Source organism: Gymnoscopelus microlampas (assembly GCF_963454915.1).
Source record: "Gymnoscopelus microlampas genome assembly, chromosome: 23".
Taxonomy (NCBI): domain Eukaryota; kingdom Metazoa; phylum Chordata; class Actinopteri; order Myctophiformes; family Myctophidae; genus Gymnoscopelus; species Gymnoscopelus microlampas.
This window is the reverse complement of record NC_139960.1, coordinates 9,538,525-9,608,255: the sequence shown is the minus strand read 5'-3', so window position 1 is coordinate 9,608,255 and position 69,731 is coordinate 9,538,525. Positions and strand designations below refer to the sequence as shown.

Below are 69,731 nucleotides of genomic sequence, written 5' to 3'. Positions count from 1 at the left end.
ATACTGTGCTGTGTGTGCCCAACACAAATTTCCTTTGGGACAAAGTCGCTCCCATCTTAATCACACAGAGAACTCAGAACTGCTTTGTAATGATGACGTTGGGTCGGTCTCTCTCTCTCTCTCTCTCTCTCTCTCTCTCTCTCTCTCTCTCTCTCTCTCAGGCTCTAGATGCTCTGGACCAGGCCTTGCAGCAGAACCCCAGTGATCTATCTGTGAGAGCGGAGCTACACTTCTCCAAAGGCAACCAGCTCAGGGAGATGAACCAGCTGGACAGAGCATTCGAGGTACAATGCTACCCCCTCCGCACTCACTATCTCTGTCACTCTTTCTCTATCTGTCTCTGTCTCTGTCTAAGGAGTCATCTTAAACAGGGCTCTATACTGCTGTATTTTCTGTTTTCATTTTACATTAAATGTCCTTGCTGAAAATAGCCGATTTTTCAAAAAATGGCTCACTGTACATTATGATGTTTGAGGCAGCAGCCATTCTTTCTGTTCTGGCACATTAAAGCAAAAGATAAGTCCCTAAAATATAGCGATATCGCCATTGAAATAACACCGTCCCACTGCTATCTATCCCAGCTGCATAACGTCATTTCCCTCAACTAACAGTCTCACAGAACACCATGTGCAGCTGGAGATAACCTCCTCCCCTCCCTCTCACAAGTGTCTGTCCAGCAAGTCATCAAAGACTGGGGTTGTAGAACAGGTCTTTGTGGACGTTTCCGTCCCTGATAAAGAGTGAGTGCTGACTCTCTCGCATGTTGCTGGACAGTAAGACTCAGAGTGCTGGGGGTGTTGCATCCTACTTGTTACTGCACATCCTCTTAACACATTGATTGCCAAGATCGCATTGATGCGTTCTTTCAAATCCATCGCTTGATTGCCAAAATTCAAAAGATCGCATATATGCGTTCTTTTGTCTTTTCATTGTTTAATCTGTGATCGCGCTGTTCTGTGAAATTTTCATCATCAGTCTCGCTTTCTGTTTACTTCACACTCACCGGGTTCCGGATTCATGACGCAGATTCCGTTTCCGGTTCTCTAGAAGCTTGAAAGTGTCATTTTAGGCCAGAATAGGGAAAAACACGTTTTTTCACACGGTATAAAAAACGAACGGAGAACTCCAGTTCTATTTTCTTTAGTCTGGATGACGAACAGTTATCGTCGTCGTGTATACCAACGGTCTGAAGCCCGATCGGCGATCAGCGAAAACCTCACATCCGGATATGACGTTTGGACTGTTTGAGCCTGTTCGGGGGGGGGGGGGGTCGAGCGAGTGAGCGAGTGATCGAGAGGTCGATCTGCTGCTCTCTGCTGGTCGATCTGTCGTGTGTGTTTAAAACCGCAGCCAGACAAACTATTTGAATGAAAAATTACAAAAGAAAAAAACACGAAAATCGCTGGCACAGGGGTGAGTACATTATGAATAAACTCTGGCAGTTAATGTGTTAAGACCTTCTGCAAACTTTATCCCAATTGTGCTAATGTTACTGGATTAGAAAGTCGCTTTATTTTGTCACAATCGAGTGTCTTACACCGAATTCACACCAGCAGCAGTATTCTACTTCCGTGTTCTGAGAAAGCAGTGAGGTTCCATGCATGGTTTATGTAGAGGAGCGACTGCCCCCTTAACCGCTACGACAGGAGATGGAGCCAGCAAAAAGCAGTGTGGCAAAGTTTAGAAAAGTCATGAAAAGGGGCACGGTGGCGCAGTCGGTAGCGCTGTCGCCTCACAGCTAGAAGGTCCTGTGTTCGATTCCCGCCAGGGACGCTGTGGGCGCTGGGGGCGTGTTCTCTCCTCCACGTCATCGGCGCCCATACCCTAGGTGGGGTTGGTGAAAGGGCCCACTCTGTGTGGAGTTTGCATGTTCTCCCCGTGTCTCCTAGGGTAGTTAATACCCTCACAAAAACATGTAGTAATCCTGGTCACTATACTGCCTCCCCCTGGTCAGCCGGGGCGCCTGATGGAGGAGAAGGGAACTGGTTGGAATAACGTGTTCCTTCCACGCGCTATGTCCAACCAGGTAAACTCCCCCCTGTCGGGTGATAAGAAGCGGCCTGCTTGCTCCTCATGCATTGAAGGAGGCATGAGCTTCAGCTTGGGCTCTCCCTAGACTGGCAGAGGGTAGGTAGTGCCCAGGATTACATAGGCAATTGGCACTGGGTGAAAAAATGTGGGTTACAAAATCGTGGGACAAAAATTATAGGAAAAAAAAAAGAAAAGTCATGAAAGTGACATGAGTGTGGCTGAACTTCGTTGTTAAGCTCTTGACCCACAAGCGGTGGCGGTTAAATGAAATGAGTGAAACTGACCTCAGTATAATCTTTTTCCAACAGAGTTACAAGCTGGCCGTCCAACTAAAACCTGACCAGTCTCAGGCCTGGATGAACATGGGAGGGATTCAGCACATGAAGGTCATTTTGAAACGGTGAACCTCGTTTCCAAATCGTGCGTGTTTAACTATGGCAATGTTGGGTGAAATAATTGGTTGTGTGTGTGTGTGTGACAGGGAGACTACGCAGCAGCCAGGATGTACTACCAGAGAGCCCTGCTCCTCAGCCCCGGCTCCAAGCTCCTGAAGGAGAACCTGTCCAAGCTGGACCGCCTGGAGAGAAGACTGACAGGGGGAGCTTAGAGCCCCCCTCAGCCGTGCACACGCCGACTGTACCAGCTTGCTCACGGATCAGGCCAACAGGGGGCCTCGCGACTGCTAAATGTACCTAGGCAAGCTGGTTAAAAAATATGGACCTGGAACCTTAAAACAACCTGCCTGGTTGAAAACATGGGAGAGAAGATGAATATGACAGAGGGCTGCAGGGTATATAAGTGAGGCAGGAGAGGCTGGTTGAGCCACACAGTGGACCAAATCTATCCTGGGTCAAATAAACAGAGATGGTTGCCTGAACTGTAAGTGCAGGGTTGAAGACCCAGTGAACAGGATGCATCTAAAGTTTAAACCACCCTGTGCCACAGGTTTGAGACCCCTGGAAAAGGACTGGGGAGCGGCATATGTCCACCTTGCCTGAATCAGCTTTAATTAAAACCTACATCTTGCTTTAGACATTTGTACTGTTTGATTTGGATTCATTTTAAACTCAAGTTGTGAATTCCTTCCCTACTATGGTGGCACTTAATCTCAGATTGCCACTTAATTCCCTTCTCTGGCGATGGGAATGTGAAAGCTATAGGGCATAGTGGTGGCGGCCATTTTGTGGTGCCACAGATAGAAAACCCAATATTTAATTATATTATATACTTTTTAAATATTTTTTGACACAGAATCAAATGTTTTATGGTCATGATTCACCAGGAGCCTGGATGGCTTGGTTCAAGGCTTAAAGTAATTGATATACTGTAAATATCTTCAGAAATCTCTATGGGAAAAATGAATAGGTTATCTATCTGTGGCACCACAAAATGGCCACCACTGCTATGTCCTGTAGTCTTTATTTTCATGTAAAAAAAATAATTTTGAGGACCAATACTAAATGGGCCACTTAGTCTTTTAACCTGAATCATGTCGTTCTATTGTGAGGAGGACATGAATATTTGACATAACTTTCCAATGTGTTTTGGCTCGGTCGGTCTATGTAAAACACATCTGCCCTCCACCGGATTATACATTTTAAGGTTAAAAACAATCCCTTTAAATGCAATACGATGGAGTTACGCCGTGACCAATCTGTATAATCAGGATCACCTTGTTCAACTCAGTTTGAAGATTCACCATGAGGACAACAAGGTCTAGAAACACTGCATTCTGAATGGATAAGCTAATCTGTCACGTTCATTTAACCACTGGTCTGAAGGCAGCCTGCTGTACGTAGCCTTTTGCAAGTGTAATAAGCTAGTGTGTATGCTCATATATGGAGCATACAGAATATTGTGGCCTAGCGCGTACCATGGCCTCTAATGAAGATTTACATGATGCATTGTTTGTATTTTTCTTTGCTTATCGATATGGATTGTGAATGACATTTGTTGTGGAATGTAAAACAATGGGATGAAGTGACTAGTGCAGTGATTGACTTGCACCATGAAAATAAATATCTATGTTTTTATTAAAAATGGTGAGTCAAGTTATTGTTCACATTTCCCTTTTATGCTGCCCATAATGCATTATCTGCAGGTGGATGTGCCTGAGTAATGTTCCCTTGAAATTCAGCTATAGTCCTATTAAACTATCAGAGCAGTTAAAGTGGAACATAATAATTTAAACTGCGCTATTCAGTGACTCTCAGATAGTAGTTTCTTTCCTAATCTTTTTTCCCCCTCTCCCCTTTTCCTTGTCACTGCTGACCCCTACTGGCTGGTCTTAGTGAATATGTATAGATGAGCACTTGTCTCCTCCAGGGTTCCTACATAAGTATGGAAATTGATTTTAGTCATTTCCAGGTCTGGTATAAGTATGGAAATAAGAAAAAAAGAATAGAAAAACAATGATGTTTCCAGACTCTTGACATCAATTATAAAAACTCGACCAAATCCACACATCTGCCACCAAATTAGCTAAAAGAATGCGGCAATATCTCTGAATTGCACATGTATGCAATATATATAACAATATATGTATGATCCATTCATATTCATACTATTGGCAGTGACACTGAAGATGTGCCACCTGGATTAATTATTTCAATGAGGATACAGAGATAGGTTGTCCCTCATCATCTGTGATTAAAAGTGTGTGAGACCCGGGGCCTATTACATGAAAGGAGAATTAAATAAGCCTGGATTTAAGTCAAATCCAGGTTTGACAAAGTCTGGTTTGTACAGCCTGGTTTATTCCGTTCCATGAACGCCAAGCCAGGTTGAAAAGGAGCGACTTTGTCGAGCTAGTCCTTGTCAAGCCAGGATATATAAAAGACCATGAAAGTCGATAGCAGAATCCTTGAACTTGGAATCATCATCCGCCACCCGAGCCGGAGCCTTGCGCCGGGCTTCGCGCCGGCCGAGCTCCATACATAGGTTCTGGAGCAAGTCGGCGTCGGCGTCTCCTTCGGGAGATTATTTCACAGGGCTGTGAACTTTTAAAGGAGTACAATTCTAAAACTATGCAACATTTCAAAGATTCCTTTTCAGGCAAACATGTCCACAGTAAGATGAACATTTTAAAGTATGAATGAAGTTACTAGGCATAAGTATGTTGTAAGCCTGCCTTTAAATATCCATTGCCGCATCGTCAATTCATGGGGCGCTTAAAGTTAAATATCTCCAAAACTACAATTGATTTCAAAAAAAGAAATCTCAAGCATAAATGTCCACAGTAAGGTGGACATTTTGAACTGTGAATGGAGTTTCTAGGTGAAAGTGTTTTTTTGAGGTCCCAAAACCTTCCATCCGCCTCCATTATAAATCTGTGAACTTTTAAAGGAGTACAATTCTAAAACTATGCAACATTTCAAAGATTCCTTTTCAGGCAAACATGTCCACAGTAAGATGAACATTTTAAAGTACGAATGAGGCTACTAGGCGTAAGTATGTAGTTGTAAGCCTGACTTAAATATCCATTGCCGCATCGACAATACATGGGGCGCTTAAAGTTAAATATCTCCCAAACTATAAATGATTTCAAAGAAAAAATCTCAAGCATGCATGTCCACAGTAAGGTGGAATTTTTGAACTGTGAATGGAGTTTCTAGGTGAAAATGTTTTTTTGAGGTCCCAAAACCTTCCATCCGCCTCCATTATAAATCTCTGAACTTTTAAAGGAGTACAATTCTAAAACTATGCAACATTTCAAATATTCCTTTTCAGGCAAACATGTCCACAGTAAGATGAACATTTTAAAGTATGAATGAGGTTACTAGGCGTAAGTATGTAGTTGTAGGCCTGCCTTTAAATGTCCATTGCCGCATCGACAATACATGGGGCGCTTAAAGTTAAATATCTCCAAAACTACAAATTATATAAAAAAAAAAAATCTCAAGCATGCATGTCCACAGTAAGGTGGAATTTTTGAACTGTGAATGTCCTGAGCTCCAGAGCTCGATGAATGTTAGGGACCAAAAAAAGTGTCACTACAAAGTACTACCAATCAACTCTAAATTGCCTGAAACGTACTCCTAACAGGTTTTCGGGGGGACGATTTTGGCCTCCACACTAAGTGATTTTTTCGGATTTAACTTTCGTTTCGGTTTCGTTTCGGTAGTGAACCAATGGTGAAAAAATAAATGTACTAAGTCCAGAGCTCGATGAATGTTAGGGACCAAAAAAAGTGTCACTACAAAGTACTACCAATCAACTCTAAATTGCCTGAAACGTACTCCTAACAGGTTTTCGGGGGGACGATTTTGGCCTCCACACTAAGTGATTTTTTCGAATTTAACTTTCGTTTCGGTTTCGTTTCGGTAGTGACCCAATGGTGAAAAAATAAATGTACTAAGTCCAGAGCTCGATGAATGTTAGGGACCAAAAAAAGTGTCACTACAAAGTACTACCAATCAACTCTAAATTGCCTGAAATGTACTCCTAACAGGTTTTCGGGGGGACGATTTTGGCCTCCAAACTTAGTGATTTTTTCGGATTTAACTTTCGTTTCGGTTTCGTTTCGGTAGTGACTGTTGTGTATTTTCGATCCAAAGGGCGGGCATTTAATACCAGTTTCCTAGAAAAGGCAGCTTAAAAAGAGAGAAGTCCAGAGTCCAGGGATTCAAGTCAAGCATATTTTATTTCAGCCTGACTGGCCACTGCCATTAGTCTGATAAGCAGCGTGCCCAGTCACATACAAAGCAAATTATTCTATACACTTTACCTCCTGTCAACAAGGGGAGGGGTCAGGTAGATTTAGCCCAGCACCTGATCCCTGTTCACCAATCACACACATACATGCATTCTAACACAGTTGTCGTCGGCCCGAGTCCCCGCCCCTAAAACATTAGCTGTTCGAAATACAATGTAACAATCTGGTACTATTTATATTTATCAAACTTTACGTTTACACAAAGGCTGGTATAGTAATTCTTGTTCAACATCTCTTCAGCTTTAAAATGATTCCATACACTTTATACTTCATGGTTTCAAACAGCAGTTAGACAGCATTTACTCCAGACTGAATATTTCCCTTAAATGGCATTTCTCTTGGTTAACAGCACAAGTCATAGTTATTCAACTTTATTCTTCTCAACCATAGCATATGTTTTCACACTGTGTTACTTAATACAAAATAAGCTTTTACCAAGAAATAACAATCTGACTCTAACTTCATCTCTGCCATGGGTGCATTTCTCCTTTCCGACATGTCGCCTTTCCGACGTTGACGAACCCTATACCTAACCCTAACCGCACGCGGAAGCCACTAGTCGGAGTGGTGAGATGTCGGAATGGAGAGTGAACACCCTCTGCCATGTCCTAGAGACAGAGGGAATTAACAGATGTTCCACTTTGACCATCACCCTTGCATAAAGACAATAGTCCTGAAATCAGCCTCTTGGTCACAAAAGAACTTGGCTCTGTGATTTGTTTTGGGTTCACACTTAAACTGGGAACTTCTGTTTCAGGACAAAAGGCAGGAACTTCAAGGTGTGACTGATTAAATCAGACCTCAAATCTCTTCCTGCTCTCTGTATTTTCCCAGCCCCCCACGCACCTGGGCTGCTAACTTCAACAATGGCCAGAACTTTGGGAGTGTTTGGGAATGCAAATTGATGATCGCATCCCCCCAGATGGGACACAACTGCAGAACTCAAGAATCACCCAGTACAATATTAGACCTTCCAGTGTTTACCAATTTAGATGGAATATTGTGGTTATATCATGTTGCCATGTTTGAAAGTTTACTTCATGACCCAATGGTGAAAAAATAAATAAAAAAAAAGTAAAAGTCCAGAGCTCGATGAATGTTAGGGACCAAAAAAAGTGTCACTACAAAGTACTACCAATCAACTTTAAATTGCCTGAAACGTACTCCTAACAGGTTTTTGGGGGAACTTTTTTTTTTCCGTTTCGGTATTGACACCATTGTGTCACTACCGAAACGGAAAAAAAATTACTGAAACGTACTCCTAACAGGTTTTTGGGGGAACAATTTTGGCCTCCACAATTAGTGATTTTTTCGGATTTAACTTCGTTTCGGTAGTGACACAATGGTGTCACTACCGAAACGAAAAAACAAATTACTAAGTCCAGAGCTCGATGAATGTTAGGGACCAAAAAAAAAGTCACTACCAATCAACTTTAAATTGCCTGAAACGTACTCCTAACAGGTTTTTGGGGGAACAATTTTTTTTCCGTTTCGGTAGTGACACCATTGTGAAACGGGAAAAAATTACCATTGTGTCACTACCGAAACGAAAAAAAAAATGACTAAGTCCAGAGCTCGATGAATGTTAGGGACAAAAAAAAGTCACTAGCAATCAACTTTAAAATGTCTGAAACGTACTCCTAACAGGTTTTTGGGGGAACAATTTTTTTTCCGTTTCGGTATAGTGACACCATTGTGTCACTACCGAAACGGAAAAAAAATTACTAAGTCCAGAGCTCGATGAATGTTAGGGACCAAAAAAAAAGTCATTACCAATCAACTTTAAATTGCCTGAAACGTACTCCTAACAGGTTTTTGTGGGAACAATTTTGGCCTCCACACGTAGTGATTTTTTCGGATTTAACTTTGTTTCGGTAGTGACACAATGGTGTCACTACCGAAACGAAAAAAAAATTACTAAGTCCAAAGCTCGATGAATGTTAGGGACCAAAAAAAAAGTCACTACCAATCAACTTTAAATTGCCTGAAACGTACTCCTAACAGGTTTTTGGGGGAACAATTTTTTTTTCGTTTCGGTAGTGACACCATTGTGTCACTACCGAAACGGAAAAAAAATTACTAATTCCAGAGCTCAATGAATGTTAGGGACCAAAAAAAAAGTCAATACCAATCAACTTTAAATTGCCTGAAATGTACTCCTAACAGGTTTTTGGGGGAATTTTTTTTTTTTCGTTTCGGTAGTGTCACTACCGAAACAGATTTTTTTTTACTAAGTCCAGAGCTCGATGAATGTTAGGGACCAAAAAAAAAGTAACTACCAATCAACTTTAAATTGCCTGAAACGTACTCCTAACAGGTTTTTGGGGGAATTTTTTTTTTTTCCTTTCGGTAGTGTCACTACCGAAACCAGCATTTTTTCGTCACCAGCATTTTTTCGTCACCAGCATTTTTCGTCATTTTTCATCACCAGCATTTTTTCGTCACCAGCATTTTTCGTCATTTTTTGTCAGCAGCATTTTTCGTCACCAGCATTTTTCGTAATTTTTCGTCACCAGCATTTTTTCGTCACCAGCATTTTTCGTCATTTTTCGTCACCAGCATTTTTTCGTCACCAGCATTTTGTCATTTTTCGTCACCAGCATTTTTCGTCACCAGCATTTTTCGTCACCAATATTTTTTCGTCACCAGCATTTTTTCGTCACCAGCATTTTTTGTCATTTTTCGTCACCAGCATTTTGTCATTTTTCGTCACCAGCATTTTTCCGTCACCAGCATTTTTTCGTCATTTTTCGTCACCAGCATTTTTTCGTCACCAGCATTTTTTTCGTCACCAGCATTTTTCGTCATTTTTCGTCACCAGCATTTTTCCGTCACCAGCATTTTTTGTCATTTTTCGTCACCAGCATTTTTTCGTCACCAGCATTTTTCGTCATTTTTCGTCACCAGCATTTTTCGTCATTTTTCGTCACCAATATTTTTTCGTCACCAGCATTTTTTGTCATTTTTCGTCACCAGCATTTTTCGTAATTTTTCGTCACCAGCATTTTTTCGTCACCAGCATTTTTCGTCATTTTTCGTCACCAGCATTTTTCGTCACAAGCATTTTTTGTCATTTTTCGTCACCAGCATTTTTTCGTCACCAGCATTTTTCGTCATTTTTCGTCACCAGCATTTTTCGTCACCAGCATTTTTTCGTCACCAGCATTTTTCGTCACCAGTATGTTTTGTCATTTTTCGTCACCAGCATTTTTCGTCATTTTTCGTCACCAGCATTTTTTCGTCACCAGCATTTTTTCGTCACCAGTATTTTTTGTCATTTTTCGTCACCAGCATTTTTCCGTCACCAGCATTTTTTCGTCATTTTTCGTCACCAGCATTTTTTCGTCACCAGCATTTTTTTCGTCACCAGCATTTTTCGTCATTTTTCGTCACCAGCATTTTTTGTCATTTTTCGTCACCAGCATTTTTTCGTCACCAGCATTTTTCGTCATTTTTCGTCACCAGCATTTTTCGTCATTTTTCGTCACCAATATTTTTTCGTCACCAGCATTTTTTCGTCACCAGCATTTTTTGTCATTTTTCGTCACCAGCATTTTTCGTAATTTTTCGTCACCAGCATTTTTTCGTCAACAGCATTTTTCGCCATTTTTCGTCACCAGCATTTTTCGTCACCAGCATTTTTTCGTCCACAGCATTTTTCGTCATTTTTCGTCACCAGCATTTTTTCGTCACCAGCATTTTTTCGTCACCAGCATTTTTCGTCATTTTTCGTCACCAGCATTTTTCGTCACCAGCATTTTTCGTCACCAGCATTTACCGTCACCAGCATTTTTTGTCATTTTTCGTCACCAGCATTTTTTCGTCACCAGCATTTTTTCGTCACCAGCATTTTTTGTCATTTTTCGTCACCAGCATTTTTTCGTCACCAGCATTTTTCGTCACAAGCATTTTTTGTCATTTTCCGTCACCAGCATTTTTTCGTCACCAGCATTTTTCGTCATTTTTCGTCACCAGCATTTTTCGTCACCAGCATTTTTTCGTCACCAGCATTTTTTCGTCACCAGCATTTTTTCGTCATTTTTCGTCACCAGCATTTTTCGTCATTTTTCGTCACCAGCATTTTTTCGTCACCAGCATTTTTTCGTCACCAGCATTTTTTCGTCACCAGTATTTTTTGTCATTTTTCGTCACCAGCATTTTTCGTCATTTTTCGTCACCAGCATTTTTTGTCATTTTTCGTCACCAGCATTTTTTCGTCACCAGCATTTGTCGTCATTTTTCGTCACCAGCATTTTTTCGTCATTTTTCGTCATTTTTCGTCACCAGCATTTTTTCGTCACCAGCATTTTTTGTCATTTTTCGTCACCAGCATTTTTTGTCATTTTTCGTCACCAGCATTTTTCGTCACCAGCATTTTTTCGTCACCAGCATTTTTTGTCATTTTTCGTCACCAGCATTTTTCGTCACCAGCATTTTTTCGTCACCAGCATTTTTTGTCATTTTTTCGTCACCAGCATTTTTCGTCACCAGCATTTTTTGTCATTTTTCGTCACCAGCATTTTTTCGTCACCAGCATTTTTCGTCATTTTTCGTCACCAGCATTTTTTCGTCACCAGCATTTTTCGTCACCAGCATTTTTCGTCACCAGCATTTTTTGTCATTTTTCGTCACCAGCATTTTTTCGTCACCAGCATTTTTTCGTCACCAGCATTTTTTGTCATTTTTCGTCACCAGCATTTTTTCGTCACCAGCATTTTTCGTCACAAGCATTTTTTGTCATTTTTCGTCACCAGCATTTTTTCGTCACCATCATTTTTTGTCATTTTTTGTCACCAGCATTTTTTCGTCACCAGCATTTTTCGTCATTTTTCGTCACCAGCATTTTTCGTCACCAGCATTTTTTGTCATTTTTCGTCACCAGCATTTTTTCGTCACCAGCATTTTTCGTCATTTTTCGTCACCAGCATTTTTCGTCACCAGCATTTTTTGTCATTTTTCGTCACCAGCATTTTTTCGTCACCAGCATTTTTCGTCATTTTTCGTCACCAGCATTTTTTCGTCACCAGCATTTTTCGTCATTTTTCGTCACCAGCATTTTTTGTCATTTTTCGTCACCAGCATTTTTCGTCACCAGCATTTTTTGTCATTTTTCGTCACCAGCATTTTTCGTCACCAGCATTTTTTCGTCACCATCATTTTTTGTCATTTTTCGTCACCAGCATTTTTCGTCACCAGCATTTTTCGTCATTTTTCGTCACCAGCATTTTTCGTCACCAGCATTTTTTGTCATTTTTCGTCACCAGCATTTTTTCGTCACCAGCATTTTTCGTCATTTTTCGTCACCAGCATTTTTTCGTCACCAGCATTTTTCGTCATTTTTCGTCACCAGCATTTTTCGTCACCAGTATTTTTTGTCATTTTTCGTCACCAGCATTTTTCGTCATTTTTCGTCACCAGCATTTTTTCGTCACCAGCATTTTTCGTCATTTTTCGTCACCAGCATTTTTCGTAATTTTTCGTCACCAGCATTTTTTCGTCACCAGCATTTTTTCGTCACCATTATTTTTCGTCTTTTTTCGTCACCAGCATTTTTTCGTCACCAGCATTTTTGGTCATTTTTCGTCACCAGCATTTTTTGTTATTTTTCGTCACCAGCATTTTTCGTCATTTTTCGTCACCAGCATTTTTTCGTCATTTTTCGTCACCATCATTTTTTCGTCATTTTTCGTCACCAGCATTTTTTCGTCACCAGCATTTTTTTCGTCACCAGCATTTTTCGTCATTTTTCGTCACCAGCATTTTTTCGTCACCAGCATTTTTTGTCATTTTTCGTCACCAGCATTTTTTCGTCACCAGCATTTTTCGTCATTTTTCGTCACCAGCATTTTTCGTCACCAGCATTTTTTCGTCATCAGCATTTTTCGTCATTTTTCGTCACCAGCATTTTTCGTCACCAGTATTTTTTGTCATTTTTCGTCACCAGCATTTTTCGTCATTTTTCATCACCAGCATTTTTTCGTCACCAGCATTTTTCGTCATTTTTCGTCACCAGCATTTTTCGTAATTTTTCGTCACCAGCATTTTTTCGTCACCAGCATTTTTTCGTCACCAGCATTTTTTCGTCACCAGCATTTTTTCGTCACCAGCATTTTTCGTCATTTTTCGTCACCAGCATTTTTTCGTCATTTTTCGTCACCAGCATTTTTTCGTCACCAGCATTTTTTCGTCACCAGCATTTTTCGTCATTTTTCGTCACCAGCTTTTTTTCGTCACCAGCATTTTTTGTCATTTTTCGTCACCAGCATTTTTTCGTCACCAGCATTTTGTGTCATTTTTCGTCACCAGCATTTTTTGTCATTTTTCGTCACCAGCATTTTTTCGTCATTTTTCGTCACCAGCATTTTTTCGTCACCAGCATTTTTTGTCATTTTTCGTCACCAGCATTTTTTCGTCATTTTTCGTCACCAGCATTTTTTCGTCACCAGCATTTTTTCGTCACCAGCATTTTTTGTCATTTTTCGTCACCAGCATTTTTTCGTCACCAGCATTTTTTGTCATTTTTCGTCACCAGCATTTTTCGTCACCAGCATTTTTTGTCATTTTTCGTCACCAGCATTTTTCGTCATTTTTCGTCACCAGCATTTTTTGTCATTTTTCGTCACCAGCATTTTTCGTCACCAGCATTTTTTGTCATTTTTCGTCACCAGCATTTTTTCGTCACCAGCATTTTTCGTCATTTTTCGTCACCAGCATTTTTCGTCACCAGCATTTTTTCGTCACCAGCATTTTTTGTCATTTTTCGTCACCAGCATTTTTCGTCACCAGTATTTTTTGTCATTTTTCGTCACCAGCATTTTTCGTCATTTTTCGTCACCAGCATTTTTTCGTCACCAGCATTTTTCGTCATTTTTCGTCACCAGCATTTTTCGTCATTTTTCGTCACCAGCATTTTTTCGTCACCAGCATTTTTTCGTCACCAGCATTTTTTCGTCACCAGCATTTTTCGTCATTTTTCGTCACCAGCATTTTTTCGTCATTTTTCGTCACCAGCATTTTTTCGTCACCAGCATTTTTTCGTCACCAGCATTTTTTGTCATTTTTCGTCACCAGCATTTTTTCGTCACCAGCATTTTTTGTCATTTTTCGTCACCAGCATTTTTTCGTCACCAGCATTTTGTGTCATTTTTCGTCACCAGCATTTTTTCGTCACCAGCATTTTTCGTCATTTTTCGTCACCAGCATTTTTTGTCATTTTTCGTCACCAGCATTTTTTCGTCATTTTTCGTCACCAGCATTTTTTCGTCACCAGCATTTTTTGTCATTTTTCGTCACCAGCATTTTTTCGTCACCAGCATTTTTCGTCATTTTTCGTCACCAGCATTTTTCGTCACCAGCATTTTTTCGTCACCAGCATTTTTTGTCATTTTTCGTCACCAGCATTTTTCGTCACCAGTATTTTTTGTCATTTTTCGTCACCAGCATTTTTCGTCATTTTTCGTCACCAGCATTTTTTCGTCACCAGCATTTTTCGTCATTTTTCGTCACCAGCATTTTTCGTCATTTTTCGTCACCAGCATTTTTTCGTCACCAGCATTTTTTCGTCACCAGCATTTTTTCGTCACCAGCATTTTTCGTCATTTTTCGTCACCAGCATTTTTTCGTCATTTTTCGTCACCAGCATTTTTTCGTCACCAGCATTTTTTCGTCACCAGCATTTTTTGTCATTTTTCGTCACCAGCATTTTTTCGTCACCAGCATTTTTTGTCATTTTTCGTCACCAGCATTTTTTCGTCACCAGCATTTTGTGTCATTTTTCGTCACCAGCATTTTTTCGTCACCAGCATTTTTCGTCATTTTTCGTCACCAGCATTTTTTGTCATTTTTCGTCACCAGCATTTTTTCGTCACCAGCATTTTTTCGTCACCAGCATTTTTTGTCATTTTTCGTCACCAGCATTTTTTCGTCACCAGCATTTTTCGTCATTTTTCGTCACCAGCATTTTTCGTCATTTTTCGTCACCAGCATTTTTCGTCATTTTTCGTCACCAGCATTTTTCGTCACCAGTATTTTTTGTCATTTTTCGTCACCAGCATTTTTCGTCATTTTTCGTCACCAGCATTTTTTCGTCACCAGCATTTTTCGTCATTTTTCGTCACCAGCATTTTTCGTCATTTTTCGTCACCTGCATTTTTTCGTCATTTTTCGTCACCAGCATTTTTTCGTCACCAGCATTTTTCGTCATTTTTCGTCACCAGCATTTTTCGTCATTTTTCGTCACCAGCATTTTTTCGTCACCAGCATTTTTCGTCATTTTTCGTCACCAGCATTTTAAAAAAAAGTATCAATACTACGATGTAGAAGTACTCTGTTACAAGTAAAAGTCCGGAATTCAAAATGTACTTGAGTAAAAGTACAAAAGTATTGGCATCAAAATGGACTTAAAGTACTAAAATGTTTTACTGAAGTAAAAGTATCAATACTGCAATGTAGAAGCACTCTGTTACAAGTAAAAGTCTGGTGTACAAAAGTATTGGTATCAAAATGTACTTAAAGTACCAAAAGTACTGAAGTACTGAAATGTTTGAAAATAGCAGATCTACAAGCTCACAACGTGGTAGTTAGTTACTTTCCCACCACTTAGATTGGATACTTTCAAACAGCTGATGCATAAAATAGGGTCAAAGTGGTACAACTGATTTTGACAGTTTTTCGTTTCGGTAGTGTCCCTACCGAAACGGAAAAAAAAATTACTAAGTCCAGAGCTCGATGAATGTTAGGGACCCAAAAAAAAGTCACTACCAATCAACTTTAAATTGCCTGAAACGTACTCCTAACAGGTTTTTGGGGGAACATATTTTTTTCGTTTCGGTAGTGTCACTACCGAAACGGATAAAAAATTACTAAGTCCAGAGCTCGATGAATGTTAGGGACCAAAGAAAAAGTCACTACCAATCAACTTTAAATTGCCTGAAACATACTCCTAACAGGTTTTTGGGGGAACAATTTTTTTTTCGTTTCGGTAGTGACACCATTGTGTCACTACCGAAACGGGAAAAAAATGACTAAGTCCAGAGCTCGATGAATGTTAGGGACCAAAAGAAAAGTCACTACCAATCAACTTTAAATTGCCTGAAACGTACTCCTAACAGGTTTTTGGGGGAACATTTTTTTTTTCGTTTCGGTAGTGTCACTACCGAAACGGAAAAAAAATTACTAAGTCCAGAGCTCGATGAATGTTAGGGACCAAAAAAAAAGTCACTACCAATCAACTTTAAATTGCCTGAAATTTACTCCTAACAGGTTTTTGGGGGAACAATTTTTTTTTCGTTTCGGTAGTGACACTATTGTGTCACTACCGAAACGGAAAAAAAATTACTAAGTCCAGAGCTCGATGAATGTTAGGGACCAAAAAAAAAGTCACTACCAATCAACTTTAAATTGCCTGAAACGTACTCCTAACAGGTTTTTGGGGGAACATTTTTTTTTTCGTTTCGGTAGTGTCACTACCGAAACGGAAAAAAAATGTCGGTAGCACTTTACAATAATGACCCGTTATAAAGCATTTATAAACGTTTATAAGTAGTTTGTAGACTATTAACAAATCATTAACAACCTGTTTGTTGACATTCGTAAATGATTACTAAAACCTTTATAACTACAGTTACAAATCATTTGTAAAGTATTAGTAAGTAGTGAACTATTCATGAATAAGCCATTTATATACATCTGTAAAAGATTATTAAATCATTTGTAACGACCCATTCTAAAGCATTTATAAACGTTTATAAGCAGTTTGTAGACTATTAACAAATCATTAACAACCTGTTTATTGACATTCGTAAATGATTACTAAAACCTTTATAACTACGGTTACAAATCATCTATAAAGGTATTAGTAACTATTCATGAATGAGCCATGTATAATACATCTGTAAATGATTATTAGATCATTTGTAACTGATGTTACATAATATATACAAGCTATTGGTAGCTTGTTCATGTTTAACATATGCTTTGTTAAACATTCCTAAAGTATCTATAAATCCTTAGTACATGTTATTATGTGCCCTATAGTAAAGTGAAGACAGTTCATCATTTACAACTGTCTGTTAATGTGTTTGTTCATGTTTAACATGCTTTGTAAAACATTCCTAAAATATCTATAAATCCTTTGTACATGTTATTATGTGCTCTACAGTAAAGTGAAGACAGTTCATCATTTATGACTGTCTGTTAATGTGGACTTTCTCCTTACCTGTTGCAAACTACCTGGCTTTCATGAATGCAGACACCAAACAATTACTAGAATTATCATTCATGTTAAGCAAATGATGCGTAAGTCATTCGTAAAGAGTATGTAAACCATTTGTGGTGTTAGGGACCAAAAAAGTCACTACAAAGTACTACCAATAAACTCTAAATTGCCTGAAACGTACTCCTAACAGGTTTTTGGGGGGACGATTTTGGCCTCCACACTTAGTGATTATTTCGGATTTAACTTTCGTTTCGGTGGTGACCAACTTTCGTTTCGGTAGTTTGATTACAAAATGTAAGTTGTGTAAAAAATAATCTGACTATACTAAGTTGTTATTTGTTTGTTTAAGTCAGGCTATACTTTACTCAGAGTCATACGTTTACAAAATGTACTAAAGTACAGTGAACGTCTGTGCGGTTTGTCTTCATCACTGAAAATAACGTACATGTAAACTGATGTCATGTGCAGTTGGGGTGAAGAAACACAACCATTTCACTCCTAATAATACCTATTTGATTTGACATCCTGACTTGCTGCTGTAGCTGAGGCTTGAACCTGTTTCCTGCGGCTCACTAGTCAGTGACTCTATCCATTCACCTACAGCTGTTTCCTTGGAATCTGTGGTTCTGAAACGTTTTGTTGTCAACCCCCCAAATTGACATGTATTTGGGCAGTGGACCCCAATGTGAAAAAATGTAGTGTCAGGGCCCCCCATGAAAAAGATGTATATTTATGCTGTAACACATTTTTTTAAAAGTTATTTGTCTTGTTTGTTGTTCAAGTCAAAGCACCAGGAAGGCTGTACTTGTCAGCCATCTGTTAGCTCAATGGGTTGAGATGCAGTATTCATGATCCAGAGGCCATGAGTTCAAATCCCATTGATGTCTTTCCTATGATTTTTTCCTTTGCAGACTGGCTTCCAGAAGATCAACTGAAAACTACCAGGAAGGCTATATTTGTCATCCAACTGTTAGCTCAATGGGTTGAGACGCAGTATACATGATCCAGAGGCCATGAGTTCAAATCCCATTGATGTCTTTCCTATGATTCTTTCCTTTGCAGACTGGCTTCCAGAAGATCAACTGAAAACTACCAGGAAGGCTGTACTTGTCAGCCTTCTGTTAGCTCAATGGGTTGAGACGCAGTATTCATGATCCAGAGGCCATGAGTTCAAATCCCATTGATGTCTTTCCTATGATTCTTTCTTTTGCAGACTGGCTTCCAGAAGATCAACTGAAAACTACCAGGAAGGCTGTACTTGTCAGCCATCTGTTAGCTCAATGGGTTGAGACGCAGTATTTATGATCCAGAGGCCATGAGTTCAAATCCCATTGATGACTTTCCTATGATTCTTTCCTTTGCAGACTGGCTTCCAGAAGATCAAGTGAAAACTACCAGGAAGGCTATATTTGTCATCCAACTGTTAGCTCAATAGGTTGAGACGCAGTATACATGATCCAGAGGCCATGAGTTCAAATCCCATTCATGTCTTTCCTATGATTCTTTCCTTTGCAGACTGGCTTCCAGAAGATCAACTGAAAACTACCAGGAAGGCTGTACTTGTCAGCCATCTGTTAGCTCAATGGGTTGAGACGCAGTATTCATGATCCAGAGGCCATGAGTTCAAATCCCATTGATGTCTTTCCTATGATTCTTTCCTTTGCAGACTGGCTTCCAGAAGATCAACTGAAAACTACCAGGAAGGCTGTACTTGTCAGCCATCTGTTAGCTCAATGGGTTGAGACGCAGTATTCATGATCCAGAGGCCATGAGTTCAAATCCCATTGATGACTTTCCTATGATTCTTTCCTTTGCAGACTGGCTTCCAGAAGATCAACTGAAAACTACCAGGAAGGCTGTACTTGTCAGCCATCTGTTAGCTCAATGGGTTGAGACGCAGTATACATGATCCATAGGCCATGAGTTCAAATCCCACTGGTGTCTTTACTGTGATGCTTTCCTTTGCAGACTAACTTCTAGAAAAACAAGTTAAAACCACCAGAAAACCTGTAACTCTCAGCCAACAGCATAGCTCGACTGGTAGAGCGTCTGTCCAATAACATGACTTGACTTGACTTGAGTGGGTTCGATTCCCACTCAAGTCAAGTCAAGTCAAGTCATGTTATTGGACAGACTTGACTTGAGTGGGTTCGATTCCCACTCAAGTCAAGTCAAGTCAAGTCAAGTCATGTTATTGGACAGACGCTCTACCAGTCGAGCTATGCTGTTGGCTGAGAGTTACAGGTTTTCTGGTGGTTTTAACTTGTTTTTCTAGAAGTTAGTCTGCAAAGGGAAGCATCGCTAAGGATATCAGTCAATTTATCCGTTGCCCCAAGATACCGGGGACACTTGACTCGAGTGGGAATCGAACCCACTCAAGTCAAGTCAAGTCATGTTATTGGACAGACGCTCTACCAGTTGAGCTATGCTGTAGGCTGAGAGTTACAGGTTTCCTGGTGGTTTTAACTTGTTAAGTCTGCAAAGGAAAGCATCACAGTAAAGACACCAGTGGGATTTGAACTCATGGCCTCTGGATCATGTATACTGCGTCTCAACCCATTGAGCTAACAGATGGCTGACAAGTACAGCCTTCCTGGTAGTTTTCAGTTGATCTTCTGGAAGCCAGTCTGCAAAGGAAAGAATCATAGGAAAGACATGAATGGGATTTGAACTCATGGCCTCTGGATCATGTATACTGCGTCTCAACCCATTGAGCTAACAGATGGCTGACAAGTACAGCCTTCCTGGTAGTTTTCAGTTGATCTTCTGGAAGCCAGTCTGCAAAGGAAAGAATCATAGGAAAGACATCAATGGGATTTGAACTCATGGCCTCTGGATCATGAATACTGCGTCTCAACCCATTGAGCTAACAGATGGCTGACAAGTATAGCCTTCCTGGTAGTTTTCACTTGATCTTCTGGAAGCCAGTCTGCAAAGGAAAGAATCATAGGAAAGAAATCAATGGGATTTGAACTCATGGCCTCTGGATCATGTATACTGCGTCTCAACCCATTGAGCTAACAGTTGGATGACAAATATAGCCTTCCTGGTAGTTTTCAGTTGATCTTCTGGAAGCCAGTCTGCAAAGGAAAGAATCATAGGAAAGACATCAATGGGATTTGAACTCATGGCCTCTGGATCATGAATACTGCGTCTCAACCCATTGAGCTAACAGATGGCTGACAAGAAAAAACGGCTGACGGCTCACAAGAAAAAAAAATTCTAAGTCCAGAGCTCGATGAATGTTAGGGACCAAAAAAAAGTCACAAAAAAGTCACTACCAATCAACTTTAAATTGCCTGAAACGTACTCCTAACAGGTTTTTGGGGGAACATTTTTTTTTTCGTTTCGGTAGTGTCACTACCGAAACGGAAAAAAAATGTCTAAGTCCAGAGCTCGATGAATGTTAGGGACCAAAAAAAAAGTCACAAAAAAGTCACTACCAATCAACTTTAAATTGCCTGAAACGTACGTTTACGTCATGTGTAAGCAGGTCTAATGGCTGTCGGCCAAACGAGGCATGACTTTTGCCTGTTTAAAGTTTCAATTTTCAAAAAATTGCTATAGCGCCCCCGTTTTACCAATTGGAGTAAGATTGGTTTCAGTGATATTTGGAATGGCCCTTTACATTTCTGCAAAGTTTCAAAGAATGGTAAGTCTGCATGTATGTGTTAGGGGCAGATGAATAATTGTCATAAAACTGCAATATTCATTGGCTCATTAAAGCTTCATTTTTCACTTATGGAAAATCCACTGCATATTTTTGTCGGCATAGGTCCAAAGTTCATGTGTAAAACGTTTCGTGCAGATTGCTCAAAAATCCCAGGAGGAGCTTTTTACTGCTTTTCATATAATTCGAAATGGTGGGAGATCTAAAGGTCAGAGGTCAAAAGTCAAACAGTGAAAGTTGTTAGGCATGAGGAGACGCATGTGTGCATCGAAGTTTCATGGCTGTAGGTCAAACAGGGCATGAGTTGTACCTGTTCAAAGTTGGCATTTTCAACTGAGTGCTATAGCGCCACCTTTTGACGAAAGATTGTGAGATTTATTTTTTGATCGTTTTTCATGACCATCTATCATATGGCCGAGTTTCATAAAAAGCGTACGCACGGTTCAGCCAGAACTGGCAAAAACGGCAGAAGAAGAAGAAGAAGAAATGCCAATAACAAAACGGGTCCATGCTGGAAGCCTGGCCCCGTAACAATGCAAAGGAGTAGTTCACCCACAAAAAATATTTTCTATCATTGCTAGGCCAATAATTGATGACGTGGGGTTGACCGGCAGTCTTTCTGGTAGATGACTCAAAGAGTGTTTTACTGACCAGCCACCCAGACATCGAATTATTAGCTCAGGAATTTGAGAAAAACAAAAAAAATCTCCATGAATTCAAGGCTTCATGGAGTGTGTAATTGATAGAAAGTAAGTAAATAAAATATTTTGGGTGAAATACTCCTTTAACATTTATTCTTATTATTATTTACCATTTTACCAGTTATTCTAACCATTTTACCATTTACCATTTATTCTAACCAAAGAAGATCACTTATCCCACCGTTAATAATATAATAATAATTATAATAATAAAACATTCCCTGTCAATTAAAATGAGAACGCCACAACTGAAACACGTAGACTTGGTCCATGGTCAGACTTTATTACTTCAACAACAACATCTTTGTACAGAAAAGGAACCAGGAACTGGATGACCTGAAGTCATTCAATCTTACAAGTGTTTGATGTTTAAACAGAAAAACAATGAAAATGTTTTGAATATTCTTTTCAGTATATTTCTTAAAGGTGTAAAAAGATAAATCACAACGGCATATTATTTTAAGATTCATGTTAACAGAACATAACATAAGACAGATAGATGGTTAGAACAAACAGGACGTTGGGGGGGACGGGGGTGATGACCTCCCAGCCCACGGTAAGGATGGCACGATAACTATTATCGGGATAAAAAAAAACGCGCACAATAATCGTATTGCAGAGATTTTAATCTATAGTGGAATTGTCCTCCGTCATACGCCGGGATGAATTAGCTTTTATTGAGCTCATTTGGTACGCTCTTATTTCACTCTACACACAAATCGATTCGCCAAAAATAGCCGATCTACAAGCTCACAACGCGTTGCAACGCGTTGTGAGCTTGTGGATCGGCAAATGTTGGCAAACGTTCACCCCCAGAATAGGGATGCTGGGGGTTCAAGTGGTTGACAACAGTGGCATTTTGAGTTTTAAGTATATTTTAATTATCGTGATAATATCGTTGATGGCAATTATTTTCGCCACAATAATTGTGACGTGTAAATATCCATACCGTCCCATCCCTAGACCCCCCCTCAGCCCACAGGAGGATGACCTCTCGACCTCTCAGCCCACGGAGGCCAGGATGACCTCCACGGCCGTCTCGTCCCCGCTCCGCACCGTCACCTGCATGGTGACGCCGTCGGCCAGCGCCAGACGGGCTCGAACCAGGACGTCGTGGCCTCCCCGGAACACACCTGGAGATGATAGGTAGAGGATGTCACACAAACGGCTAAGGAAAAAGTTGCAGTACGTTGTATACATACATATGTGGTTGCTTTCAAAAATGGCCTGGAAAAATAAATTAAACACCCATCACGAGAGGTAAATGTAATTTTCACCATCTCTTTTGTACATATAGAGCGGCCATTTTGTGGTTCCACATATAGAAAGCCCATTCAAACGATATTTGAAAACCGAAATCAAATGTTTTATGGATTGAGAGCTGGTAGATCGCAACATGCTTTCATAGAAGACATGCTGGTGATTCTATGGAATCCAAATGACTGAAATCATGTCGTGGTAGACTGAGAACTTTAATCCATGCAAACACCTACCAGCCAGAAACAGGACATGAGAGTTCTTGTTCTCTGGAACTTTGTCTGATCTCTCACACGGCTGCATGCCCAGGAAGCTGACGATGTTCCCCACGGCCTCTGTAGACGAACACAGTAACAACAACAGCCACAGTCAGCACCAAGTGTAGATGAACACAACAACAGCCACAGTCAGCACCACAGTAAGAACCCCAACTACAATGTAGGCATTTAGCAGACACTCTTAACCCATTAAGACCTGGAACTGTGTCATTTTTAGATTTGAGCTAAAAAGCATTATTTTACACTTTGGGCTATTTTTGAAAATTCGTGAAAATGTGTGCAAATCTTTGAATATATATATATTTTAAAGCGAACATTTTTAACTCAAATCTTTGCTTCTGGGGGTCCCTGGAACAAAATATTTTGATGGGGGTCCTCGGCAAAATACATGTAATTTTGGGGGTCCTTGACATGAAAAAGATGGAGCACCACTGATATAGAAACATACGTTTTTCAGAAAACTGTTGAGCTTTAGGAGACATGTAGAATCGGCTTCAGGTCTCAATGGGTTAATCCAGAGCGATTTACAGTAAGCGAGGTAAACACAAGTTGATACATCAAATGCATAGAAATGGTAATCTAGGATCATAGGTTAACCCAGAACCTATCATTGGTCTAAACAGTATAATATCAAAACATGTGTAATCTGTACATTAAAACTATATATACTATAGGATGCCAGGTCAACAAATTAACCTGGCATCTGTCTACATGACATGCTATCCAAATTACATTCCAGCCTTTGCATAAGCCTGCAAGGTTGTCAAGGCTAGGACAAGTGCTACGGTATAAAGGGATAGTTCACCCAAAAAATATTACCACCCCATGGAGACTTGAATTCATGGATATTTTTTTGTTTTTGTCCCAAGCCAATAATTTGATGACCAGCGGTTCCGGTAGGAGACACAAAAGGAGACTCTGTGTCTCTCCTACCTGAAACTGTAACAATAACTACATTGGATCCATTGGAACACAGGTACTTTTTACCATTTCCTCAATAGAAACAGTTTTGGACATACAAGGTTTCCACCCGACAGCAATGACATCAATTATGTTCAGGGCCTGTTTGTTAAAAAAAGAACCAACAAACAAACAGACAGACACTTAAGGTCTACATCGTTACTGTCAGGGAAGAAACCTCTTATCTCCATATTTCTGTGTTGTTCTGAAAATTAACGCCCTACTTGATCATACTACACTGTCACAAGAAAGCATCAAAAGTAGGAGATCTACAAGCTCGAAACGCGGCTGTCGATCCGCTACTTTTACTATTTTAGAATTTGAATCCTGAAAAGTAACGATGTACTTCTTCATACGACAAATAGCGAAGAAACAGCCGAACGACAAGATTTTCCTTGTCATTTCTGTTGGGTTGAAACGTTCAGATCAGACCGATATGAATCCAGAGTGAATATTTTTGTTCATTTACCGTCCAGTGTCCGTACGGACGCCAGAGCGAAGGTCTCCTCCTTCTCATACTCCTCTCCCACCTCGTCCCAGGCCGCGCCGAAGTTAGGCTTCAGCACCTTCTGGATGTGGTCCGCTACCGTCACCTCCAAGTCCTCCAGCTAGGAGGAGAGAGGAGAGGGGAGTTGGAGGTGAGTAGAGATGGAGGAAAGGAGAGTTGGAGAAGAAATGGGAGGAATGAACAAACAGAAATAAAATGAATATTGGTCAAAGCAGAATGCCCACAGGTGTAACTAGGCAGGTCAAAGTTCAGACTCCAGCCACGTACCCATGGATTAAAGCTAAATTAAATCTCACGACTGAAAATGTCCCAATGCGCGATTTGTGAAACAGTGTGAAAGGATCCCCCACACTGCCGACCATGTGAAGAAATCACAGATTCAGGCTTTAACCTTTGCTTTTATATGAAATATCTGAGACGATGAAGATATTATGGAGCATGCTTCTGAACATATTGTTAGTTTGACCACTTCGAATCTTGAAATAACCGAAAATAGCCTTTCTACAAGCTCTCAATGCGTCGCAGACGCATTGAGAGCTTGTAGATCGGCTATTTTTGTTGCGCAACATGCTTCCATAGAAGACATGCTGGCTTCCATGGAGTCCAAATGACTGAAATCAGTCTTGGCGACTGAGAACTTTAATCCATGCGTACCACATATTCGTCGTCATAACCGTCGTCGTCTGGCTCTCCGGTGTTGGGATCACAGTCTCTCACCAGGTATTTCAGCGTACAGCTGAACGTACACGACACTGGAACACAATGTGGGGGAAAACAACAACAGAAGTTGATGAAGTTTATCAGAGAAAAAGAGCAAGCTCTAGGCCTGACACTATGATTACATAATCGTCTAATCGCTATTTTTTGAGATAATCGCAATTATTTTTGCATAATCGTCATGTTTTCAAATATGAAAAAAAAGCAGAAATAGCTGATCTACAAGCTTACAACATGTCACTTTGTGACCCGTTGTAAGTTTGTAGATCAGCTATTTCTGCAATTTTTACATGTATAAAATGATTAAATGTCAATAATTTTTTTGTATGTTTAATTTATATGTCATATCTGCCCTGTGCAATTTTTGGTTACGAGGCCTAAAAGGCAAACAGAATTGTTTTATTCATACAGTATGTTCCAATGTTCAATGCCAATTAAATAGTTTATCAATCAATTATTTGCGTGACAACGAATCGTCAACTTAAATTTGTAATGGTGACAGCCCTAGCAAGCGCATGGCTGAAATCAGTGGTGGCGACTGAGAACAGTGTGATTAATCCCTGAGAAAACATACCAGCGGTGGGGTCGTCTTCAGGCAGTCGGACCAGGTTGTAGCAGGACCCGGGCTGACTGTAGGGGAGGTTGGCGGCGGGGATGACCTGGAGCACCTCGTAAGACTCCGAAGGCTCCATTTGCACTAACACCTGACGGGCGCGCACACACACACACACACACACACACACACACACACACACACACACACACACACACAGACTAACAGATTAGACTCAACTCATTTTTGATTAAGACCGGGAACGCATCCGTGTCATTTTTTGATTTATTTGGGCTATTGAAAAATAGCAGATCTACAAGCTCATAGCGCGGCACCGAGTGCCGCGCTACAAGCTTGTAGATCTGCTATTTTGTTTGAAAAATGTTAATATATATACATTTTTAAATCAAATATTTGTTTCTGGGGGTCCCTGGAACAACATATTTTGAGATGAGGTCCACGGCCAACTACATTAAGTTTGAGAACCACTGATATAGCAACATCATTTTTTTTTTTTACAAACTATTGAGATTTAAAAGACATTTTGTAGAATCGGCCTCAGGTCTTAATGGGTTAAATGTGCTCTAAGCAGCTCTATAAATAAAGCTGGATTTGATTTGATTTCTGTTTTGACAACCAGTGCTGATGTTCCTCCTGTGGGCCAGCAGACAGACAGACAGACAGGCAGACAGACAGGCAGACAGACAGGAGGCAGGCAGACAGACAGACAGATAGACGGACGTACCTTCTGTAGCAGCTGGTCGTTGAGCGTGTTGGTGCAGTCGAACTGGAACACCATGTGTGTGGAGAAGGTGTGTTTGATGCAGCGCACCACGTACTCCGTCTCAGCCTCCGTCAGCTGGACGGGTTCAGAGGACTTGAAGAGAGGACCCAGAGCCTGGAACTCTGGGATGGCTGACAGTTGTTCTGCAAAACACAGCGGTGAGGGCTGTCACGATTAGGACATTTTACATGACCATTGTCAACTATTTAATCGTGTTTTTGTCGTAAAAAAAAATAAAATCTGTTTGGTCTTTTAGGCTTTGAAGTTGCACAGGACAGATATGATGAATAACCTAAATATACAAAGACATGAACTTACATGATAACTTTATACTAAAAAAGACAACATTAATTAGTGTAAATCTATAAGCTACACAACACGTTGTGAGCTTGTAGATCGTTTAAGTTTGACTTTTTTTCTACATTTAGAGTAGCCAATTATTTTTTACCCCCTTTTCTCCCCAATTTAGTCGTTATGCCAATTGATTCCTCCCCGCACACGTTTCTGTGTCGTCACTGCTGTCGGATCCTACTGACTCACCTGCCATTGAGGAGCCCCCACCAGCAGGACGTAGGGCCTTCGTCCTACTCCTCCCGCCCAACACTCCCCGCTGACAGGTGCCGACCCAGCCCGTAGGAGTACGTGCACTGACCGATATCACCCTCCCTCCCCGGCTGGCTTCCCTCCCCCCGAACACGGGCCAATTGTGTTCGTGTAGACGCTCGACAAAGCCGGATGAACCACGGTGGATTCGAACCCACAACCTCCGTGGTGGTAGGCAGTGACTTTACCACTGTGCCACCCGAACGCCTATTTGCCTCTTATTTACGCAATATTTGACGATACTGTATGGTGGTTTGTTTACTGTTGAGTGAGAAAACAATGTCGCACATTAACCCATTAAGACCTGCGGCGATTCTTAAAAATGTTTTCTAAATCCTAACAGTTTTTTGAAAAAAAATCTTAAAAAAATGTTTAAGATTTTTCAAAAATAGCAGATCTACAAGCTCATAGCGCGGCACTCGGTGCCGCGCTATGAGCTTGTATATCTGCTATTTTTGAATAGCCAAAGAAATCTAAAGTGACACAGATGCGTTGCAGGTCTTAATGGGTTAAGATCAATCATCTGGGGACCCCCACACAATCATCTGGGGACCCCCAGTTTGGGCACCAGTCATCTAAACAACTGAGTAGACAATAGGCCAATTCAACTGTCCTTCAATCTCAGTTGTCTGTAGTACAGTATGTGCAGTGTCGCCAACCGCTGCACGTGAAATAAATAAATGAGACTTCACTCACCCTGGTAAATGTCCTGGCGTGACGGAGCCATTTTCTCTGGAAGCTTGCTGGTGGCAACAGGAGCAATCTCTGCAAACCATCATTACAAACAATCTGTCACGTACCTTAACTGTTCAAATTAATCCCACGTAAAAAAAATCAGCTGAAATCAACAATGCTGAATATTAAGAAAAAAAGAGATTTATACCCGTCTTCTGTTCGCTGCTAGAGGTGATAGTGGCTAGAGGCACCGTCTTCATGTCAAAAGGTTTTTCCGAGGGCTCCAGGGTGTACTGGTGGAGAGACTTCTCAAGACCAGGAATAGACACCGACAGACCTTTGAACAACACACACACACACACACACACACACACACACACACACACACACACACACACACACACACACACACACACACACACACACACACACACACACACACACACACACACACACACACACACACACAGTCATTAACATGTCACTATCCAGCAAAAAAAGAAAATAAAGACCAAGAACTTTAGGTTGTAATAGTCTCTTTTTGGATCCCCAGCTGCAGATCAAGAGGGAGATTGCGGACCGGGCCTCTCCATGGAGCACGACTGTGGATTGCTATTGTATTTCACTATACTGTATATTACATTAAAGGACAACTTTGTTTTTTTACAACCAAGGTTTATATTTTAGCTTGTAATTAAAGTAAATAAAAGATGATCTTTTTTTTCATTTACAGCTTTCTGTAGTTTTAGCAATTTTCGCGCTATTTTTTTACAGTGGGCGGGGGCATTCTGCCCGGTGGCTAAATATGCCTTTTTTACACAATAAAAAAGGTCCTGTGGTCTTTGATGGCCAGATGTGAGTTATTGGGGGCAAGAAGAGCTACTATAAATAATAATAAATAAATCGCCGGGTTATATTTATCATTAGTGCTACTACTTGTTTTGCTTGCATCCATCTCCCTGTCTCCTCTCTCTTTCCCGCCCGACACGGTCGAGGCAGATGGCCTCCCACCCTAGAGCCTGGGTCTGGCCTGACGTTTCTGTGGACAAAGTGGCGTCTCTGCTCTACATGTAAAAGTGTCTTGAGAAAGCTTGTGATTTGACACTTGAATAAAATGTAATATTGAACAATGTCATTGAAATGCTTCTACGGAGCAGGATGGCGAAATAGCCGATGCACAAACTCAAACCACGTGGAGGAAGCAGCGCGGTTTGAGTTTGTGTGCGTCTGCTGTTTTGGCCGTGCGAACCGAGCATACATGAGGCGTTAATACCGTTGAAGATGTAGGCGGCGTTGAGGGCCTTCTGCTTCTGCTGCAGCACGTTCATGTAGAAGGTGGCTCTGTCACGCACTTCATCATCACTATCCATCATACACCTACGAACACACACACACACACACACACGGGTTGTACTTATGTTCCTATTGAGTATCACAATGTTAAGCACCTCTGTTCCTATCGAGTATCACAATGTAAAAGTACCTCTGCATGAGAACCAGAACGCTGGGCAGCAGGTCGTCATTCTGGGCTCCAAACTTAGCCAAGGCGCTGACCGCAGCTGGACAAGGAGACAATTTACAATTACAATTTACAATGTAGGCATTTAGCAGATGCTCTTAATCCAGAGCGACTTACAGTGAACAAGGTAAACACGAAGTAATACATCAAATGCATAGAAATAGTACACAACGTATTCATTGCCTGTGCATCACTGAATGTATATGCAACTATCCTCTGTGTACACTTACCGTACATGTACAATAATTCATGTTTATATACAGGTATCTACATACATTGCTATTCAAGATTTAATTGATTAGAAAAATACATTTTGATAACATATATATATATTTTTTTAAATACAGAAAATAGCAGATCTACGAGATCTAGACCAGTGTTTCCCAAACTGGGGGTCAATTGTTTTGGGGGTCCCTAAATGATTAGCTTAATGTGCAACATTGTTTACTCACTCAACAATAAACAAGCCAATATACAGTATAAGTGTATACAGGGTATCTGCACATTTATACAGTTGCAATTTAATGACCTTTCAGACCTTTTTAATACCAAATAGGCAAAATTGTCACATATTGCGTAAATAGTGAAAATAGCCGATCTATAAGCTCACAGCGCCTCACACTGCCAGGTGTTGTGATATTGTAGTCAAACTAAATGTAATGCCTACAATTCCAAGTGCATGTCAGGGTGGGGGGGGGGGGGGTCCCCAGTTCAAATATGATTATTTTTGGGGGGTTGCGGCCTGAAAGGTTTGGGAACCCTTGCTCTAGACAATTGGTTCTCAAAGGGGTCCTTGAGGGAGTTCCAGGGGGTCCCCAGCTAAATGATAGGTAGTTAGGAACCAAATGGACCCTAATGGGTCTGTAACTCTGAGAGTGTAACAAATGGAACCAAATGGACCCGTTCCATTTGTACACTCTCAGAGTTAATTTAACATTGATTTTACAATATAAAATGTCTCTGGGTCCCAGAGATAGAAAATGTCATTAAATGGGGGTCCGTAGACTAATGCATGTCAAACTGGGGGGGGGGTCCTTGAAATTAAAATGGTTGAGAATCACTGCTAGAGGCGTAAAAATCTTCTCTCATGGGGGTCCCTGGCATATCTCTTCAAATCGGGGTCTGTGGGCTAATAAGTGTCAATGTGGGGGTCCTTGACATGAAAAAGTTTGAGAACCACTGCTGTAGACAGGATGGCATTTTGTTATCGTACACACTAGAGATGCGCGGATGGCCTCTCACGTCACCCGAATCCGCATGTACAAATTAATTATCCGCCCGTTATCCAACCGCAATAATTATATTATCCAATTTAAATATCCGCACCAACCGTTTTTCCCGTATGTCAAAATATTATTATTTTCTGGTATTCCCTGTTAGTTTTAGTTGTGCCGTGCGATGCGATCACAAAATGCATTGATTTAGCCTATGGAATGTCGGTGCGTCTTTTCTTTTTTTTAAACCGGTGTTGCGCTGAACATACAGAGCGCACTGGTCTGCTGCGCTCAACATACAGACTCCGTGCGGCATCCAACATACAGGCATCCAACATAGATGCGGCATCCAACATACAGAGCGCACTGCTCTGCTGCGCTGTTCAGCGCAGCACCGGTTTAAAAAAAAGAAAAAAGACGCACCGAGATTCCATAGGCTAAATCAATGCATTTTGTGATCGTATCACACAGAGGCTGCTCTACACACTCACACAGACACAAGCACGCAGAGATTTAGCTATTTTATGGATAGCTATATTAGATGTCATTAATTTATTTACCGCAATATTTCACCCGCGGTTTATCCGATATTAATTCATAATTATATTTGATTGACCCGAATCCACCCAAACCGCGGTTAACTGCGGCAACCGTGGCTAAAACCGCGATCCGCGCATCTCTAGTACACACACACACACACTCCCCCGTCTCCTCACCGGCGCGGACGGCCTCGCTCTCCAGCACCACCCTGTTGAAGATGAAGCGGATGTACTTGGAGGGGGAGGGGGTGCGGGGCCCCTCCTTGCCCAGCAGGTGCAGGATCTTGGTGGCCAGCACCGTGTGCTCGCAGTCCTCGATGAACTCGCACAGGTGCGCCAGGCCCGTCTCCTTGCTCTCCGGGTTCTCCTCGATGATGCTGATGATGCAGTCCACGATGGCCCGCTTGTACTCAAAGCCACCCTGCAGGGAAATGAGGGGGGGTGTCAAAGGATAAACCACTGGTTCTCAACGAGGACCCCCCAAGGGCTCCTTGAGGGGGTTACAGGTATCAATCGGCTAAATGATTGATAGTTCGGGGCCAATAAACACTGAGGCTTTTACAGTGCACAGGGGGTCTCACAGATGATTTTCTTTTCTTTTTTTAAATTGTATTAACCCATTACGACCTGGAACGGTCTCATTTTTAGATTTGAGCTAAAAAGCATTATTTTACACTTTGGGCTATTAAAAAATAGCAGATATACAAGCTCATAGCGCGGCACCGAGTGCCGCGCTACAAGCTTGTAGATCTGCTATTTTTGAAAAATAATGAAAATGTGTGCAAATCTTCTGAATATATATATTTTTAAAGCGAACATTTTTAACTCAAATCTTTGCTTCTGGGGGGTCCCTGGAACAAGATATTTTGATGGGGGTCCGCGGCCAAATACATATAATTTTGGGGGTCCTTGACATGAAAAAGATTGAGCACCACTGATATAGAAACAAACGTTTTTCAGAATACTGTTGAGATTTAGGAGACATGTAGAATCGGCTTCAGGTCTCAATGGGTTAACTATACTGGAACACCAATCTACACTGTAAAATCATTTCAAAACAACTACCACATCCGTTTCCATATAGTCAGAAAATGTCATCACGTAATGCGGGGAAGAACTAGGGCTGCAACTATTGGTTAGTTACTTTGCGATTATTATCATCGGGAACAATCAATTATCAGGTGAGAACTTTAATCCAGGAGAAAAGTATAAAAGATGGACTCACGTCGTCTCTGAGCATGTTGGACAGGAAGTTCATCATGACACTGTGCTTCCTGGGATACTTCTGGCACAGAGCACTGATGGCCTGGACCACCACCACCTGGAACACACACACACTTTAAGCCCACTGGTTCTCAAAGTGGGGTCCGGGGACCCCCAGGGATCCTTGGGGGGGTTCCAGGGGGTTCCCAGCAAAATGTATAAATCTAGCATCACGATCATTTTAACCACTTTAACCTTTTATACTTAACACATTGACTGCCTAGAACGACTCAACTCCTTTTTTTTTCTTTCTTTTTTTTTTGACCCAAAGACCAAGGATATATGAATTTTCGAAGATCTTTACTCTCATCCACTTCCTTGTTAACTTAAAACTTTAAAATTTTGTATCTCGGCTCCTGAGTACTTCTTTTTTTTTCATTGAAAAATCTCTGGCATGAATAACAATAGGCAGTGAAAATAATTCAGGCAGTCAATGTGTTAAAACCTTTAAATAGCAGATCTACAAGCTCATAGCACTCCGTGCTGTGCTATGAGCTTGTATATCTGCTATTTTTGAATAGCCAAAGAAATCTTAAAATGACACATATGCAGTCATGAATGTTTTGAAAAATCATGAAAATGTGTGCAAACCTTTGAACATACATTTTTTAAAGCGGACATTTGTAACTCAAATCTTTGCTTCCGGGGGGTCCAGGGAACAAAATATGCAAAAAATGCAGAGCGACAGTGTAGTGCCTCAGTAAACTAGGGTCACAGGTAAACCAAGAACTTAACTCATTCAGTGCCAATGACATTAACAGTAACACGTACATTTTTTCACAGAGCCCACAGTGCCAATGACGTGTAACACGTCAAAACAAGTGTTTTCAGTGTTTACGCTTGATGGCGCTCTTCTCTAACATATGAGCCACCATTTCACTCTCAGGCACACAGAGAAACAGAAGATCACGTGATCGCTAAATCTCACGTCACCATTCACTTCCTTGTTATTCAAATTGGGAAAATGTCTGCTCCCTTGTTTTCCTCTGCATTTTTGGCAAGGCGTGCCATGTTCAACGGCCAATAACTAGAGCAGTGGTTCTCAAACTTTTTCGTGCCAAGGACCCCCAAAATGATATGTATTTGGCCACGGACCCCCATCTCGAAATATTTTCTTCCAGGGACCCCCAGAAGCAAAGATTTGAGTTACAAATGTTCGCTTTAAAAACAATATATTCAAAGGTTTGCACAAATTTTCAAGAGTTTTCAAAAATAGCAGATATACAAGCTTGTATATATATATAAGCTTGTATATCTGCTATTTTTGAATAGCCAAAGTATAAAAGGTTAAAGTGGTTAAAATTATTGTGATGCTATATCAACACATTTTGCTGGGGACCCCCTGGAACCCCCCCACGGACCCCACTTTGAGAATCAATGAACTAGAGAATGGACCGTCGAAATATCTGCTATTTTTGAATAGCCAAAGTATAAAAGGTTAAAGTGGTTAAAATTATTGTGATGCTATATCAACACATTTTGCTGGGGACCCCCTGGAACCCCCCCACGGACCCCACTTTGAGAATCAATGAACTAGAGAATGGACCGTCGAAATGAACGTTTAGAGACATTCAGACCTTGAACTCGTCGGAGATCTCGGAGACGAAGGAGGAGATCTGCTTCATGAGACGGTCCACGCTGCTCTCGCTGCCCGTCTTCAGCAGAGTGGTGATGGCCAGCGTGGCGATGCTGCGGTTCGAGTCCGTGATCAGGTTCTCCAGGTCCAGGTTGCAAGCCGTCACGGCGGACGGGTGTTTCATGGCCACCTGTAATGTATAGAGCAGTAAAACACATTGGAATGGGCTCCCGCCACATATAATAAGGATAGGCAATGAATCAAGCTTCAAAAAGGAAATGAAAGAAGTTACGTTTGGTTTGTAATTGGATATGCATTTCTTTCTTTACAAACATCAACTTCAGCGATGCTTGCGGAACTGCATCACTGTTGTGCCAATAATCACCATAACGCAGACCCTCTCGTGTAATATTGCTTAACCCATTAATACCTGGAACGCATCTGTGTCACTTTAGATTTCTTTGGCTATTCAAAAATAGCAGATATACAACCTCATAGCGCGGCACCGAGTGCCGCGCTACAAGCTTGTAGATCTGCTATTTTTGAAAAATCGTGACATTTTTTTTGATTTTTTCCCAAAAACTGTTAGGATTTAGAAAACATTTTTAAGAATGGCCTCAGGTCTTAATGGGTTAATGATACCATAGGCTGTGCAGCGGTCACAGGGAGGGTCTGAACGCACCTTGTTGAGGGTCCTCACTGCGGCGTATCTCAGGGCAGCTTTAGGAGAGCTGCAGAACAGCTGCAGAACTGCACACAAACACATTCACAGAAACAGCAGAATTAGTCATGTGCAGGAGAAGTAAGAAACGCAGACAGGCTTAAACAAAGACTACCCAGGTTAATGTAAAAAAAAAATCCTATCACACAAACACTTAATATATAATTAAATTGGAGGACCCCAGGGGTTGAAGACCCCCGGTGTAAAGTGTGGTTTTATGTACCTGAGACTGCCGGGGCCAGCTCCCTGGCTGTACAGTTGGGCATGTGGACGATGGCAGAGGCTGCTTCATACACGACCATCTCATTCTTGTTCCTCAAACAGCTCTCGATGAAGTCAAACAGAGGGCTGTCATGTCTGTAAAACATACCCACACACAGTCATATCGTTATTGTCAGGGTAGAAAGCTCTTATCTCCAATATTTTTAACTTTAAAATGAACGCCCTACTCGACGATCATACTACAGTGCCTCACAAGACCGTTTTAATACCTAACAAAAAAGGGAGAACATTTTTTTTTTAAACACTAGTCCATATCCGTGGGGGGATATGCGCACATGATCTGGCAACCCGGGAGCCATTCATCCCATAGCTGGCGGGGCCATCCCACAGCTGGGCAGCCGTAACCATGGCGACATTCTTTTACATAAAGACGCTAATAAACAGCTGCCGTTTGGTTCCGTGCACATGGTGAATGGTGAGTGTGAAAATTCAGATCAATTCCTCCAGCCACTGAGGAGAACCGGGCAGAACAGATTTGGGGCTCACCACTACAGAGGTTTGTAGAATTATAGGAGGATTACTGCATCAAAAATCATCAACAAACTATACTATAAAATCGACGAGCTTGTAGATCTGCTATTTTCACAATATTTAACTGTGGAACAGAGTCAAACAAAATGTAAGGCCTCAACTCTTACAATTCCAAGTGCTTGCCAGGGTGGGGGTCCCCAGTTCAAATACGATTATTTGGGGGGTCCCCAGTTCAAATATGATTATTTGGGGGGTCCCCAGTTCAAATATGATTATTTGGGGGGTCCAATAAAGCGATAAAGTGTAGGATTGATTACATACCCGCCCTCTGTCTCATCCAGCAGTTTGCTGGCGATGCGGATCAGCATGCAGTAGGCGAACGGAGACTTGAGGCCCGACTTGGTGAACTTGTTGAGCATCTTGGACACGGCCAGGCGGTCGTTCTTCCTCAGGTGGTACAGCAGGCCCAAGGCGTGGTACTGCATGAAGAAGACACCGTTTAAAAAGCAACGTTTTATTTTTGCATAGCAAGAAAATAACTCATATGGGACTTCACGAATGTGCTGATACGGAATGATATCAGTTAACTCTATGCCTGCCAATGACGTATATATACGTCTTTTAATTATCAGCTGTTGTCCGCCAAAGACGTATATATACGTCATGCATTTTTTTATAATTTCAACCCTTGTCGAATTACGAACAGATTAGGAGCTAAAAATGTTCGAAGATTTGCTGCTCCATTCACTTCAATGTTAAAATTCAAACGGACAAACAATTAACTTTGTTTTTTGGTTTAAAACTACTGGTTTTGAGCTATATTGAAACATCAAACAACACATGTCAACGAGGTCAAAATGACCTCGTTGACATTTGTGAAACCACACCTGAATCTCATCTGTGATTAGAAACCATCTGGGGATCAATCATACTGGAGGAAAAAAATCTGTGGCTACGCGAACAGGTACCAAAATCAACCCTGGCAGAGGCTACAGACTGTTCTGAAAAAACTCTGGCAGGCAGAGAGTTAAGTTGCAAGCGATATCCATCCCTCACAAACCGTCTGTGCTGGATTCTCTGGCTGCAAGCCTTGTGTCTACCTACACCTCTCAGCCATTATAAAATACTCGGTAAACTGTGACCTCTAGTAGCTTATTGCTTTAATAGAAACGCAGAACATTTATTAATAACGGACAAATCTGAGAGACCACAAAAAACACCTTGATGGAGGGTTCACTGCTTCACTACAATGTGATCAAGCTGACCTGGGGAGGGAGGGGAGGGGGAGTGTGTGTGTGTGTGTGTGTGTGTGTGTGTGTGTGTGTGTGTGTGTGTGTGTGTCGTACCCACCTGCACCATGATGTTATCACTAGAAGCAGCCTCCTGGGCCTCGTTGACCCAGCGTTTCACCACATCGTAACTCATCTTCACCATATGCTGCACGCACACACACAGAAGAAGAAAAAGGACTTCAATATCCACAATGCAGTTCACGTCGTCCAATCATTTCAAGTTTAAAACGAGGAAGACGGTCAACTCCCATTAATTGATTGATTGATTGAATATTTTATTGGACAGAAATGTAAAAACAGCACGAGTACAGTCAAACACTGTAGTATGATCAAGTAGGCTGTTCATTTTACGGAAAGAAACCCACAAAAAGTTAGAATATGGAGATGAGAGGTTTCTGCCCCCCGACAGCAACGTATTCTTACCAGTGACGACACCAGGGCTGAACTGGACACGCTGGGAACCTTGTCAACGATGGCCTGCTTCATGTACCTCTCAATGGCCTGCAGCATGGTGGTCTGGAACAGAGCAAAGATATTCAATTATTAAAGATAGATCCCATCCCGATTGGCAGTGGTGGAAAAAAAGTACTGAAATGTTTTACTTAAGTAAAAGTAAAAGCACAAGTATCAAAATGTACTTCAAGTACCAAAAGTAGAAAGTACTCATTACGCCAAATGTCCCATTTCACATGTTTTCAAATGTATAAAATGTCTAAAAATCTTGTAGATGGGCTATTTTCAAATGGACAAAATGTATATAGGGCTGAAGTGGTTAATGTATGTTTTGTAATGATAATCAAAATGTACAAAGTAACTAAAGTTGTAAACAACAATTGCAGTGAACAGACGGTACTTACATCAGTGATCCTGCAGAGGGCTCTGATGGCAGGTCCTCTGTACACGTCCTCCTTGCCTGTCATGTCCTTGGTCAGACTTTACAAAAACATATGCTATTTTTTTAAATATGAACTCACTCATAATGCATTAAAAATTGTCTACTTTAACCCATTAAAACCGGGAACGCATCTGTGTCATTTTAAGATTTCTTTACAAAAAAATAGCAGATCTACAAGCTCATAGCGCGCGGCACCGAGTGCCGCGCGCTATGAGCTTGTAGATCTGCCATGTTTGAAAAAGGCAAATCTTTGAATACATACTTTTTAAAGCAAACATTTGTAACTCAAATCTTGGCTTTTGGGGGTCTTTGGAACAAAATATTTGACAAATGTTCGCTTTAAAAATATATATATTCCAAGATTTGGACACATTTTCACGATTAAAAAAAAATAGCTCATAGCGCGGCACTTGGTGCTATGGCTACACAGGATTTTAAATGTTTTAATCACTTACAACAGTGGTTCTCAAACCTTTTCATGTCAAGGACCCCCAAATTGACACATATTATCCCGCGGACCCCCATTTGAAAAGACATGCTAGGGACCCCCACAAGAGAAGATCTTTATGGCTCTAGCAGTGATTAACATTTTAATTTCAAAGACCCCCAGTTTGACATGCTTTAGGCTACGGACCCCCATTTAATGGCATTTCTATATTATATCTGGGACCCCAATTTATATTGTAAAAAATTGTGTTAAATTAACTAATTGAGTTACAGACCCATAATGGTCCATTTGGTTCCTAAGACCATCTATCATTTAGCTGGGAACCCCCTGGAACTCCCTCAATGAACCCTGGGGGCCCCCGGACCCCACTTTGAGTACCACAACACCTTAAACAGCAATCATCAAACATGTTGACACCAACCTGCTGGTCACAATGATCACATCCTCTGAGATGTTGGCCATCTCTTTGATGGTCAGGTAGCACATCCTCCTCAGGGTTTGCTGAAGAGACAAAATGAAAACCTTGCATTTGTTTCCGACAAGATGCACGACCTCACTACAGATATGTGACTGAAGGATGCAAGATAAAACATAATATAAACTAGAAAAAGTGCTCCTCGGAGCACAGGTCTCCGCCAGGTCAGGTAGGTTATTGTGGCCTCCTGGTGGCGCTATAATATGCCAATGTGAAAAGGGTGCCATTTCTTCTTAGGCCTTGCACGGCAATCGGACACTGCATTCATGATTTGAGGCATTTTGTTCAAAAAATGTGTTTTGCTAAATTAGACCTGCTGGTGGCGCTATAACAGGCAAATATTAAAAGGGTAGCATTTGTTCCTCAACATAGTGTGAATGTGCGTGCAAAGTCTGACCACAATCGGACGCTGCGTTCATGATTTGCGGCATTTTGTTGAAAACGGGCCACACCTGCAAACTTAAGATGTGAATTTTAGCCAATCGGGATGGAATATGAAAAATTAAACAGATCCGCCTTGATCACATGACTATAGAGATCATGTGTACTGATTTGCGTGAAATTTGGATAAAATCGGAAGAAGTAATGTAAAGAAATATGTTTTACATAAGTCTGCCTCCTGGTGGCGCTATAAAAGGCAGATGTGAAAAATGCAGGTCAAAGGTTTTTCCTTGACCTCTAGGGAGTGCACATACAAAGTTTTACACAGATCGGTGCAGTTATAGGTGAAAACACAAAGCAGCCTGTTGTAGCGCCACCATGAGGCTGATTTCAAAATGCTCAAGTGCCAGTTCTTCCTCGGCCTAGTGAGAATGTGCGTGCAAAATTTCACGGAAATTGCATGCTGTGTTCATGATTTGAGGCATTTTGTTCAAAACGGAGCAGTCCTGCAAACTTTGGAAGCCATTTTTAGCCAATCCAGATGGAATATGAGAAATCTGAAAAAGTTGTTTGGTTTAATGACTATAGAGATACTGTGTACCGATTTGTGTGACGTTTGGACACATTTTGTAGGAGTACTGTCATAAAATGTGTTTTAGCAAAAGCGGACTCCTGGTGGCGCTATAACAAGCCCATGTGAACATTTTGGGGCAGAGGGTCTGAATTGGCATCCAGGGAGTGTGTGTGCACAGTTTGGCTGCGATCAAGCCAACGGTGGCAGAGATTAGCTGTCCACAGACGGACGGACAGACAGACGGACAGACGGACGAACGGACGGACGGAGGGTAAAACATACTCTCTCGCCGGAGACAATAAAATAAAAACATGCAGATGCGATATGAACAATGGCAAAAGCAAGCGAAAAATCATCATTTAAAAAAAGAAAAGGGAATCTGTACGATGTATCTGTACTTTGACGATGAATTTCCCCTGTGAAATGGACATTCGACCGGTCCATTTTGGACACATTGCTGGTCAGGCCTGGAATCGAACCTGGGGCAAACTGGGGACTCCTCCTGCACCACAAGCAGGCTCTCTAACAACTCAGGTATGTGCCGCCCCCTAATTACAATGGTTCTGGCTTTAAACTGGTTAGAAACGCAAGCCGGTTCGCGGCCACTTCCAGAGAAAGCACCGCGAGTTCCAAGAATCTAGAACAGAACCGGTTCTATAGAACCAAAGTTCTTTCGGTTGAAAAGGGGGCCAGTTGGATAAACAGACTTACATCATTGGACTGAAACAGCCTGGTCATCGCAAAGAAGGCCTCGGTAGCCTCCGTGGTTCCAAAGTGTTCCCCCTTCAAACACAAGATGATACAAAAAAATGAATCAATGGTCAAGTAGGGCTGCAACTACCCATTATTTTCATCATAATTTAATCAAAAGATGTGATTGTTTTGTATATCAGCAAATCGACATGGAACTTTAACATATTTTCAAAATCGACTAAATTTACCGATGTCATTCTAAAAAAAGAGACACTGCTTTCTGGTGAAGTGAAAACAGAGATCCACTGTGTGTGTGTGTGTGTGTGTGTGTGTGTGTGTGTGTGTGTGTGTGTGTGTGTGTGTGTGTGTGTGTGTGTGTGTGTGTGTGTGTGTGTGTGTGTGTGTGTGCGTACCTGATTGAGGAGGTATATGATCTTGGTCAGGATGTGAAGACATCTTCTGGGGTTGATGGGGGTCTCGTTGAAGATGCGTGCCTGTAGACACCAGGAGAGAAAAGTTCATTCTAGAGATGTACCAATACCATTTTTTCCTTCCCCGATACCTTCGTATAGGTCGACACCGAGTACCAATCCGATATCAGTGTGTAATTTAAAAATAATCTAGGACCAGTGGCTCTCAAAGTGGGGTCCAGGGACCCTCAGGGTTCCTTGAGGGGGTTCCAAATGGACCCTTACAGGTCTGTAAGTCTGAGTGTTCAAATGGAACCAAATGGACCCTCACGGGTCCAACGTAAATAGTAGTAGCTACAAGTTCGTAAAAATAATAATAACAATAACAACATTTCAGGAAGAATATCGGCAGCTTTTCTGATACCGGTATTGATATCAGAACTACTCTAGCATTCTACAAACAAAACTATTCATCTTTTCATTCTTCTTTTTGAGTGGAACTGACACTTTAAGACATTGGTTCTCAAAGTAGAGTCTGGGGACCCCCAGGGGTCCACGGGGAGGTTCCAGGGGGTCCCCAACAAAAGTAGTTAATGTAGCATCACAGTATAATTGTAAGCACTTTATCCATTTATACGTTGGCTATTCAAAAATAGCAGATGTACAAGCTCACAGCACGTCACTTCGTGCGAGCTTGTACATCTACTATTTTGGAACATTTTTTAAAAATATTGAATTTTTTTTTTGTAAAATAAATCTTCTCTTCTGGGGGGTCCCTGCTGACACAAAACATTTTCAGATGAGGGTCTGCGGCTAAATAGATAGATCAATTTGAGGGTCCTTGACATGAAAAGGTTTGAGAACCACTGCTGTAAGAAGTGGGAAAAGTAAAGTACATGTACTCATTAAATCTGAGTACGTTCTGTCACCACTGAGCCCTGAGTGCACCCGTACAACACCATGACATGCAGTGACATCGCTATACTTTACCTCCTGCAACACTGCGCTCTTCTCCAGGTGTTGGAAAGGGTTCGAGCCACTTCCTGGTTCAGAGGAAAAAAGAAAAAATACGCTTTAGGCTTAAATAACTCAAAACACTGAAACCATTCAATCCGTCTTTTTAGATTTGAGCTATAACCATTATTTTATACTTCGGCTATTCAAAAATAGCAGATCTACAAGCTCATTGAATGGCTTAACTCTTAATTATCTATAAACGGAGCTGCTTGCCCTCATTATGAGACATAGCCCAGATTAAATGCATGGTGGCCCAAGAGGGTCATTATGACTACTACCAAAATATGGTCATGCCCACTTGCCCTGAAAAGTAAATGATCCATTATAAAATGATGGGTCATATTTGAATTACCGTTATTTTTTACATTAATTTCTACTTGCATTCTTGAAACATTTCCTTACTCGGCCTGTTCCAGTTGAAAACTATTAGTTTTAGTTAAAGTGACAAGAAAGAACATGACACACAGATGTAAATATTACACGCGGGGGGGGGGAGAGAGAGAGAGAGAGAGAGAGAGAGAGAGAGAGAGAGAGAGAGAGAGACATTTCACACAGCTCTGGCAAAGAGTTTATAGACAGATATCTTGTGTTTATAGCAAACTATGACGATTTGCTTCCCCACTCAAACACGCAGCGTGTCCACCCTTGAGTTAAAATTGTAACATACTTTTCACTTTTACTGAAAAGCATTAGAATACATTTTAGAAGAGGTTTGGTGTGTAGAGGGGAAAAATGCAGACCAAGTACAGAGTAAAGGGCCGGTTTCACACGTTGATCTGTTTTATATCAAAATCAATGATCCGCTGCATCAACACACGTCATGAAAGCAATGCTCTTGTTAGCTAAAGTAAGCCAACAGCTTGAGAAACTAACAGTTGTAGTAACCACCATGTCAACATTAGGCTTTATCAAACTAAAGCAGCTAAAACACACACAATTCTGACGCTTTAATGAATGAAAACATGTTTAAATGAACATAATGATAAATGTCAACAACTGAACAGAGCACTAGCAGGCTAGCTGGCGTTAGCTATGTAGGCTAACTCTGTTCTAAGCTCCAAACATCAACACATGATGATATAAACACTTATCATTATTATATTATTAATCTGATGTCTCACCGGACTCCTCGTCCTTCTTGTCGAACTTTTTAATCATCGTTAAACGACGCGTAGAGACTAGAGAGATCTGTATGTTGATGCAGCAGGACAGAATCCTACAGCTACCTCCACGTAACACTTCCTGTTAAACTTCCACGTCGACGGAAACACGTCACGACTAGCCCCTGATACGTGACGGTCATATTATATGACCTGTCATGGATGATCTTCAACATAATATTTGCACTTTATATATTTATGATCTGTACATTTACATAAACGTTAAAATTTCAAATTTAAACGTATCTACCTTATGGCCACGGATGTAACAATTACGTACGGGTCCTTAAAAGTACCCGTATCTTCCGTATTGTTCAGTAAAAAGCCTTTTAATCCGATTGGTAGGTATTTTCTCACGAGTTGAAATGTATCAGTCTGCAATACACCTCCCAACCGATAGGGTCACGTGGTTGAAAGCATGTAAGGAAATGCGAAAAAAATGACCACCAATCGGATTAAAATGCTTTTTATTGAACAATACGGAAGATATAGGTACTTTTGAGGGCCCAAACATAATTGCAACATTTGTGGTCATAGGGTAAGCACTTTATATCTGAAATTTGAACGTTTATGTAGATGTACGGGCCAAAAAGGGAGAAAATTCAAACACTATGTTGAAGTTCATCCATGACGGTCGTGACAGGCGACCGTCTTTTGAAGCAGCTTTCCTCAGCACCAGCGTTGCCATGTCTTTTCATTACAAGCGCAACTTTGGGCTTGTTTTCTTCTGTAAAGTGGCTTGTATGTAAATATTGGCAGTTTTTGTGGGTTGCTTTTATTTGGGCTTGTTTCTAAAGTGTAGTTATTTATTTGGGCTTGTTTCTAAAATGTAGTTGTTTATTTGGGCTTGTTTCTATAGTTGTTTATTTAGTATTTATAGTATAGCTTGTTGATTAGGCCTAGTTTTAATGCAGTACTGGTGCATTTCTTTTCTTTCTTATAGGGCATGAATCTCACTTCACTGTCACCCCCCCCCCCCCCCCCCCCCGCCCCCTAAAACACACCCACACAATTAATGTGATTACTTTCAGCTGTGTTTTAGTCTAAAAAGGCTCAGGAAGCTTTTCCTCATACACAGACAGGCCTACATGTCAACACCCTGACCCTGAATACACTATCTATTGACATTGGAGGCAAATATTTTTTTTAAACCGCACCACAATTGGTAAGAAAAGCTTGTTTGGTTATTCAAATGTCCTATTCTTTACATGAAATTATTATTTTCAAACCAGTGTGCCGCAGTGGTGGAAAGTAACCAAGTACATTTACTCAAGTACAGTACTTGAGTAAAATTTAGTTCATGTTTTACTTTAGTGAAGTATTTCCAATTTTCAATACTTTTACTTCTACTCCACTACATCTCAGAGGCAAATATTGTACTTTTACCCCACAACAATTATTTGAAAACTTTAGTTACTAGCAACTTTTTAGATTTGTATAACTAAACGTACATTAACCACTTAGGCTCTATATATATTTTATATATATTTTGGCTATTTGAAAATAACTGCTCTACAAGCTCACAACGCGTCGCAATGCAAGCTTGTAGATCTGCTATTTTCAAAAGATCTTTATAAATTTGAAAACTTGAAATGGGACCTGCACAATGAGTATTTTTACTTTTGGTACTTAAAGTATATTTTGATGCCAAAACCTTTCTTCTTTTACTAAAGTAAATTCTGAATACCAATCTTTTACTTGTAACAGTATTTCTACATTGTCGTATTGATACTTTTAAAATGTGAGTACTTCTTCCACCACTAGTGTGCTGTATGGGAAGCACATCATGTTTGGTTAACTACTTGAAACGTGTTGTGAGCTCCCAAGGGCTCTATACTAGGCCCCCTCCTGTTTTCGCTCTATACTAAATATCTTTGTGGACAATAGACGACCTACAAGCTCACAATGTATCACAACGCTACGTGTTGTGAGCTTGTAGATTGGCTATTTTTGTTAGCCCCCAGAACAGGGACACTATAAATTGTTAAAATGGTCATGTGGTTAAAATGCATCTACAACTAGACAATAGATTTTAAGATTCATATCATGAATGCTGTCATTTCTTTCTATCCAGATATGGCGAGTGCCGCCTGCTTTCTTTACTTAGACGAGCAGCAGTTTCTCTGTGCCATATGTCACGACGTGTTCACGGACCCTGTCACGACATGGTGCGGTCACAACTTCTGCAAGGCTTGTCTCCAACACATGGACAGCGAGGATGATCGGTGTCCCACGTGTAAGAAGTTTCCCATGAGAGTGAGACCCGGAATGCGGATCAACACGATGCTGTCAGAGTTTGCTGTTGACTTTAAAAATAATCGGGCTCTTCTGAATCCAATCCCAGACCGATCTGCCGATGGTGATGATGTGCTTTGTGACGTCTGCCCTCAGAGGAAGGACAAGGCTGTGAAGTCTTGTCTGAAATGTCTCTGCTCTTTCTGCGAGACGCACCTGGAGCCTCACCGGAGAGTTGCAGGCCTCAAGAGCCACCTTTTGACTGCTCCCGTATCGGGTCTTGAAGACCTGATCTGTAAGAACCATCGCAGGGCCTCCGGTCTCTACTGCAAGACAGACCAGACTTGGATTTGTCGCGATTGCATGAAATCGGACCACAAAAAACACCACGTTGTAACACTTGAGCAAGAATACGACGCCGATCTTGCAGAACTGCATGAGACGCCGGCGAAACTCCAGGGGCCGGCAGAGGGTGTGATAAACGCACCATCACAGAGGGTCCGTGGCGTCAAACACGCTATCGATGCCGGCAAAAGGGAAGGTCAGATGGGGAACGACAAGCGGAGGCCTCCATGGAAGTACTGAACAGTGGGGATGGTTGTAGACTAGAACAGTCTGTATGCATTATTGTACTGTAATTTGTCATGTTTTTGTCAAGTATTTTTTGTGAGGGTTAGTTGTTTTATCTTTGTTGTTTTACTCTTTTGTGTACCGTATTAAAATAAATGTATGATAATGATCAAAACCAGTGTTTTGTTGTTGTTTTTTACATGAGATGTACATTTCAGAATATGTGTCTGTAACCTGGCTTCCTGTATTGTGTCTTCATGCTGGCAAACAGACACACACACACCATTATTATTATTATTATTATTATTACCTTCAACAGTGTTTATGTACCTGTCAAAGCAGCTGCAGCTGTGAAAAAGGGTCCATTTAGATTGGAAGCACTCTAGGTTGAAGTTAAACAGACTGACCACAAGATGTCATTGTTGTTCAATATCCTGGGATGTAGGATTGCTCTGATCCCAAGGAGCAGAGTGAGTGTTTATAATATAGATTAACCTGCGTATTGCAAAGTGTGCATCATTACTGTATATATTGTTGCATAGAAAAAGCAACCCTGGTCTTTGAAAACAAGCCCAAAAGAAGTGACTAACACATAAGCACTTTAAACCTATAAACATCGGCGAATAGCTGATCTACAAGCTCACAAGGTGCACCACAAATCTGGTATGGGGTCCCTGGCACAAAATATTTTCAGATGCGGATAAGCAGACCATTACATATTAACATTAGGAAACAAGCCCAAATCAGCAACTACACTTTAGAAACAACCAAAACACTGCAACTCGCAACTACCAATAGTTACAAGCGACTTTACAGACATAAGCACAAAGACTTAGCATATATTATAAGCGGATGGTGTGTGTGTATATGTTTTTGTGGAGCATATTTCCAAAGTAGAATACTTTTTACCCATCATTACATTACATTACATTACAGTCATTTAGCAGACGCTTTTATCCAAAGCGACTTACAATAAGTGCATTCAACATAGGTAGGGAACGAAACTACTAATCACCAGAGGTCAGTGAGCAGCCATTCTACGGCGCTCAGGGAACAATTAAGGGTTAAGAGTCTTGCTCAGGGACACACGTCGACACATTACTGGCCTGGAATCGTACCTGGGACAACCAGGGCCTCTGGCTCCCCAGGCGGGCTCACTAACCACTCAGCTTTGGCCTGGTGGCTTCTTGACTAAACTGAGCACACTCTTTGGGCCGCCTGTTGACCCACTGCTTACTTTGTTTATGAATTAATAAGCCAAAGATAAGCTAGAAGTACATCCACACAGTCTGTGTCTGCTTTTATTTCTAGCATTGGAAGATTTTATTAATTCTCGTTAAGCAAATCAAGACATACATACAGTACATGCATGCATGTATGTATGTATGCGTATGCGTATAGAACATATATGGAGACAACCGACCTACTCAAGTCTGACAAAAATGTTGATGTTTCCACACTTGTGAGTTTTTTTCCCGGACATTGTGAGCGATTGTGAGCAATTCATTTATGTAGCGAAATAGATTAATGAACCATTGAGATTGAGATTCTGTTCCATGCGGTCATTTGGAGTCTACCACCATGGCGATTTACTCACGCACATTGGAGATCGATTGAAAGCAGTCAGAAAGCATATGAGTTAAGTTCAAATGTGTTATATTAATTAACTAAGCCAAAAATAGGATATATATGATATATTGGGAAAAAACCAAGCAAGTACATGTTAAATCAGACATTTAACACCCCCCACAGCCCAAATGGAAGGATTCTCTGTTGCAATTTTTTATTTTTATTTTTTAATTCCCATGATTCGACTGAGGGATTGGCAGTCGACTCAGACTCACCTCGACTGATTAGTCAACTATTCGAATAATCGAGGTCAGGCCTAGCGCTGTGATTTCAGGTTTTCATTCCAACCCATAATTACTTTTTTCTTTTCTTTGTTTTTCCACAAAAGTGTATGACCTAATAGTGATATAGACACCCATGATTTTATAGATGGGGTGGTGTTTCTGTTTGTGTTGGTATAGTTAATTATGGATGAAATCCCATAATTAATTGACTATGACTATGCTTGACTATGACTCTCTTAAGGTAGACAAATGCCTCGTCATCTAATTAGTGACGCGCATGAATGGATTAACGAGATTCCCACTGTCCCTACCTGCTACCTAGCGAAACCACAGCCAAGGGAACGGCGGCAGAATCAGTGGGGAAAGAAGACCCTGTTGAGCTTGAAGGTTGGGTGGAGGACCCTGCCATTTGTCCTCTTCCAGAAATGCTACAAGGTTACTTGATATTGTGATGTAATGAAAACTATTTTATTTTATTTGTCAAAATTGTTTTATAATAATTTTGTTTTAGAACATGACTATCCTGTAGAACTCATGAATGCTTGTACTGTACTGTCAAGTCGATGATGGTCAATTAACTGCGAAAGCTCATTCCAGCCGCGATCGAGATCAACCAAGAAGATCAGGGCCACATGAAGGACTTCGTCATGAAAAGCTGAATGCGCATTGAAACTTGATTAATTGTTAAAGAATGTTTTTTTGTGGTGCTAAAGAAAGTGACAAACTAGTATAGTCAGCTTCTCATGTGACTTTACGTCAGACAAAACTACATACAGCTAGTGCAGTAGAGAATGGAGTAGGCTGTGAACTGCTGAACCAAATGCTGTCAGCGAAATACTTTGTAGACTAGAGACTTAGTTTGTAGTAGACTTTTGTTGTAAAGACTTTGTTTTTTGATGTACAGCTGTTTGTTACCCTGTGGTTGATTACACATGTGAAAATTGGAATTAGACGTTTCACTTAGTTTTTTGATAGTTACTTGGTGTGGGTATTTGTAAACTTTTAGACCCTCGTCAACAACGTCCAAACGTCCAGGGTTTATACGGCTGTTTGATACGTCAATAAAGTATAATAAAGACTTTGTTTTTTGATTGATGTACAGCTGTTTTATACGCTGTGGTTGATTCAACACGTGAAAATTGGAATCGGACATGTGACTTTTAGACCCTCGTCAATAAAGTCCAAATGTCCCATAACTTGTCTGTTTTGTCTTAGATATAGCCGTCCCTATAGACATCCCCTATAAGAACGTTGTTGGCCCAAGTGTCACTGCTTTCCCATCCGGTGACAGGATGAGGTTCTAAGCATTATTATCAGCTGTGTTCAATGTTAAACCCCAGTGGGAATTGTTGTAGACCAGGACAGTCTGTATGTATATACTGTAAGTTGTTATGTTATGTTAAAATATTTTTGTGAGGGTTGTTTGTTCTATCTCCAAAACATTGTTATTTTTAGTAAATAAGTACTTTCCACCACTGCATAGAATTCGAACTGTGGTTAAAAATAAACACTGATGCTATCTAGACCAGGGGTCTTCAACAGGGGGTCCAGGACTCCAAGGGGGTCCTCAGAGACAGAGTTACTACAGGGGGCTGCCAAATCTTTGTGTTATAGGATTAGTTTTTACCAGGTTGCAAAACCTGGTCTACATCTACACTGGCTCCTGACCTTTGCGTCACTTTTTCCTCATTGGCTGGTCCTTTAGAAAATGGGGGCTCAATGTCCTCTCGGATCGAAAGACGACCCACAATACTGTGTTCGGCCCAGGACCCCAGAGTTGCTGAGAAACATTAAAGCCGCCGCCCCAGTGGCCAAAGCTGGAACTGCAGGCGGGAGGTAGCCTAGTTTGTGACGGAGGACGCAAAAAGGACACTAGTGCGCATGCTCATAACTCTAAGGCTGCTCGAAACGACTCAAAAACAACCCAATATTTCTACTTCCGGCAGACTTCCGGGTGCTTCAAAACGCCAGTGAGCACTTTCATTGAAATGAATAGTTGGGGGCGGGGCAATCCGCCCTCTAGTTATATTATACCTCTATGGTTCGTCCACTGTATGTAACTCTATGGTAAGTGGCTCTGTTGCTCAATGTCCTCTCATAATATGGGATCTAAAAACGTTGTCATGTTTAGTGAGAGAAATAAGCAACCATGTGGTAAAACGTTTCCATGTTTAGTGAGAGAAACAAGCAACCTGGTATAATATTACTGTGTTATATCTTGTTTTGTATTGTACATTAACCACTTGAACCATAGCGTCCCTATTCTGAGGGGAACATTACACAAAAATAGCAGATCTACAAGCTCACAACCCACGCTGCAAGCCGTTGTGAGCTAGATCGGCTATGTTTGGCAAAGAGGTTTGGTGTAGGGGGGGAGCAGACCAAGTAGGCTACAGTGTGAAAGAGTGAAAGGTCAAGTTTACTAAGTATTGAGGGTTTAAAGTGGTTAAAATATCTGAAAATACTAACATGAATCCAACATATCAATAGAAAAGATATAAGTCAACAAACAATGAAGTCTATGAAGCTATGAAATCCATGAAAAGGTTTAATATGCAACACGATTTTCTGGAAGAAAGGTACACGGATTTCCCTCCTTCATCTCTCTGTCTGCTTCTGCTAAGGGGTCCTTTGTCTGAAAAACCCCGTCTCTAGACCCCTAGAGACGCTCTTCATGGAAAATATCTGGTGCGTAAAATCGTAAAATCGTGCGTAAAGTGCGTCACTTTGGCGGGGTGTTCTGTTGTCAATAGTGCATCACGCACCCACACACACCCACGCGCGCGCGCGCGCACACACACACACACACACACACACACACACACACACACACACACACACACACACACACACACACACACACACACACACACACACACACACCACCCTTAGAAATGTCAAGAGAATGACGTTGGTTGTGTTGCGCATCATACATGGATGTTTTAACGTGTGGCTTTCTGCTGCACCGTGCCTTCTGTATCACAATGAACCTGGCTGCACACACACACAGCCTGCAGCGACGGTAGAGGAACCTGTAACCTGTTTTTAGTGTAGGTCATTACTTAACAGTTTAATTGTACAATAGTTGTTATTTACTGCAAGACGATCTGGGAACCCATTCAGCACAAACTATCTGTTTTGAGATATTAATAATCAGGATAACTTCATAGGATTGTATTCCAGGGTAGACTACAATTGGTAAGTTATTTTTACATTGTATTTCACATTTTGTATTATTATTATTATTATTATTATTATTATTATTATTATTATTATTATTACTACTTCTACTACTACGACAACTACTAGGCTACTAGTACACATCTGACTGTTCACTTTATTCTACAACCAGCGGGAATTTCCGAACAGCTGTCAGCTAAATTGAACTATGTAGGCTATTTACTTTCATCAATACTCTCTCTGTTTATTAAGAACTGTGAGGAGGTCAAAATGAATTATTATGCACAGTTAACACCTTCCCTCCATCTCTCTCAGGACATGTTGTCGTCCCTGAAAACCGCGCTGCTCCTCTCGGTGCTATGCGCCCCCTCTCACACCTCCTGCCTGAGCCTCAGCAGCAGCAGCCTGTGTCTGCGGCTGTCCTCCCCTCACCAGACCCGCGCGCAGGAGCTTCTCTGCGGCAACCACGTCTACGGAGCCGCGGTGCGGAGGAGCGGAGGAGCCGGAGGAGAAGACGCAGCAGCAGCCGACTGGGACTCCTTGTTCAGATCCGCGGAGTTTCTCTCCTCCTCCTCCTCGTCGTCGTCGTCCGAGTCGAGAGAAAGACGGACCTCCTCCTCATCCGGAGCTCCTCATTCTCCTGCCAACTACAGGTTCCTCAGCCAGACGAAGCTCCGGAGCAAGATGCTGCAGCAGCAGAACAGCGTGAGAGGAGACCGGAGGAGTAAGTTCACGCTGTCCCTGGACGTCCCCACCAACATCATGAACGTGCTGTTCGACATCGCCAAAGCCAAGAGTCTGCGCGCCAAAGCCGCCGACAACGCGCGTCTCCTGGCACAGATAGGACGCAGGAAGTGACACTTATGTGCTTATGAGTGAGGAATGGATGGATGATGATGATGAAGGTGATGATCTGTGACACTTTTTAACTTAAGTTATGATATTGGGGTCTATTAGTCAACCTTTCTTAAAGCATAAATGAACATTTATGTGCTAGATACTCGTGTTTGTCGACAAGCCATGATGATACGTGTGCTTTAGCGGTTTCCATCGACATCAAAATAAACGTTTCCCCCCCTAAGTTATGTGGTAACAGCATACTAGGTGGCCAAGCAGGGAGAGTGGGCACCTTGGTGTTAAATTGGCAATTTTTCCCCAAAAATGTTGAAAACAAATAATGTTTAAAAAAAAGTCAAGTAAAGTATTAATGATTAGGCTATGATATCCAATCATGTTGGGTCATAAACAAGACGTTGAAGGATATTAAGTCTGATAATGACGTAGGCCTACCGTGCATGGCATATACATATCATGTATACTTTACTATAGACCCTTTTTCAAATATTTTATTTTTTAACATTTTGGACAAAATATCCCATTTAGGCTACATCGAGGTGCCCAGATGTCCCTAGTGCCCACCTATCTGTATCCAAACAGAGTAGTAGCTGATTATGTCTATTTGGGAATTTTAAATGAATGTATTTCTTCAAAGGAGCATATTCTAGCGCTGCTGTCGGGCAGAAACCTTGTATCTCCATAACATTTCAACTTTTTATGTTTCTTTTCATAAATGAATGCACTACTTCAACATACAAGAGTGTGTAGCTCAAACGTAGTGAAAAGAGCAGATCTACAAGCTCACAACAGGTTGTGAGTGATGTGATGGTGAGGTGAGCTTGTAGATCTGCAAATGTCTACTATTTTTTAAATGTTTTTTTTTAATGATATGATTGATGTTTTTTGGACATACAGACAGGCTATTTGACGAGTTGATTGTGTTTGATTTGATACTGAAAGAGTGACAGCTTCATGAATGTGATTTTTTCCTTTAACTTTTTTATTCAGCATATGAGAGAAGGCTTAGGAAGGGAAATGTACACTTGAAGGGATAGTTCACCCCCAAAAAGACTTCTTTTTTGGTAGGCAGCGGTTCTGTCTCTATACCGGAACCGCTGGTCATCAAATTATTGGCTTAGGAATGTGACAAAAACAAATAAATATCCATGAATTCAAGTCTCCATGGGGTGACTCATTTTGTTTGGCAGAACTAACCCTCTATGTACATATACTTATTTTTTATTTTTCCATAGGTACAGACAAACATACAAACAGGTACAGGACTTCATACCCAACATGACAAGAATAATGTAATACAAGATAAATAAATGAAGTAAATGAGAACATTATTCTGTTAAAACACTGTTTCTTTGAAATGATGAAATGATGAAGAAGAAATCCAGGGATCAAGTCACATGTCAAAGGATCATTAATAATAAATTCAAGGTTGCTGAATACTGTATGGGACACCTCCTCAGATTATTTTTGTACTTGAAACAAAGGATTATTTTTTTCTGCAAATAAAGCAAATGTAACTATATTATAGTCTACATGTTTGTCTACAGTATATACCTATACAGTAGCCTAGCTTTTTTCTTTTCAAGAGTATATGATTGATTTGCTGTGTGTGTGTGTGTGTGTGTGTGTGTGTGTGTGTGTGTGTGTGTGTGTGTGTGTGTGTGCGTGCGTGCGTGCGTGCGTGCGTGCGTGCGTGCGTGTCACATTTCTATTTAATTTTTCTTTGTAAACAGCTGATGGAGGTTATGGGGTTAAAGTGGTTAAACTCATTTTGATGCTATATCAAATTACTGTGCTGATGGCAGAGGTGGGGACTTGGACTCGAGACTCGACTTGGACTCGAGTCCCGATTTTGATGACTTTAGACTTGCTTGGTACCATCAAAAATAGACTTGGACTTGAATGCCAAAGACTTGAAACTTGACTTGAACGCCAAAGACTTGTGACTTGACTTGAACGCCAAAGACTTGTGACTTGACTTGAGCCCTCTTGACTTGAGAATTCAAGTCTTTTCACTACCTTACAGCAAGCCGAAATATTAAAATGTTTAAAAAGTGTCAAATGAACTATTAATGTTTTTAGTCAGGAATCCTGGCCGTCAGTGACACCTGTCATAATGTAGTAATGCCTGTGCTACACGTGTTGCCACCGCTGCTGGCAGCCAGGTGGAATAAAATGTCGACTCCAGCAGCTATATCGTTCGTTTTTAAAGATTACGAGGTGGAAGACAAGACAAGAAAAGCAGTATGCAAATCATCATGTAAAGCATTATGTAAATCACAGATGGAATTGCAACTACTTCAAACGTCAATCGTCATTTTCAGAAGGTGCACAAAGAGATGTAAGTGGATCCAGATATAAGTGACCTAAGCTAATGGTCTACAATACAAGTGGGAGGGAGAACAGTATTGTAACTGGAGAGAGAGAGAGAACGAGACCTATAGGGGGCAGATAGCTATAAGTTAACATTATTGTAAATGTAACGACAGAGAGGAGGGGGCAGATACCTATAATCAAGGGGTCATCGCCATGCTGGCTTGTAGTGGACATTTTTGTCAAAATTCTATTTTTGCCATGGACATATAAAATGAGTGGACAAACATAAAGATAAAGAGTCAAGGAGGGAGGGGGGGACTGAACTTTCCTCTTCTACCCTAGATTTGAACATAGTTTCCAGTGCAAGTGCTGAAATTTTACCATTGTGATAATAGAGCCTGCCTGTTTGATCAGGGGATGCATTGAATTTACTGTTCCTTTGGCTCAGCACCAAAGAACAGAGGATGTGCGTTAGTTGTTTTTCTGAATGTAATAATAATTACACCATTAAACCACCAAATGGAATTTTTAATTAAGTAAAAGCATGCAATTAAAACATTTCCTTTGTAAACTTTTACACCAAATCACTACGCCAACAATAGCCGATCTAAAAGCTCACAACGCGGTCGCAGCGTGATGTGTTGTAGATCGTCCATTTCCGGCGAATGTTATACCCCCAAAATAGGGATGATATAGGTTCAAGTGTATGGTTCATGTAAAATTAAAAGGAGTACTTTATTGTTTTAAATACATTGCAATAAGTGCTAGATGCTGTAACAATTCATAAGCTTAGTTCACCTACTCAACACTCTACGAAACATTCATGGCTCCTGAACTGGTGATAAAGTGAAGTTCATATTAATGAATTAAAGTCTTGATTTGCATTACGAGATAAATAATAATAATTACAATCTTCCAATGCTAAAAATAAAAGCAGACACAGACTGTGTGGATGTACATCTAGCTTATGGGTGGAAATAAATGTGTTTGGCTTATTCAATAATTCATAAACAAAGTGAGCAGTGGGCTCATTGAGTCAACAAGGGGGCTCAATTAAGTCAAGAACCCACTATGAAAATATGCTCCACAAAAACAAAAATCCAAAGAAATCCATAAATAAACTATATTTACAAAACTGCCTACCAAAGATTCGGAAACGTAACTTCAGTCGATTATTTCTCGTGTTTTATATCATTTTTTATCGTTGATTACTCAGCTTTACAACGAGGTACAGCTTGTAAGGATCGGGCATTTGTGGAATGCGCAACACAGCTAAATGTGTGGGTAGACCGTAGCGCCCCCCCCCCCCCCCCCCCGAAAATGTGCCAAAATCCCTCAATATGCTTCTGTTGGTAATCGCTCTTGTTTTGAGCGACCTACCAGCACACATCTGCTGAGATTACACATCATTTGATGTCAGCCCTGGTACCATTTGCAGACAGGTGCGGCCCCTGACATGCCTGGTGTAAAGTAATTTGAACTTTTGGTACTTTAAGTACATTTTGATACAATCTTTTTGTACTTTTTCTCTAGTACATTTTTAATTCCGCACTCTTACTTGTAACATAGTATTTCTACATTGCAGTATTGATACTTTTACTTAAGTACACATGTATCCAATGAAAAATACAGTATTAACAAGTGCTTGTGACGGTAACAAGAAGATTTTAATAGAAATTGCTACAAATTGCTATAAAATCTGTCCAATCATTTTAGGCATTAACAAGAAGTTGAAGGAGGTATGATAATGATGTACCGTGCATGTTCACATCATGTATACCTTACATTACGACCATTTTTCAAATTTCCTTTTTTACATTTAGAACAAAATAGCTAATTTTACATTGGGGTGCCCACTCTTTCTTAGTGCTTCTTCTTGTATCCCTTGTGACTAAATCAGTAGTTCTCAAACCTTTTCATGCCAAGGACCCCCAAATGGACACTTATTAGCCCGCGGACACCCATTTGAAAAGATATAGCAGGGACCCCCATAAGAGAAGATTTTTTACGGCCCTAGCAGTGATTCTCAACCATTTTAATTTCAAGGACCCCCCAGTTTGACATGCATTAGGGCTACAGACCCCCATTTAATAGCATTTATATCTCTGGGACCCCAATTCATATTGTAAAATCAATGTTAATTTAACTCTGAGAGTGTACAAATGGAACCAAATGGACCCAACCATTTGTACACTCTCAGAGTTACAGACCCATAAGGGTCCATTTGGTTCCTGTCCATCATTTAGCTGGGGACCCCCTGGAACCCCCTCAAGTACCCCTGGGGGTCCCCGGACCCCACTTTGAGAACCAATGGACTAAATAATAAAACTACCTTAATACGATCCATTGGAACCCACAGGTTATTTTTTTTACATGTCCTGAAAAAGGGTTTTGGACATTCTTAACACCCGACAGTGATGCGATATTTAGTGCCTCTGAACTGCTTCCTGTCCCCATTTTAATTTGCGGGGACTTCTTTGAACCCATACGCATCCCGAGACTATGACTTAATGCGTCACTGACGTCCTGTTTGATTTGTCACTTGAATAGGACATGTCATAGAACTGAAATGCCAATTAAAACACAGCAGTCCTTTCTGATCTGTATTGTAGTGGGTTGTGCAGATTAATTAGGGTGAAGAAACCAGGCGGGCTTTTGATCAGTGTAAAAAAAAAGGAAAGAAAAATACGTCATGGTGACGGTGTAGGAAGGAAGGATTTGTCCGACTAAGAGGCGTAACAATCAGTTTGAAAAGAAGCAACCAACGTTCTGTTATTATTAGCTCGAAGGAAGGCATTGGACTTAAAACATCTAGATTGAGTAGATTGTGAGTGGTATATTGCCCTCTTGCCAAAACAAATAATTCTCATATGCAGGGGCGTCATTTGGAGTCCCATGCAGGGAATGGCATTTTGCCACCCCCTAGCATTCACAATTAACCTCAAATTTGGTTATTTTATGCATATTTTCTTCACTTCTGTTCCGTTCCGTTCCGTACCCCAGCCTAGATCGGGAGTAAGTGTCGGACATGATTATCCTCTAGTGTGAGAGGTTCAAAGATCCAATCTTAGGGAAATTTCACTTTCAAACTTGTTGGGGGTCATTTTAACATCCACTCTGGTTTTTGTGAGCATCCCAGACCAAATGTACAAATGGACGCTTACAGGTCGGTACAAATGGACCCTTACAGATCCATTTGTACACTCAGTGTTAAGGGGGTCCTTACCAGTGGCGTGCACAGACATTTTGAGGGGCAGGTGCTCAAGTAAAAAAAAAAGGGCACCGTGCGCGGTGCGCGGAACCGCCGGCTGCCTTAGTAGTGTCAGTGTGAGATTTATAGAAGAAAATTGCAACGCACATTTTGGGGAATTGTTAATATATTAGAAGCTCAAGCTTTTAATCCAGAATTGATCGATGTCACCATGGGCTACATACTGTAAACCAGGGGTCTTCAACATTTTCAGGCCAAGGACCCCCTAGCTGAGAGAGAGATGAAGCAGGGACCCCCTCTATATTGTATAAAATTGTGTTTAAGATTATACTTTTTTTGTTTACTTGGTCTGCTCTTTTTTCCCTTTACACCTATACCTCTTTGCCAAAAATAGCAGATCTACAAGCCCACAACGCCTCGCGCTAGTAGATCTGCTATTTTTGGCAAAAGTTCTCCTCAGAAAAGGGATGCTAGGTTTCGAGTGGTTATGGTAAAAAGAAAAATCATATCACATAAAGATTTGGCGGACCCCCTGTAGTAACTCTGAGGACCCCCTAGGGTTCCCGGACCCCGTGTTGAAGACCCCTGCTGTAAACTGAAAACATTTTTTTCTTTTTTTCAAAAGGGCACTTCTGGTCAAGAGGGCAAAGGGCAGGTGCTCTAGCACCACCTAGAGTCTATCTGTGCTGTCCTTACAAACCAGGACAAAGCAAGGAAAGGCAAGAAGCGCACCACCTACGTAGATGCACTGAGGCGTGACAGCTTAACCAACACTGTAGAGCCCAAGACCCTGATGCTAGATAGGAGAGTATGGAGGTCAGCGATTCAGGAGTCCTGAGCTGGTGTTGGCTAGCCCGTTGGTTCTCACGGGGACCCCACTTTATAGCTTTACTTTCAGAAAACTCCCTCCACGCGTCCCGTCCCACCCACACACAAACACACCAACGCACGCCCATGTCGGAATCCCCTGCTACCCTGACGTCTGTCTGCTGGTGGTGAGTCCTCTGACACGGCCACCTGGCTCCCTGCCTGGACAATACCACCCCCTCCAGGCTGGACATATGTACCTTCACAGTGTCACTGTTGTGTGGGAGAGATGCAGGGAGACAAGCCAGGCGGCAAGGGAGAGCTCTTGAAATTGAGGCTCACACGGAAGGAACGAAATTCCCTGCAGTTCCCATTAGTGGCCCAGCAGATGTCGCTATTTCCCCCCCTTGCTGGCTGCCAGAAGCATTTACACTCCATTCAAGTGAACATGGTTTTGGCCGGACTTTAAACTCGGTTCGGAAAGAAGCCAAAAGCCTGCCTGGTTAACCATCCCGGTCGCGTTGATTCACATTGTCGCGTGTTAGTCAGGCGGAAAATTGCTGTTTTCAATACATGATTGTTCAGTTGGTGATACATGCATGACATTTGGCACAGATGACCTTCATATGACCCTAATTGATAATCAACCCCTGACCACGCATATTTCCTAAAATTTCAAGATGACCACCAGTCATTTAGTCATAAAACTCGCAGCCATCTTGAAAAATGGAGGAATTCTGTGTGGCCTGAGGTTGATTATCAATTAGGGTGATATAAACAGGGGTGCACATAACTTTTTAGGTCTGGTACGCAGAAGAGCACCTGGACATGTGACTTGGTGCGCATGGCGCCCGTCCCGTTTTGTCAACGGGGGGGGGGGGGGGGGGGGGGGGGGGTTCAGCCCGGACAGTTTTGTCAACTGGGGGGGGGGGTGCAGCACGGTGCCCACCGGACAGTTTTGTCAACCGGGGGGCGAGAAAAAAAGGACGCTCTGCTTCTAAATTCCGCCGATTTTCGCCGTTTTTTTTTTCTCATGCTGTTAGATAAAGCCCCCAAGGTTGGTGCCCTGTGCTGCTGCGCTGATTTTATCCGCCAGATTGGGACGTTCGCGGCATATTTTGCACCATTACGGTGCGTTCATCATCGGTGACGAGTGCCTCTAACAGCCGCTGCTGGCTGCGTGCACGCAACGAGGCAATGCGAGGCGATGCGAGGCGACGCGAGTCATATCTCTACCCCTGTGCCTAATGGCTGTACATGGGGCCGACGGGTGCTTTAGAGTGATTGCGTGAGTGTGGCTTCAGGAAGTAAATTCCTAGCCTCGATCTCCAGGCTTTTATTTTTTAGTTTTGCTAAAAAATAAAAGCTTGGAAATTCCTGTCCCAGCTGTTGGTGCGCAAAAGCGCCTCGCGTCGCCTGATGTGGTGCGCATTTTTTATTTTGGGTGCGCATGCGCACCTGCGCACCAGTTATGTGCACCCCTGGATATAAAGGTTATCGGTGCTTTAGCCCTGAGGCACCCACAGTATCGGCGCCCTTGATTACGACGCCATCAAGGCACCGACAAAATATATTTTAGTCGACTAAATCAACATAAGATTTAGTCGACTATAATCTTATGTTATTTAGTCAACTAAAGACAAAAACTAAAACATTTCAGATGACTGAAATATGACCAAAACTAAATGGAATTCATTCAAAAGATTATGACTAAAACGAAATAAAAATTTGCTGTCAGAATCAACATAATTGACAGATGCCGATTGGCTCTTCCATTTGGAGGGATAAAGTAAACACAAGCACATCGCAAAAGTATAAAGACTTGTTTAATAAAAAACAAAATCATTATCAGTATGTTCAATATTCAAAATGTGTAAATAGACAAATATAAGGCTAATTTACCTACATAAAGTTGAATACATTTGTGACATTTACATGGAATCTTCAAGAATTCTTTATTCTACATACAAAACGTGATTGCTGCGCTACTCTCTCAAATATATACACAAATAAAAACAAACATTTTACACCCTCATGTACAAATATGTTTCTTGTTGGTCAGCTAGTTTCACCTCCGGGGTCCAGGACCTGTAGAAATCAAGTGTTTCAATGAGGAACATTCATACACTGTCATCCTATTGATTATTTTGTCCGCAGCCAAATACAATATCATTTTGGGGGTCCTTGACATGAAAAGGTTTGAGAACCTCTGGGTTTATATGGCCACTATATACCTGTCGTGGGATTTCCACACAACTTCTGACACTCCTGTCTAGTGGGGAAGCGGTTCCCGTTCCCTCCACAGCCTCCGAACACAAACGGCCTGCAGTCCTCCGAGCGAGGATGGAAGTACCACAGCAACACGTACTCTGAACAGCTGCCCTCGGACATGGGCTCAAAACAGCGGTCAATGGAGGAGTCTGAAGAGACGAGAGGAGAGGAGAGGAGAGGGACAAGAGAGGAGAGGAGAGGGAGAGGAGAGGAGAGAACAACTGAAAGGCATACTGTAGTTCACCCCCCCCCCCCCAAAAAAAAAATCTATGGATTAGTCACCCCATGGAGACTTGGTCATCAATAATTTGATGACCAGCGGACCGGTAGGCAGCGGTTCCGGTAGGAGACACAAAGGAGACTCTTTGTGTCTCCTACCGGAACCGCTGCTGGTCGCTAATCGACAGGAAAAACGTAATTTTGGGGGTGAACTATCCCTTTAACAATGATGAGAGAAATGTGTGATTCAAGATTGCTTTATTTGTCATTTATTTTCCATCTGCAAGCAGCTTTAGAAAAAAAGGAGAAAATCAGGTTTCTCCTAGTAAATAATAGCAACAATTCATACAAGAACAAATAAATAGTGCAGAAAAATACTCATTATCAATTAAAAATAAATAAAGCCTAAAAACTAGAAGAATTCATGTCATAAAAAAACAAGCATAACCAGATGAAAACAGTATACAAACTTAATTAAACTCATCTATAGAGTTCATCTCATCTAATGCATACCTCCCAAGTTCATATACTCTTTCAGATTCACCCTGAAATAAGGCAGATCTAAAAACTGACACATTGGAGAGGGAGAGAGACGCCTATAGATCCTCATTAATCTCTGATCTCTACACTTTTCCAACACATAATGTGCACCCACACACACACACACACACACACACACACACACACACACACACACACACACACACACACACACACACACACACACACACACACACACACACACACACACACACACACACACACACACACACACACACACACACACACTTTGATCCTTGGATTAAAGTGTGGTCTTATATCGCTTTCTCTCTCTCTCCCACGTTGCGCCCTCACATGTCAACGTGTCAAAGTAAGGGAGAAAGTGAAAGAAAGAAACACGACAAACTAGGGTGAGTAATAAAATAAAAGACGACACATTAAAATAAATAAATAATGTTGAAAAGAGGGAGAGTTTGTCTGACTCACCAGGAAGAGACTTTATTACTCCAACTGTCTCTCTCCTCTGACGCTGGGTCAACTCCACAAGCACCTCCCCAGCAGAACCTACTGGTCAGAAAGAAAACCGACTGGTCATGTTACTGGGAGGCAGTCAGTGGCGTGCACAGACATTTTGAGGGGCAGGTGCTCAAGTACATTTCCCTCTACACCTATACCTCTTTGCCAAAAATAGCCGATCTACAAGCCCACAACGCCTCGCAGCGCGAGGCGTTGTGGGCTTGTAGATCTGCTATTTTTGGCTAAAGTTCTCCTCAGAAAAGGGATGCTAGGTTTCGAGCGGTTATGATAAAAAGAAAAATCATATCACATAAAGAATTGGCGGACCCCCTGTAGTAACTCTGAGGACCCCCTAGGGGTCCTGGACCCCCTGTTGAAGACCCCTGCTGTAAACTGGAAAAAAAAAACTTTTTTTCCCTTTTTTTCAAAAGGGCACTTCTGGTCAAGAGGGCAAAGAGCAGGTGCTTTAGCACCACCTAGAGTCTATCTGTGCACGTCCCTGGAGGCAGTGATGTAAAGTAACTAAGTACATTTACTAGCCGATCTACAAGCTCACAATACGTCGCGATACATTCTACTTTCTACTTTTGGTACTTTAAGTACATTTTGATAACAACACTTTTGTACTTTTACTCAAGTAATTTTTTTGAAGACTGAGGGCTCCTAAAGCCTATATGTTTGTCCAATTCAGTACGCTGGGCATTTTCATTGACTCGGTTCCACAGATAAATATTGTGAAAATAGCCGAACTCACAACGCCTCAATGCGAGGAGTTGCCTCTTTCTTAGGTGTAATATTTGACAATTTGGCTAATGTTTGATTTTTTTTATAGTAGGCCTATAATTTGTTGTTCCTTTTGACGTAGTAGGACTAATGGTGTTATTATTCGTTTTTTGAGGGATTGCAAAGGTCTTAAAGGTCTTTATAGGCCTACTGTATTTTGGTTTGTTTACTGTTGAGTGAGAAAACAATGTTACACATTACGCTCGCGTCCTGACAGCTGCCCACACGGCCCTGTATGTAGTCCACACTCCGTGCAGCGCTCCTTTCTTTTTATATTATATTATGTATTTTTATGTCCTGCAACATCTAATCTAAGAATGCTCTCCATTCTAATGATTTGGGTTTGTAAATACATAAACATGGGAACATTTGACTACTGGCAATGTCAGGGAAATGCTTTGATTTATTTAGCTGTGACTCACAGATTCTCTCACATACTGTGTAGGGATTACAGTAAATTGGGATGCATGGAGGAGCCTGAGGGTTACGCAGACCATGGAGCTAGCCTAGCCGGAGGGCTACGAACGGTGTTGCCATGTCCGCTTATTATATGCGACGTTGGGCTTGTTTTTCTGTTAAGTTGCTTGTAAATATTGGTAGTTCATGCGGGTTGTGTTTTTTTGGGCTTGTTTCCAAAGTGTAGTTGCTTATTTGGGGCCTGCCTCCTAAATGCTGTTTAAACCAGTGGTTCTCAAACATTTTCATGTCAAGGAAACCCCAAATGAATATGTAATTTTCCGTGTATTTGTGCCCCTGTACCAGATTTGTGTATATTGTAATATTTAAACAATTTCACATTTCTCTCAAGATTCTTTATGAAAATAGCTCACAACGTGTCGCCTCGCGATTGGCTATTTTCAAATATTCAAATATATCAAAGATTTATATAGGGTTTAAAGTGCTCATGTGGCTTCTTTTGGGCTTGTTTTCAAAGACCCTGGTTGCTTATTTCTCTCGCAGAATCTGGCAACACTGCCTGAGGGCTACGCACAGGCTAATGACCCATTTGTGGAGCAACTGACTTTCACTCACTTGTTCGGTATAGGTTTTTACCGCTGTGCTAATAGAGCCTGCCCGCTTGCTCGGGGCAGGCTGAACTTTGACCGTCCGACAATTTTTGTCAAACCAAGAAACAGGATCATGTCAAAGGTCTTGTCTAAGCTATAGACACAGGATCTACATTCTCTAAATGTCTCAACAGAAGAGCAGGGAGAGCAAATACAACCACCCCAATTGTATAAGTTACATTGTATTAATATACTCTACCATACAGATTGGACAAAATAGCATTCTATTCACTAAAATGTATTCAATTCACACATGATTCTTTACGGGGATCTACCCCATGTCACAGACAAAGTGGCTGCGCCAGGCACTCAGAACTATAGAGCTAAGCAAACTGACACTAGGGGGGCCAACTCAGGGCAAAGCCAAGGTATGTATAAAACAAGATAAAGTCAGCCTATAGGGCCGGGCTGACGCCATTGACGCATGGGAGCCAAAACTGGAACCGGAAGTTTGGTGAAATACATTGTCTATGGCAGCCAGCTGGACCAGCTCCCTCCCTCAAATGGACCTTTGTGGGTCCATGTGTAAACTGTCAGAATTAAATCAACACTAAATAAAGAGGTAGCAACTGAATTTGGACAGTGTGTCTCTCACCAGCAGTGACGGGGGTCCCCTCTTCTGCAAGGATCACAGCAGGAGGAGGTGGGGGGCTGCTGGGATCCTCCCTCCGGTCTTCATCACGTACCTCCTCATGGAGGCTGGGGTCATTGTCAGCCCCGACTCCCTCACTGTCCGGGTCCAACGACTTCACTATGAACTGATAATCCACTCCTGCACACGAGCACACGCACACACATGCACACCAAGTTAAAGTACCAAAAGTAAAAGTACTCATTATGCAGAATGTCCCATTTCACGTTTTCAAGTGTATAAAAATCTTTTGAAAATAGCAGATTTACAAGCTCACATTGTGAGCTTGTAGATCGGCTATTTTCAAATGGCCGAAATGTACTGTATTTAGGGTAATAATGTATAATAGGGTTAATGTATGTTTTGTAATAATCTAAATAATCTAAATCTACAAAGTCACTAGTAACTAAAGTTTTCAAATAATTGTAGTGAAGTAAAAGTACAATATTTGCCTCTGAGATGTAGTGGAGTAGAAGTAAAAGTATTGGGATTTTTTTGGAAAATGAAAAAAATCTCGGAGAAACACGGCCCCCTCATGTATTAGGAGGGCAGGGTGAGTCACCAGAACCAAGGACAGGTGTTTTTGATAAATCTAACATGTTTAAAATGGAGTTTAAAGTTACAATGGGTTTGTATAGGACGGGGGCGTGTCTGATAAAATGAAAATCAAATATCTAAATACTGAATCGAGCAACTTAAAAACTGTCTGGGGGGTTCACAAAGGCCTGAGTAGATGATGAAATCACCAAAAGTTTTTCTGAAAGGGAAATATCCCTTTAAGTACAGTACTTGAGTACATGTACTTAGTTACTTTCCACCACTGAGACATACACACAAATAGCAGATCTACAAGTATGCTCTAAAAGTGTGAAAACATATTCTTCTTTAAGTGGTTAATGTATGTGTGGGGATCACGTTGACTCACACAGCCAGACCTGAGCCAACGTGAAAACCCACCATGACTTTGTGCTGACAAAGTGCTGTGTTGGTTCTGCTGGTTTAACCCATTCAATGCGGGAACGCATACTGTGTCATTTTAGATTTTTAGCTATAACCATTATTGTATACTCTGGGCTATTCAAAAATAGCAGATCTACAAGCTCATAGTGCGGCACAGAGTGCCGCGCTACGAGCTTGTAGATCTGATATTTATACAATTTGTATTGTTAAAATGTGTGCAAATCTTTGAATATATATGTTTTTTAAGCAAACATTTTTAACTCACCACATGTTTCACGAATAAAAGATGCACATATTAAAAAAAAAAATCAACTCAAATCTTTGCTTCTGGGGGATCCTACAAATGTCTTCAGAGTCCTAACAGTTTTCTGAAACACTTATATTGATATAATATCAGTGGTTGCCAAACCTTTTCATTTCACCCCAAAAATTATATGTATTTGGCCGCAGACCCCCATCTCAAAAATATTTTGTTCCAGGGATCCACCAGAAGCAAATATTTGACATATTTGAAAAAATTGCTTTGAAAAATATATATATTCAAAGATTTGCGCACATTTTCACGATTTTTCCAAAATAGCAGATGTACAAGCTCATAGCTATGAGCTTGTACATCTGCTATTTTTGAATAGCCAACGTATAAAAATAAGGGTTAAAGTGGGGACACGAATGCTTTCCCGGTTGTAATGGGTTAACAGCGACGTAGCGTTTGTGAATGGCTCCGTCGTGGTTGGCACCGTGGCGTGTGTTCCTCTGAGGGTACACGACAGATGGCACCGCACGGGCGCCATCATGGCACACTACCACGGGACCTCTGGTAGCACACGCCACACACACTCAAGCACACGCACGCACACACACACACACACACACACACACACACACACACACACACACACACACACACACACACACACACACACACACACACACACACACACACACACACACACACACACACACACACACACACACACACACACACACACTCACTCACCACACTTTTCGACCACCTCTTGACTGACTAGATCCTTCACTTCTTCAACCTTGAGACAGAGAGAGTCAGGATTCAAAAGTCGATGGCATTCAATAATGCATGTATACATACTAGGGATGGGAAACGACTCATATTTTGCGAGTAGACATGCCGAGGGCATTTATCGATGTGTCGATCAATTTTTCTTTTCTTTTTTTTGCATCAAAGCCCTAATGATAATAAAAATGAGACTTTATTTAGTAGATAGATGTGTTTTACAGCAGCTGATAACTAACGAGGCCTACGTCTGACAAAAATGATGTCAGACTCAGCTCTCCTTCCCGATGCCAAATAATAATAGTAACAACGCGTTCAACAGTATGTAGCTATATGGTCTGGATATAAACTTTTATAACATCTTACGGAGCGTTCCGGTTAACTCAGCGAAGACATGAATGCTCGCCCAAAAACGGTCAGTCGCCCCCGGATAAAATCCGGCGACCTGGGATTGGTCGCCACCAGGTACAACTAAACTTAACCTCAGTAAGAAATGGGGCGAGTGTGTCTTGGGGCGATCGTTCCACACACCTATCTCTATGACCACGACACACACCGTTCCTCTCCCATTTGGAAAACATTTTATATTTTTTTACATTTTGAAATGGCTATTTTGTAAAACAGTAATGTTTATAACGTTTTTGAAAAAGCCATTTAAAAAAAAATATATATATATATTTTAAAATAATTAAAAAGAAATTATAATAAAAAAAGAAAAATACAATTATATTTTTAGAATCGAGACGAGAATGAGTCGAAAATCAAGTCGACTTTTGGTCATTTGGAGCGGCGGACATCTTGGTGGGGGATAAACAGGTTGCCTTAACATTGACTCCCACCAGTATGTCTACAGCTACTATGCCACGCCCCCCGTGGTGACGACACGTTGCCAAGCACTATACATAAACCCGAGGCATGTGATTGTATATGGATGCATGTGCAGCACCGAAGTCTGACATCACTGCCGCTAGAGGACGCTATATCCCCCTGGGTCATAGCGTAATGTTTTCTCTCCAAAATGCCATATGGGGGATCTTAGACCACGTCATATGAACTGTGTTCCAGAAATAAACAAATCACCACGGCGATTGTACTCATGGACATTACGCATCAACTATCTAAAAATATCTTCTTTTTTTCTCCAAACATATACGTTATCAAATCTAACTCAATGTCATAAACGACACAGAGTCACATGCCTGACAAAATCACCAGGGTGGCTTATTTATTTTTGGAACACAGTTCTTAGTATGATGTGATCTCAGGTTCCTCAATGGAAATTCCACTACTAAAAATAAAGCTGTGACCCACAGTCATCAGGGGTAGTGGGAGTGACGTCAGGACTTCGGTACTCTGTTCAGTGTGTGTGGGTGTGTGTGTGTGTGTGTGTGTGTGTGTGTGTGTGTGTGCATGTGTCGGAAAACACTCACAGAGAGACCAGGCTCGCCTTTCTCGCCTTTCCCTCCTTCATTCCCCGCGTTCCCCTGTAAGATATAAGCAGACATCCACTTATACATAAATACGTCGCCTTATACCAGGGGACTTCAACAGGGGGTCCGGGACCCCCATAGAGGGGGTCCTCAGAGTTACCACAGGGGGGCCACCAAATCTTTGTGAGATGGGATATATATATATATATATATATATATATATATATATATATATATTTTTTTTTTTTACATGAACCACTTGAACCATAGCATCCCTATTCTGAGGGGAACTTTAGTCAAAAATAGCCGATCTACAAGCTTGTAGATCGGCTATTTTCGGCAAATTAGTTTGGTGTAGAGAGAAAAAACAGCGACCAAGTAAATAGCCAAAGGTCAGGTTTACTAAGTATTGAGGGGTTAAGTGGTTAAACATCTGAAAATACAATGAATCCTATCCAACACCGTTTACTGTCAAACAAGTCTATGAAGCTATCTATGAAATCTATGAAAAAGTTTAATCTGCAACACAACTTTATACAATATGTAGTGGGGGGTCCCTGCTTCATCTCTCTCTCAGCTAGGGGGTCCTTGTGCTGAAAAAACGTTGAAGTAAGTAGTAAGTGCGTGTGTGGGTGTGTGGGTGCGTGCGTGCGTGCGTGCGTGCGCGGTGTGCGTGCGTGCGTTTGGGGCTCGAGGAGTGTGCCTTATACTGCAGTGATACTCAAACTTTTTTCATTTCAAGGACCCCTCCCCAGTTTTAGGACCCCCAGCATTAAAGGCCACGGACACCCCATAACTCTGAGACTTGTACACTCTCAGAGTTACCAGTCATTTAGCTGGGGGTTAGGGTATCTCCCCGGAACCCCCTCAATAACCCCTGGGGGTCCCCGGACGAACCCCAACTTGGAAAACCACAGCCCTTACGTTTTCTCCGCTCTTGCCAGACGTGCCAGGGAGTCCTCTCTGGCATGGCTTGGCTCTGCCCCTCCTGCCTCGTTCTCCCTGGTAAACAGAAGGAGAAAAAAAATGAAAAGTACAGATTAAAACGCCAGGCAAAGGCATTGAGAGAAGGACTATACACACACTTTGCTAGTCTGGGATGGCTCAGGGTAGAAGAAAGGGTTAAAGGGATACTTCACCCCCCCCCGAAAAAATCGATTAGTCACCCCATGGAGACTTGAATTCATGGATATTTTTTGTTTTTGTCGCATTCCTAAGCCAATAATTTGATGACGAGCGGACCGGTAGGCAGCGCTTCCGGTAGGCGACACAAAGGAGACTCTTTGTGTCTCCTACCGGAACCGCTGTCGGTCATCAAATTATTGGCTTAGGAATGCGACAAAAACTAAAAAATGTTGTTCAATTCATCAAGTTATATAAACACATACAATACAATACTATACTAGAGATGGAGGAGCAGTACAAGTATATTTACAGCAAAACACAGTGGGGGGTCATTTATTTTGGCAAGCTAGAAGACTTGTCTAGGTCCAGTTGCAAATTCCAGACAGGTGCTCTCTTATGGCGGTTTTGAAGGAGGGTAGGGCAGAGGTCTTCAACAGGGGGGTCCTCAGAGTTACTACAGGGGGTCCACCAAATCTGTATGTGATTTTGACATTAACCACTTCACCCAAACATCACTATTCTGAGGAGAACTTTAGCCAAAAATAGCAGATCTACAAGCACACAACGCCTCGCAGCGCGAGGCGTTGTGCGCTTGTAGATCTGCTATTTTGGGCAAAGTGGTTTGGTATAGGGGGGAAAAAGAGCAGACTAAGTACAGAGTGAAAGGTCAGGTTTACTAAGCATTGTTTAAGTATGGTTAAATGTCTGGAAATACACATTATCATGAATCCAACATGATAGTGCTGTGAAACAAGTCTATGAAGCTGCCTATGAAATCTATGAAAAAATACATATTTTACACAATATATAATGGGGGTCCCTGCTTTATCTCGCTCTCAGCGAAGGGGTCCTTATTGGCCTGAAAACGTTGAAGACCCCTGGGGTAGGGAGTCACATTTTTGATGGCCGTTCTTAGGGCATTCCATATTTTGGCGGCATAATAATAGAATGAATTCATCCCCACTTTTGTGCCGAATCTGGGGGGGGGGGGGGGGGGGGTGAGATCAGTGGAGCTCCCTCTGCATGGTGTTGTGCCCATGGGCGTTATACTCACTCTTTTGAAGTAGTTTGAATGATGCTGTGTGCCAAGCCTCTCCTGGGACATGTGAAGTGGAGTGGAGTGGAGAGGAGCACCTCTCCACCATGCTCCACTCCACTCAAAATCTCTCACCGCTGTATTCTGATTAAACTGTATTTTGTTTTGCCAACCAGCCGGAGCACAAATTAATTTCTTCGACGTGACCACACACACACACACACACACACACACACACACACACACACACACACACACACACACACACACACACACACACACACACACACACACACACACACACACACACACACACACACACACACACACACACACACACAGAGCCTGGAAACCAGACAAATCTGCCATTGCGACAAAGAGAAAATGCTCCTCGGCAGATTTGGTCTGGCACCGCTCAGTTGTGATTGGATTTCACTCCCTCCGAAGTAGTGAGGGACCAATCAGGGCCCAGTATGCAAATATTAGGGGACGGGTTTATCACCAGAGGCATGTTTTCTTAAATCGCCCCTTGGAA

At 41.5% G+C, this 69,731-nt stretch overlaps 4 protein-coding genes across 5 annotated transcripts in view; 2 read left to right on the top strand and 2 right to left on the bottom strand.

Moving 5' to 3' along the window:
* Positions 1–4,032, top strand: part of tmtc1 (transmembrane O-mannosyltransferase targeting cadherins 1) — a 107,439-nt gene extending 103,407 nt beyond the window's left edge. For both annotated transcript variants that reach the window (XM_084049611.1, XM_084049610.1), the window contains exons 17-19: positions 162–284; positions 2,340–2,417; positions 2,513–4,032. In XM_084049611.1, coding sequence (XP_083905737.1) covers positions 162–284; positions 2,340–2,417; positions 2,513–2,638 — 327 coding nt within the window. In that variant the 3' untranslated portion in view covers positions 2,639–4,032. The remainder of the gene's footprint in view (positions 1–161; positions 285–2,339; positions 2,418–2,512) is intronic.
* A 17,554-nt stretch (positions 4,033–21,586) lies between these two features.
* Positions 21,587–42,682, bottom strand: copg2 (COPI coat complex subunit gamma 2). The gene is made up of 24 exons (XM_084049881.1): positions 42,559–42,682; positions 41,411–41,463; positions 40,424–40,504; positions 40,029–40,100; positions 38,309–38,388; positions 37,402–37,477; positions 36,968–37,060; positions 36,603–36,689; positions 35,574–35,731; positions 34,723–34,856; positions 34,461–34,528; positions 33,780–33,968; positions 32,165–32,260; positions 31,117–31,360; positions 29,151–29,226; positions 28,941–29,044; positions 27,876–28,004; positions 27,689–27,757; positions 26,351–26,532; positions 25,627–25,756; positions 24,990–25,087; positions 24,297–24,435; positions 22,826–22,924; positions 21,587–22,465 (listed from the first exon to the last, which is right to left on the bottom strand). Exons 1-24 carry the CDS (start codon positions 42,593–42,595, stop codon positions 22,335–22,337), a joined length of 2,625 nt encoding a protein of 874 aa, XP_083906007.1. The 5' UTR covers positions 42,596–42,682; the 3' UTR covers positions 21,587–22,334.
* Positions 42,683–50,753: 8,071 nt separating this feature from the next.
* On the top strand, positions 50,754–51,293 carry ucn3l (urocortin 3, like; the record flags this gene model as incomplete). Its single annotated transcript, XM_084050010.1, has 1 exon — positions 50,754–51,293. The coding sequence occupies one exon, from the start codon at positions 50,754–50,756 to the stop codon at positions 51,291–51,293; it is 540 nt and encodes a 179-aa protein (XP_083906136.1).
* Positions 51,294–59,445: 8,152 nt separating this feature from the next.
* Positions 59,446–69,731, bottom strand: part of col7a1l (collagen type VII alpha 1-like) — a 148,432-nt gene continuing 138,146 nt past the window's right edge. Inside the window, exons 103-109 of the mRNA XM_084050160.1 lie at positions 67,960–68,037; positions 67,036–67,089; positions 65,570–65,618; positions 63,577–63,753; positions 61,102–61,182; positions 59,859–60,044; positions 59,446–59,712 (exon numbers count right to left, since the gene is read on the bottom strand). Coding sequence (XP_083906286.1) covers positions 59,693–59,712; positions 59,859–60,044; positions 61,102–61,182; positions 63,577–63,753; positions 65,570–65,618; positions 67,036–67,089; positions 67,960–68,037 — 645 coding nt within the window. The 3' untranslated portion in view covers positions 59,446–59,692. The remainder of the gene's footprint in view (positions 59,713–59,858; positions 60,045–61,101; positions 61,183–63,576; positions 63,754–65,569; positions 65,619–67,035; positions 67,090–67,959; positions 68,038–69,731) is intronic.

Bases quoted from the DNA above. Each gene is read 5' to 3' on its own strand.
- copg2 (XM_084049881.1), bottom strand. From the start codon at position 42,595: ATGATTAAAAAGTTCGACAAGAAGGACGAGGAGTCCG. The intron at 37,478-38,308 runs GTTGGTGTCAAC...GTTTTTGTAAAG, and splicing joins GTGATCATTGTGACCAGCAG to TCTGACCAAGGACATGACAG. The intron at 33,969-34,460 runs GTGCGTTCAGAC...TATACATTACAG, and splicing joins CAGTGAGGACCCTCAACAAG to GTGGCCATGAAACACCCGTC.